This window comes from Eschscholzia californica, unplaced genomic scaffold (assembly GCF_041429995.1).
Source record: "Eschscholzia californica isolate CP2 unplaced genomic scaffold, dmEscCali1.0.p SCAF_1, whole genome shotgun sequence".
In the NCBI taxonomy this organism is placed as follows: Eukaryota; Viridiplantae; Streptophyta; class Magnoliopsida; order Ranunculales; family Papaveraceae; genus Eschscholzia; species Eschscholzia californica.
The window spans coordinates 45,558,124-45,623,783 of NW_028238198.1; the positions used below are offsets into that span (position 1 = coordinate 45,558,124).

At 36.8% G+C, this 65,660-nt stretch overlaps 1 protein-coding gene, 1 long non-coding RNA gene and 1 pseudogene across 7 annotated transcripts; 2 read left to right on the forward strand and 1 right to left on the reverse strand.

Annotated features, from left to right (window-relative positions):
• Positions 1 to 18,609: 18,609 nt before the first annotated feature.
• On the reverse strand, positions 18,610 to 19,792 carry LOC147567135 (uncharacterized; annotated as a pseudogene).
• Positions 19,793 to 38,559: 18,767 nt separating this feature from the next.
• On the forward strand, positions 38,560 to 49,430 carry LOC147567136 (putative sphingolipid transporter spinster homolog 2). 6 transcript variants are annotated; one of them, XM_086653755.1, is made up of 16 exons: positions 38,560 to 38,844; positions 39,975 to 40,106; positions 40,452 to 40,553; positions 41,497 to 41,601; positions 41,692 to 41,767; positions 42,558 to 42,632; positions 42,861 to 42,963; positions 43,050 to 43,115; positions 43,218 to 43,296; positions 44,487 to 44,584; positions 44,902 to 44,978; positions 45,375 to 45,488; positions 46,953 to 47,072; positions 47,787 to 47,915; positions 48,362 to 48,440; positions 49,002 to 49,430. In XM_086653755.1, the coding sequence occupies exons 1-16, from the start codon at positions 38,783 to 38,785 to the stop codon at positions 49,124 to 49,126; spliced, it is 1,542 nt and encodes a 513-aa protein (XP_086509881.1). In that variant the 5' UTR covers positions 38,560 to 38,782; the 3' UTR covers positions 49,127 to 49,430. The 6 variants fall into 6 exon arrangements, with proteins under 6 accessions (XP_086509881.1, XP_086509885.1, XP_086509883.1 ...); XM_086653759.1 differs by having other exon boundaries at positions 38,587 to 38,844; positions 39,975 to 40,123; XM_086653757.1 differs by having other exon boundaries at positions 38,640 to 38,844; positions 39,975 to 40,093.
• Positions 49,431 to 50,722: 1,292 nt separating this feature from the next.
• On the forward strand, positions 50,723 to 51,421 carry LOC147567137 (uncharacterized). The gene is made up of 2 exons (XR_015237566.1): positions 50,723 to 51,324; positions 51,366 to 51,421. It is a non-coding gene; the product is annotated as an uncharacterized LOC147567137 (long non-coding RNA).
• Positions 51,422 to 65,660: the final 14,239 nt, after the last annotated feature.

A 65,660-nucleotide genomic window follows, 5' to 3' on the forward strand; every position in this document is an offset into this window, starting at 1 on the left:
TAAGTCAGTTAAGCATTACGCACACTTCTTAGGTATTTTCATTATAGGAAAGTTGTCTATTTGTACGTATATAAAGAAGAATGACATTTCTTTTTATTAACTTATTTCTGTGTACTCTTACTAGTTAGAAAGTAAACATGAATTATAAGAGTATCATGATCATGATTATAATAGTTATAACAATGGATTCGGTTTGTGGGTTTGGGCCACACAAAGTATACGCTCCACCAGCATATCCTGGAGAATCAATATATCATTGGTGTTTTAGAATTTTCCATAAAGAATGTATGAAACTCTTTAATTCGTATGACGCGGAATGCACTTTTGTATGTAAGAGACATTGTCAAAAATATCGTGGTTAATGTTACAGGATTTTTATAGTATATCTGTAATCGGATTCACATCCTTATTTTTAGAAAATAATAACTGAATTACTTTACAAATTAGTTGTTGCAGTAAATCTTCATCAAAATGATTTATTTAGACTTGTTTGGCCGTTCGCGACGAATGGTTGAGATCCACAATCTTGGGTTGAAATTACTATTTCCTAGTCTAGATGTATCAGGATTCTTCTCCGAGATTATCCCGTACATTTGGATAAATGCAAGTTCCTCTATTCAAGGATACTCGGTATGTAGGATATAATACTTTGCGACCATAGTTGTCTTGTGGGAAAAGTTTCCTCCTCGCGGGTCTCTTATATCCGAAGTTTATTACATACTTAAGATATTTGCCAACTAGGATCTTAGATTAGATGTAGACATAAGTCAGTCAAGCATTAGGCACAATTCTACCCCTAGGAATTGAGATATCAGCCCCAACTATGAACATATTCCACATTCGATGTATCAAGCCCATGAATGCAGTATAATCATATTATTAAAAAAAAAATAGAATTTTGTAATTTAAAAACATTCACATGATATTCCAATTAACAACTTTTTTAAAATATTTATTTCTATTTAATTTCACACCATGGACAAAATAGACCTCACCCCATCTTTAATTGGATAAGAATCTATTATATTAAAACAGCTCGGTCGGTTATCCAGGAGATAAGTCTGGCCGTCGATTTTATTTTTGAGATTTAGTTGGAAACACATCCGACGGATAATATAAAATCTTTTTATGTAAATACGCTAAAAAAAAGAAGAGTATCTATGTAAATCAGTTAAAAATGGTTAGAATAACTACCCACATATTTCTCTCCCTATTTTTTTCTCCCACGGATTACATCTTAGAAACTACCAACTTTACAGTAGAAAATCTCTCCTCTTTAAACACAGTTTTCCCTCTCTCCTCTTTAAACACACGGTTATCTCTCCTCTTTAAACACACATATATCTCTCCTCTATTGATTTTGGAATATGATTTACAAATTAAGGGAAGTTAATCTAATTTATGTTGTAATTTAAATTTATTTTTCTCTTCCTCAAAGGCGTTAGCCAAGAGGGATCTTCCCCCTCCGTAGGACGGGGAGGAAACCTAGTACATACAAGAAACACAAGTGAACGGCAAGTAAAAATTAAAATAAGCACCCCTTTGGAGGTACATAGTAAATGGTCTTTACAATCTCGTAACATACAATATAATAATCTATTTTTTTTGTACCATCGGTATTTTTACTTTTTATGAATCAAGAAAAGTATCTTACTTAATAAAATCATAATTTTTTTTATTTGAGATGCACAATTTTTTATACATAAAGTTAGAAAAAGCACTTGATTTTCTAAATAACCGAAAAGTGTCATAATAATATGTGTAATTGTTATTCATGTTTGAAATATTTATTTTTCTTTCTATGTCATTACACATCTTCTTTGTTCCAAAAATATATCAGGCCGATAAAAGTTTGGGAAATGCTAAGTGTACAAAGAATCTTTGACAAGATTCTTGACCAAATTCTAAATAAACCGTCCGGATCTAAGTCAAACTTTGAAAAACTTTTGTCTTTCAATGAAAATGAGTCATTATGTCGAGAATTTTGTCAAAGATTTTGTACATGTAGCACTCCCGTAAAAGTTTTATATGTGCCACTCATTGATTCACATCTACGACTATATTCATTCTCTTCCTTCCTTTTCCTCCTCCATTTTCTTCCTTCCATGTATGAAATCGATGATTTTTCCATGGTTAATGTCCCTGAAATCTCTAAATTTGTTGAAATGATTAGATTCGTTCAATATAAAAATAAAATATATTATTACAATCGAACAACAATACCAGAAAAAACAACCAACGAACAATGATCTTATTGATCAAAACAAAATGACTTGTGTTCATGTTATTTGCTGGCCTTTAAATCAGATCTTGTTTTAGAATTTCATATTATATTGATATCTGATTTTGATTCACTTTTATGTCAAATAACAAATGATGAACCATTTTGGAATCGAAATCACATATGGTTCTAAAATATGATTTTGTTTGCTCAAATATTTGTGTTTTTCTTCATTAGTCGTGTGACTCTTATTTCATGGTGTTGATCTTGTATGTCCGAAATTGAATTTCAAAGTGTTCATACATATTGAGTCTTAACTATTGAGTTTGTGAATTTAAGAACTAAATTTGCAATGTTTGCAAAGCTAGCTTGCATGCAATAAAATATAAAAAAATAAAAACACTGTTTTCAGGAAAATTTGTTTAACAAAAGGTAATGAAAGTAGATCTTGATAAAATGATAATGAAAAATCCTTTCTACTCAGATGTCTAATGAAATCGACATATATATATATATATATATATATATATATATATAAATGTATATATTTAAATTTTAAATAAAAGAGTACAATAATTAGATAAGTAAAAAAAATCCTTATTTAAAACTTTGAGCTATAAAATAGTCATTGCTCCTTAAACTTAACCTTGTTTTGATTCTAGAAGATTGGAGAGATATTAAAATCACTATTAAATAAAGGGAAGTTTTAAATGTGCCTCCGGATGGCGCTTCCACACCCCTCTGATTTGGTAAATCTGGTTTGATTGGATTTGGATTGAGGTTATCCATGATCAATAGACACTGAGTGAATTTTATCCCAAATTTGTTCGAGGTCACCGAATTGAACTCCAATATTCTCAATGAAATAGGTGAACTCAGAGTCGATTTTGGTAAAAACTTTCGGTCAAGGTCAATTGAATAACTTAAATGCTCTGGAGTTTAAATTGGTCAACGTGAGCTAAAAAAGGAGTCCATGTTTTGAGAGGAGGTGCTTTTATCCAGTGTCTAGAATATAAGTGGCACTAATAACAGGGATGGCCAATAAGACTGTCGGAAGTGCACATATAAAATTTTTCTTAAGTATATTTATGTCATAAAGACACTAAGATTAATGAAGTAATTAATAATAACTTACGTATGTTTTCAGTTTGTTAAGTACTAAACATATTAAGACTAACATTTATTCTTTTAATTAGTTTATTTATTATCTATTACTACTTTTAACGTTCTAAGGTATTTTCATTGTACGAAAGTTGTCTATTCGTAAGTATATAAAGGAGAATGACATTTCTTTTTATTAACTTATTTCTGTGTACTCTTACTAGTTAGAAAGTAAATATGAATTATAAGACCATCATGATCTTGATTATAATTGTTATAACAATGGATTCGGTTTGTGGGTTCGGGCCACGCAAAAGATACGCTCCACCAGCATATCCTGGAGAATCAATATATCATTGGTGTTTTAGAATTTTCCACAGAGAATGTATGAAACTCTTTAATTCATACGATGCGGAATGCACTTTTGTTTGTAAGAGACATTGTCAAAAATATCGTGGTTAGTGTTACCGGATTTACAATGTCTATCTGTAATCGGATTCTCATCCTTATTTTTAGAAAACAATAAATGAATTACTTTATAAATTAGTTGTTGCAATAAATCTCCATCAAAAAGATTTATTTAGACTTATTTGGCCGATTCCGACGAGTGGTTAAGATCCACAGTCTGGGGTTAAAACTACTATAATCTAGTCTTGATGGACCTTCGGGATTATCCCGTATATTTGGATAAATGCAAGTTCCCATATTCAATGATACTCTGTTTGTAGGATATATCGAGTTTACGATCATAGTTATCTTGTGGGATAAGTTTCCTCCCCGCAGATCTCTTGTATCCGAAGTTTATTACATACTTAAGATCTTCGCTGACTAGGATTAGATTAGATGCGGACTTAAGTCAGTTAAGCATTACGCACACTTCTAGCCGCCTGGAATTGAGATATAGGCCCCAACTGTGAACATATTCCATCTAATCTTGGGTTGAAACCGGCGATTGGTTGAGATCCACAGTCTAGGGTTGAAACTACTATTTCCTCGTCTTGATGTATTAGGTTCCTTCTTCGGGATTTTTCTGTATATATGGATAAATGCAAGTTCCCTTATTCAAGGATACTCGGAAAGTAGGACATATCGAGTTACCATCATAGTTATCTTGTGCGAAAAGTTTCCTCCCCGCGGGTCTCTTGTATTCGAAGTTTATTACATACTTAAGATCTTTGCTGACTAGGATCTTAGATTAGATGCGGACTTAAGTCTGGTAATCATTAGGTACACTTCTCCCCCAAAGGAATTGAGATATAAGCTCCAACTATGGACATATTCCATCATTCGACGTATCAAACCCATGAATGCAGTATAATCATATTATTAAAAAAACTTTAACATTTTATAATTTAAAAACATTCACATGATATTCCAATTAACTTCTGGTTTAAAATATTTTTTTCCATTTAATTTCACACCATGGACAAAATAGACATCAAACCAATATTAATTGGATAAGAATACGTACTACAAGAAACACATGTGAAACGACGAGTAAAAATTAAAATAAGCACCCTATTTAATTAGTAAAAGGTCTTTACAATCTCGTAACATACAATATGATATGTAATTTTTTTTTGTACCATCGATATTTTTACTTTTTATGACTCAAGATAAGTATCTTAGTTAATAAACTCATAATTCTTTTTTTATTTGAGTCGCACAATATTTCACAGATAAAGTAAGAAAAAGCACTTGATTTTTTAAGTAACCGAAAAGTGTGATAATAATATGTGTAATTGTTATTCATGTTTAAAATAATAATTTTTCTTTCTATGTCATTACACATCTTCTTATTTTTAAAAATAGCTCAAGCCGATAAAACTTTTATATGAGCCACCATTGATTCACAGCTACGACTCTATTCATTCTCTTACTTCCTTTTCCTCCTCCATTTTCTTCCTTCCATGCACGAAATAGATGATTTTTTTTATGGTTAATGGATTTCCCTGAGATCTCTAAATTTGTTGAAATTGTTAGATTCGTTTAATAAAAAACGAAATAGTTTCACCACAATCGAACAACAATACCTAGAAAAGCAACCAACGAACAATGATCTTATTGATCAAAACAAAAAGACTTGTGTTCATGTTGTTTGTTGGCGTTTAAATCAAATCTTGTTTTAGAATTTGATATTATTTTGAAATCTGATTTTGATTCAATTTTATGTCCAATCATAAATGGTGAACCATTTTGGAGTCTAAATCACATATTGTTCTAAAATATGATTTTGTTTGCTCAAAATATTTGTGGTTTTCTACATTAGTCGTGTGACTCTTATTTCATGGTGTTGATCTTGTATGTCCCAAATTGAATTTCATAGTGTTAATACATATTGAGTCTTACTATTGAGTTTGTGAATTCCAGAAGTAAATTTGTTATGTTCGCAAACCTAGCTTGCAATAAAAAAGTGAAAAAAAATAAAAACACTATTTTTCAGAAATGTTTTTTGAAGAGAAGGTAATGAAGTAGATCTTGTTAAAAGGCTAATGGAAAATCTTTTCTACTCAGATATCTAATGAAATCGACATATGTATATATACATATATATATATATATATACTTACATTTTATGATTTTAAATAAAACAAAACAACAATTAGTTTAATAAAAAAAAATTATTTATTCTTATTAAAATTTTGACTTGAATAGTACTTATAAAATTTGTTTCTACTAATTCTTTTGAGTTTTCGTCTAAAAATAATCATTGCTCCCTAAACTTAACTTTAATTTGATTCAAGAAGATGAGAGGACCGTTCAACAAAAAAAAGAAAATGGGAGGAGATATTTAAAATAACTATTAAATAAAGGGATGTTTTAAATGCGCTTCCACCCCTTTGATTTGGTAAATGTAGTTTGAATGGATTTGGATTGAGGCTTTCCAAAATCAATAGACACTGAGCGAATTTTATCCTGAAATTTGATTCAAGGTCCCTCAGATTGATCTCCAATATTCTTAATTGAAATAGGTGGACTCAAGCTGATTTTGGTAAAAAAAATCGGGTCAAGATCAATTGAATAACTCCAATGCTCTGGAGTTTAAATCGGTCGACGTGAGCTAAAATTCATTAAATATTCGGCGCGAGTCCACCGATTTGAGTTGTGCTCTGTAACCGTGGTATGGTTCAAGCACAAAACTGATTCCAACTCAGCGAATTTGATATCAGTGGATTAGAGCCGATTTTGTAATCAAATCGACTTGGGTCCACTGATTTTCAGTCGACGAAAAACGAAGAGTGCATGTGTTTGGGAGGGGGTGCTTTTAATGAGTGTCTAGAATATAAGTGGCGCCAATAACAGGGATGTGCCAATACAACAGTCGGAAGGGCACATTTAAATTTTGTATTAAGTATATATGTCATAAAGACACTAACATGAATGAAGTAATTAATAATAAATTACCTATGTTTTCAGTTTGTTAAATAATTAACATATTAAGACTAATATTTATTCTTTTAATGTTAGTTTATTTATTATCTATTACTACTTTTAACATTTGAAGGTTGTGTCAATGTATGTAAGTTGTCTATTTGTGAGTCTATATAGAAGAATGACATTTCTTTTTAATAACTTATTTCTTTGTAACTCTTACTCGTTAGAAAGTAAACATGAATTATAAATCCATCATGATCATCATCATAATAGTTATGACAATGGGTTCGGGTTTGTGGGAAGGGGCCACACAAAGTATACACTCCACCAGCGTATCCAGGAGAATCAATATACCATTGGTGTTTTAGAATTTTCCATAAAGAATGTATGAAGCTCTTTAATTCATATGATGCGGAATGCACTTTTGTATGTAAGAGACATTCTCAAAAATATTGTGGTTAATGTTACAGAATTTACACGGTATATTTGTAATCGAATTCACATCCTTATTTTTAGAAAATAATAACTGAATCACTTTATACATTAGTTGTTGCGGTAAATCTTCATCAAAATGATTATTTACACTTGTTTGGCTAATTGCGATGAGTGGTTGAGATCCACAGTCTTGAGTTGAAACTACTATTTCCTAGTCTTGATGTATCAGGAATTTTATTCGGGATTATCCCGTATATTTGGATAAATGCAACTTTTCTTATTGAAGGATGCTCGGTATGTAGGATCTATCGAGTTTGCGATCACAGTTATCTTGTGGGAAAATTTCCTCCCCGTGGGTCTGTTGATTACATACTTAAGATCTTTGCAACTAGATTAGATGCAGAAATAAATCAGTTAAGCATTACGCACAGTTCTACCCCCAGGAATTTGGATATAGGCCCTAACTATGAACATATTCCATCATTCGATGTATTACACCCATGAATGCAGTATCATCGTATTATTAAACAAACATAAGTATTTTATAGTTTAAAAACAATCACATGATATTCCAATTAACTTTTGTTTTAAAATATTTTTTCCATTTAATTTCACAGCATGGAAAAAAATAGACATCAACCCATCTTTAATCGGATAAAAATACATACTACAAGAAACACATGTGAACGATGAGTAAAAAAGAAAATAAACACCCTGTTGAGAGATATATAGTAAATGGTCTTCAAAATCTCGTAACATACAATATAATGTCATTTTTGTTGTACCATCGATATTTTTACATTTCATGAATCATGATAAGGATCTTACGTAATAAACTTATAATTTATTTTCATTTGAGTCGCACAATATTTTACATATAAAGTAAGAGATGGTCTCGGATCAAGTCCAAGATGGTCTCGGTTGACCTGGTCGCGCCCCAGACGCGACTAGGAACCTCATTAGCATGGTCCAGACTCTAAGTTTGAAATGGTCTCGGCTAGCACGCTCGAGACGTGCACGCGTCTGGCCGAACGCGTCCTAGACGCGTCCCGGCCAGATTTAGCAACTTCTAAAAGTTGTTCCTCCATGCAACTTCCATGATTTTATTTTCTTTTTGCTGCTAAAGCTGTTGTCCCCTCTTGTTTAGAAACTTCTAAAAACCCCAAAATTTGTTCTTAAACGATTTCTTAAAATCAATGAAGAACAAACTTTTGAAAACACTTTTCAACACCGAAATCAAGCAAAATCGAATCTTTTGAAACTCTTTTCAATCATCAACTTTTAAAATCAATTTGAAAACTTTACATATATTGACTTAATGATTGTCCTGAGGTTAAGGAAAATCTTATCAACAACGTGGAAACAATTTTAACATAAGAGTGCCAATTTAATATCAAGTGGATTGTTGTTAGAGAAGTTCAATATTTTCTTTTGATTCTAAATGAGATTTTAAAAAAAGAAAAATTATATATTCAAAACTTGTTGAATATAATTAGATTCTTTTATTCTAGAATCCTATATTAATTTGAAAACATGTGAAAACTTTTGAGAAAAGTTTAAAATAATGATCAAGTCACTTGAATATGTACATACGATAAAGTACATAACAAAAATGTAGATGTCATAGTGCGTGGATCGTCATTAAGATCAATAACGCTCGACAAAAGAATCGAAAGGAGTCCCGCGAGTTCCCGTTTACCGCATTTAGTATTTTCTTTTTGAACATATATAATGAAGTTGAACCATCAATGAAGGAAGGAGCTCGGATGCAATGCACTACAGTAAAAAATCGCAGAGACCGTAAACTAGATATTTTTTTGAAGTAGGCAAAATCAAGCATGAACTAAAATTAACAAAGAAAATTGTTACTAATTGCTCCAAATGCATAAAACGTCAAGCAGAATGATTTCCATTCATTTTATTGTATTATGGAAAAGTGATCTCCATTAATGAAAGTTCATTGAAATGAAAGTATAGAATATAACATAACAAAGAATAAAACAGAGGGAGGCAATAATGGTAGTTACAAAAAATAAGAAAAGATTTACGAATCAACCAATGAATAGTGAAAAACATTTAACTTCGTATATAGTAGTCAGGATGCTTAAGTCAACAAATAACACGCTGATGAAACTTTGTGGTAGACACAGAGGCATACAGAGATCGATGATGAGACTTAGAGGACAATTTTCTGATAAAAGAAAAAAGAGGAATATCTCAGTTACATGACATAAACTGGAAAGAAATTAGGTTTTAAGATTAAGAACGAAGCCTAAAAGTTAAAAGATTCAGTAAAGAGAATAAGGGGCTTGAAGAGAAACTAGTTTGCGTATGACTAACCAGGACAGTTAAATGAAATATAGGGTTCTTTTATTCTTTAGCGGAATGAATTGTAGAGTTCTTCTACTCCTTAGCATATCTACGTTCTGCTAAGGAGTGGGGGGCTTTTACAGAGTCAGACATTGGTCAACCTTGAACAATCAAGATGTCAAACTGATTGACTTAGGTGACACATGTCATGTTGGCAATTTGAACCATTGCCTTGGTTGAATTAAAATTAAAAGAGACACATTCCTAGGATCATGTCTCTCCATATAGATGTCTCTCCATATAGTCACAATCATCTCTATATATACATAGTCCAGATTTCATTTTAGATAAATAGAAAAAATCAATTAGTTTTCTAAGTTTAGAGTTTGCATTAGAAGTCTAAGAAGTTAAGAGAGTTCTCTACTGATTTGGTTCGAAGTTTCTTGAAGAACGAAGTGCTGCGCTTCAAGAAGGTAAGACTGTTTCATCCTGGGAGACGATTCGTATATACAACCCGGCTTAGCACCATTGCGGGACAAATAACGTCTTAAGGAGAGAGTATCAAATACTCGACTCAGTCATAAAACTATTACTTGTTGATCTACTTACTTGATTATATAATTTATCGAGCGGAATCGTTATCAAATTGTGTATTCGAGAAGGACAATTAAACTAATTAGTCCAACAATCTTAAGACGTTATTCGTGTATCGAATTTCGCTCGTCAAGTAGTGTATTTGATCTAATCTTTCGACCTTTTAATTGGTATTAAAAACAGAGAACGGAAAATAAATTTATACACCTTCTCTGTATCGGTATTAGGGTCCTGTTAACACCAATTTCAAATTCCAAATAATATTGTCTTCTTTACTGTTACATACTTACATGTGATTTAATAGTGTACACTTATGATCCCTTCGTCATTGTCTAACTTAAACCGAGATGCCTCTGTATATGGGATGTAAGTGACTCTTGTATGAAAAGCAACTTTAAAGCACTTCTATGTGACTCTTCACCATACCCTATTAGTTAGATAGAGTGGCCCACTCATACCAATTAGTTTTAACGAATGAGATATACTAAATTACACAGAGAGACAATAATGAGGGCTTTAGTTTATGGAAAGCAATTGATGTTTCCAATATATGCTTCTGACGTCTTTTAATGTTAGTGTATTCTCTGTAATTATCCAGAACAAAAGTCTGGATAATTGATCCTAGTCAAAGTTACATGGCCATATCAATTACACTTGAGTAATCTAGGGTGTAAATATATTCTGACTTCTTTACTTTAAATATAGTTTTACTCTGGGTGAAACTAAACTAATGAACATATCTTTGTCACATTCCGATAATATATCTACGTCACAGAAACGTTCAAACCTATTTGGTGGTGGCAACGTAATATTAGGATTTTATAGTATTAGTAGTATGCCTGCTAAACTATGTTGTGAAGGTTACGTGAAAATGTTGATTTTTTTTATGATTAACATATGTTACTGTTCTGTGTACATATCTATACACATATACATTTAGAAAAAGAAACTGTTTGGAAACAAAAATTGCATATGATAATTGAAAAAGTTTAAATCTATGTAGGTCTATAATATCCTATTGATGTGTTATACTTCATTACTGTTTGTAATATATTTGCAATTATATTTAGACTAGTCACTTTGGAGTGAATTGATTATTATGTATAACAATCGATATTTTATTTGGATGGTTAGAAATGCAATTACTATATTACTTTTACGAGATTCTAATTTAAATTGTGTATTTAAGTAGACCAAATGGCAAGTAATATCGGAACCAACATTCCCGTCAAGCCAACTCATGGTTTTCATAGAGAGAGACCTGAGAAGTTTATCGGCGTTGATTTTTCTGGTAAAGAAAAATATCAAGCGAATTCTAAGAAGTTCAGAAAGACTTGTTATAACTGCAACAAGAAAGGACATCTTGTCAAAGATTGTCGCTCCAAAATTTGGAAGAAAAATGACAGGGAAAAGACGGAAGACAAAGTGATAGATAGTTTGTCTGGTGGTGTTAAAGAAATTAACGTGTGTGCCCTTATTTCTGAACCAAACTTGGTTAATCATCCAAGAGAATGGTGGGTAGATACTGGTGTTACTCATCATATGTGTTCAGATAAAGGAGTATTTTCATCTTATAAGAAGGTGGAAAATGCCGAACCTTTAGTTATGGGAAATTCGACAACCTTGAAAGTTGAAGCCAATGGGACAGTTATACTGAAAGTCAAATCTGAGAAGGAAGTAACTCTGAAAAATGTTCTTCATGTACCCAGCATCCAAAAGAATTTAGTTTCTGGTTCTTTATTAAGTAAGAATGACTTGAAGCTTGTATTTGAATCGGGTAATTTTGTTCTTACTACAAATGGGATGTACGTGGGAAAGGGTATTTAAGTGAAGGTCTATTCAAGATGAATGTAATGACTGTTATTTCTAAGATCAATAAAATTAATAATTCTGCTTATATTATTGATTCTTGTATTAAGTGGCATGAGAGGTTAGGACATGTTAATTACGATTCTTTAAGAAGATTAATTAACATGGACCTTATACCTAAATTCGACTTAAATCCCAATCATAAATGTGAAGTTTGTGTCGAATCTAAAATTACTAAGTCGTCTTTCCGTTCGGTTGAAAGAGACACAGAACCGTTAGAACTGATACATAGTGATATATGTGACTTAAAAACGGTTCAAACAAGAGGCGAGAAAAAGTACTTCATCACGTTTATAGATGATAGTACTAGATATTGTCATGTTTACTTGTTAAGAAGTAAAGATGAAGCCGTAGAAAAATTTAAAATATATAAGAGTGAAGTTGAGAATCAACTCGATAAAAAGATCAAAACTTTACGAAGTGATAGAGGTGGTGAATATGAATCACCATTTGCTGACATTTGTGTTGAAAGTGGTATTATCCATCAAACAACGGCTCCTTATTCGCCTCAGCAAAATGGAGTCGCTGAAAGGAAAAAACCGAACTTTAAAAGAAATGATGAATGCATTACTTATAAGTTCCGGATTACCTCAAAATTTGTGGGGGGAAGCTTTGCTTTCAGCAAACTATATTTTGAACAAATTGCCTCATAAGAAAAAGGATAAAACTCCTTATGAGTTATGGAAAGGAAAAAAGCCTTCTTATAAATACCTCAAAGTGTGGGGGTGTTTAGCAAAAGTGGCGATTCCTACACCAAAGAAGGTCAAAATTAGACCAAAAACTATCGATTGTATTTTCATAGGATATGCACATAATAGTAGTGCATACAGATTTCTCATACATAAATCTGAAATTCAAGACTTACATGTTAATATGGTAATCGAATCAAGAAATGCTACATTTTTTGAGGACATATTTCCATGTAAATTAGACGATGAAGAAAGTTCTCAAAAGAGGAAATTTGAGAATATTAGTAACAATGAAAATACAAACCAAAGTGATAAAGAGAATGTGGTTCAAGAACCACAAGCAGGAGAAAATAAAGAGGAACTCCGAAGAGGCAAGAGACAAAAAATTGTCAAAACGTACGGTCCTGATTTCCTCACATATTTGTTAGAATAAGAACCGCAAACATACAAAGAAGCAATGTCTTCTCCTGAATCTCAATTTTGGAAAGAGGCCATAAATAACGAAATTGAGTCTATCCTTCAGAACCATACATGGGAGTTAGTAGATCTTCCACCAGGATGTAAACCGTTGGGTTATAAATGGATTTTTAAGAGGAAATTAAAAACGGATGGTTCTATAGACAAGTACAAAGCAATACTTGTCGCAAAAGGATTTAAACAAAAAGAAGGATTAGACTATTTTGATACGTATTCTCCAGTTACGAGAATAACATCAATTCGGGTATTAATTGCTATAGCATCTCTATATAATTTAGAGATACATCAAATGGATGTTAAAACTGCTTTCTTGAATGGTGAATTAGAAGAAGAGATACTCGCTAGGTTCAAAAGGGACAACATAAATGTGAAATACTCGCTAGTAACACTGAAAGAGTCATTCTCTTACCCATTCCTAAGTATCAGTGTTGCCTGTCAGGTGATAGGATAAGCGATGCTTTTAATGATGCCTATATTATTGTGTAAACAAGTGGGGTATGTCAGGGTACTCTTCATAGGACATCACCTATGTGAGTGTAGAACTGATGCCGATTCTATGAGAATGTCTTAAGGCGGAATTTTCTAAAGCACTCATGAATCCAGGAGTTGTCCAGGGCCGAAAAGGACACAACCAAAGAATCAAATATGTACGGAAGAAGTTGTGTGTTGGCTATTGTATCGACTTACTGCGAAAATTGAATAGTTCAAGACATCATGTTCACTAATCAATTAGTAAGTCTGGTAGTCATACACTAAGGAAGGTTCAAAGCCAAAAGCCACCTCTCCTGATGCAACAACTTCCATATGAACTCTCTTAGTCTGTATGCATTGTCAGTTTGCATAGTCTTCATATAGAATAAATTTTAATTCATGTGGGGGATTGTTGGCAATTTGAACCATTGCCTTGGTTGAATTAAAATTAAAAGAGACACATTCCTAGGATCATGTCTCTCCATATAGATGTCTCTCCATATAGTCACAATCATCTCTATATATACATAATCCAGATTTCATTTTAGAAAGATAGAAAAAATCAATTAGTTTTCTAAGTTTAGAGTTTGCATTAGAAGTCTAAGAAGTTAAGAGAGTTCTCTACTTATTTGGTTCGAAGTTTCTTGAAGAACGAAGTGCTGCGCTTCAAGAAGGATAGACTGTTTCATCCTGGGAGACGATTCGTATATACAACCCGGCTTAGCACCATTGCGGGACGAATAACGTCTTAAGGAGAGAGTATCAAATACTCGACTCAGTCATAAAACTATTACTTGTTGATCTACTTACTTGATTATATAATTTATCGAGCGGAATCATTATCGAATTGTGTATTCGAGAAAGACAATTAAACTAATTAGTCCAACATGTCAGACCTAGAATAAGAACGAGCGAGACATTCACCAAAACAATACAGAGAGGGGGGGACTCGAAAGAACTCTGTCACCTAAGCCCTGACATGGAAGGTCGACAAATGTTTCTGAGACACTTTAAGCTCCTTCATGACTTGAACACCAACAAAATCGTAGATCCAAGTCAGCTCTACAACATAAGCCCTGGAACATGAGGGCTACAGAAGTATGCTCGACACCTCAAGCTCTAATATATCTGGAAAAAATATTCGTTATGTGAGAGGTCGAGCAACGCTAAATATCCGCGTGGATAAAAAAAGATTCTATAAACTGCCGTATAATATGGCCTCCTTTAAGTCAGTGATTCACCACCTCCTTGTAAGGCTATATAAACGACACATGAAAAACGCCCTCAAAAGGAATCTGATCCTCACCCTTTGAATTCTCATTGACTTTTAACCTGAAACACTTAAGGGTCGGAGTGTCTTTGCAAGTACCCCCATCTCCTAACCAATGACACGGATTAGCAATAAATCAAAGGTACAAGGACGATTTTCAAGACGATTTCTTTGAAGCTGCTTTCTGATACATCAATTTCAAACACTAAAGTTGCATACTACATCTTTCAAAATGGATTGAGTTGTCCGATATTGTTCTTCTCACATACACCTATGTGTGTCTGACGTTAACAAATCAGTTTCATAAGGTATTTTATCTTTTAGGCCTCTTAGATGTGACAATTTTCACACCAGATCTGCCTTTAACTACCCAAACCTAACTTTTGGGTTGTACTCGATATTTTTTACTTAAACTAATTTGACAATATTGTCGGAATGATTCGTCATTTTTGCAACTATTTACGTATTAAACTATTTTTTTTTTAAGTTTAACCCCCTACTTACTAATCTAAACTAAGAAACAGTTGAAAATGGTGATGAATAACTTTTCTTTTATTTCTTATTCATTCTCTTTTTGAATATACAATAGCTCATATATATATATATATATATATATATATATGAGAATTCCTTAAACTAAAAATATAATTATCTAAGTAATTACAGCAACATAATAATATGTAATATGTTCACAATAATATATAATATATAGATATATGAATATATATGTATATATATATATATATATATATATATATATATATATATGAATATATTCTCTAAGGATCTTTACACTCCCCCTCAAGTTGGTGCATAGATATCACTCATGCCTAACTTGTTTAAAAATGATGAGAATATTTTATAGGAGACTGCTTTGGTGAAGATGTCTGCCAACTGATCCTCTGATTTTATTTTATGTAACTCCACAATTTTTTCATCTAACTTCTCCTTAATAAAAAATCTATCCACCTCGACATGTTTTGTACGATCATGTTGCACAGGATTGTGTGCAATGTCACTTGCTGCTTTGTTGTCACAAAATAGATTTATCGGTTGGCTAGAATGATAACCCAAATCTTGTAAGAGAAGTCGTAACCACAATGCCTCACAAAGTCCTAGTGCCAAACTTCTAAATTCAGCTTCTGCGCTTGAGCGAGCGACAACATTTTGTTTCTTACTTCTCCATGTTACAAGGTTACCACCTACAAAAGTAAAGTAACCAGAGGTAGATCTTCTATCATCGACAGCACCAGCCCAATCAGCATCAGTGTATACTTCTATATCTCGGTTACCAGCATTTTTTGTGAACAAAATTCCCTTACCAGGGGCACCTTTTAAATACCTTAAAATGTGCATTACCGCATTCATATGTTGTTCACCTGGATTATGCATGTATTGACTCACCACACTTAATGCATATGCCAGATCGGGCCTTGTATGAGCTAAGTACATCAGTCTTCCGACCAGTCTTTGATATCTCCCTTTATCGGCTGGTATTTGATTGGGTTGGGCACACAACTTCAATCCTTCTTCTAGTGGTGTATCAATAGGCTGACAACCTGACATTCCAGTTTCCTGCAAAAGATCTAAGGCATACTTTCTTTGAGATAGAAAGATCCCTTTACTTGATCGGGAAACTTCAATTCCAAGAAAGTATTTCAAGGGGCCTAGATCTTTCATTTCAAATTCACTAGACAAATAATTCTTCAAAGCTTTTTGTTCTTCAGGATCATTTCCTGTAACAACCATGTCATCCACATATACAATGAGTGCTGTAATTTTATCATGTTTCCTTTTTAGGAACAAAGTATGATCTGAATTACTTTGGTGGTAGCCAAAAGACTTCATGGACTTTGTGAACCTCCCAAACCATGCTCTTGGGGACTGCTTCAACCCATATAACGACTTCCTTAGTTTGCACACCTTATGACTTTGTTTTTCTAATGGCATGCATCCTGATGGAAGTTCCATATATATTTCTTCCGTCAACTCACCATGCAAAAAAGCATTTTTTACATCGAACTGTTGTAGTGGCCAATCCAGATTAACAGCTAAAGATAATAGTACTCGAACTGTATTGATCTTAGCTACAGGAGCAAATGTCTCTGTGTAGTCAATCCCATAAGTTTGAGTATACCCTTTTGCTACTAGTCTAGCCTTAAAGCGTTCAACACTGCCATCTGCTTTATATTTCACAGTATAGACCCACCGACAACCTACTGGCTTCTTTCCAGGTGGACATTCCACTAGATCCCATGTCTTGTTTTTCTGCAATGCTTCTAACTCTTCATTCATAGCTGCTTTCCATCTTGGATCCGTTAAGGCTTCCTGCACACTGTTAGGAATAGCTACAAGAGATAATTGATTTACAAATGACTTGTTTGATTCAGACAGACGATGATTAGAGACATAATTACTCATAGGATACCTAACTTTACTAGACAATCCAGGTTCATATGTGGGTTTAGGAATACCTCTGGTTTGACGAGATGGTAGTTGTCTCTTTTGTGGTTCAGACTCTAGATTAAGAACACCTTCCGCAGACGACGATTGGTTTGGTATTGTAGTACACGTATTTTCAGGCCCAAATTGTTCACTTGTTGATGGGGATTGACTTATATTTTCTATCTCATCCGCTCTTCTTTCTTCAATTTATGGATGTAAATCACTACCAGGTTCTGAAATTCTACCACTCGAATCCAATTCACCCATTTCTCGATTCGCAAATTCATAGAGTTCGGATTCACCTTCCTTTGAGATTTGAGAAACATAGTCAAGAGTCTGAATTTCTTGATGATATTCTCCCCCACATTCAGACACAGATGAAAAATACATTGTGTCTTCATGAAACACCACATCCATCGTAACGAACATTTGTCGAGTTGGAGGGTGATAACATCGGTATCCTTTTTGGTGTAGAGCATATCCAACAAAGACACAACGTAAAGCACGGGGAGTTAACTTGTTGCATTGATGCTTGTGTAGGTGCACAAACGCCACACAACCAAATATATGAGGGGGTAGATTTGGGACAGTTGGTGCAACGACAATATTCGACAGGGCTTGAAGAGGTGTTTGAAATTCGATTGAGCTTGAAGGGGTCAGATTTATTAAATAGGCAGCAGATGTAATTGCTTCTCCCCAATAAGATAGTGGCATCTGAGCTGTTAATAATGAAGCTCGGACTACTTCTAATAAGTGTCGATTTTTTCGCTCCATTTTGTTGCGGTGTGTATGAACAAGTAGTACGTTGAACAATGCCATGTGTTTCCAAGTACCGCTGAAGATCACTACTTCTATATTCTCCACCATTGTCACTATGTAGGACTTGTATCGTTCTGTTATACTGCGTTTTGATCATCTTGTGAAATTTTTGAAATAATAAGCCAACTTCATCTTTCGACTTCATCAAGTACAACCAAGTCATTCTTGTGCAATCGTCAATAAATGTTACAAACCAACGTGATCCACCCATAGTTGAGACTTTAGATGGTCCCCAAACATCAGAATATATAACCATGAAAGGAGATGGACTTTTATTCAAACTCAATGGAAACGAAGTACGGTGACTTTTTGCTAGTTCACATACTTCACAATGAAAACTAGAAACATCGAATTTCATAAATAAACTCAGAAATAATTTTTTTAAATAACCAAAAGAGGTGTGTCCCAAACGCCGATGCCATAACCAAATTTCTGATTTATTCTTCTCCCCCTCAGACCCTTGCGCTACTAGGGCTTGCCGCAATTTGTCGCAATCATTAGACTGCAAGTCTAAGTAATATAACTGTCCGCGCTTAATACCACAACCAATCGTCTGTCTGGTTTGGATGTCCTTAAACACACAAAAATCAGGCCAAAAAATTACAACACAAGATAAAGCTTTAGTTATTTGAGAGACCGACAAAAGATTATAATCTAATGATGGAACAACTAAGACAGAATCTAAATGTAAAGTGTCGGTGAGATTTAAAGACCCTTCCCCAGTAACTGGGGTTGTGTTACCGTTAGCTGTGGAAACAAGTTTTTGTGAGGATTGTCCAACTAATGACACCTGTCTAGAATCATAAGTCATATGATTTGTTGCACCAGAATCAATTATCCATGTACTATCTTTAACAGATGCAGAAAAAACCTTACCATCACTTTCTGTAGCAGCCACCAAAGCGGAAGCGTTTTCAGCAAAATCATCCTTTATATCAGCAACAGCTGCTGTTGAGACCTGTTTGTAATCCTTCTTCTTCTGATCGCGGGTGTGCTCCCACCATTCTAGATATCCTACAAGTTCAAAACAGCGGTCTTTTGAATGACCAATTTTATTACAGTAATGACACTTTAATTTTGCTTTATCAACAGTAGTGTTCATCTTAGCCTTGGATCTATCTTGCCAGTTTTGTCGTTGACGAGCTACCATGGCTGATGTGTCAGAATCTCCTTTTAAAGTAGCATGACGTACTGCTTCTCGTCGAACTAAAGCATAACAATCTTCTAAATCAGGAATTGGATCTTTACGTAGAATTTCTCCTTGAATTTGTTCGGAATCACCATCTAGCCCAGCAAGAAAGATGTGTACTCGTAGTCGTTCAGTTGATTTTAGATATGCTTCAATGTCATCGAGATCTTTCATAATACCTTATCTCGATGATCTAATTCACGAAAAATCTCAGTTATCTCCCCGTAGTATTCAGAAAGAGACTTCCCACTTTGTCTTGCAGCAAATGCTCTTTTATTCAGACTAAATACTTGGAGTTCATCACTTCCATCATAAAAGGCCCTTGATAATGCACTCCATATTTCTTGGGCGGTGGGTAAGCGTATGTAGCGTTTCATGATTTCAGGAGTCATAGACATTAATAACCATCTCTTCACTTTCTGATTTTCGGCATACCATTTCTCATAGCCATCATCTGATTCTGAGGGTGGCTTTGTCTTTCCTCGTATGAATGATAATTTTTCTCTTTCGGCGAGATGCATCTCCATTAATTGGGACCACATATCATAATTAGATTCAGTAAGAATGATTCCTGCATTAAATATACTTTCTGAATGCACCATGATTGGAACTGATTTTGTTCCAGATGAGTAAATACCTTTTCCACTCATTTTTTTTTATAACACTTCAGATTTGAATTGTATAGTAAATCAGAACAAGAGGGTAAATAAAGAACCTCTACACAAGATGAGAGAGGTTAAAAAAAAGGAGCTTAATAATCTTAGAGAGAGAAAGAAAATACCCTACTTTTAATGGAGGTTGTAGGCGTAATACTTCTAATCCAATACCCAACTCTTTCTTTTGAATCCCAATTTCAGGACTTGTTATTGCTCTGGAAAATTCAGAGTGCTCAAATAAAATTGTAAGACAAGATTTCTTCTTGTTTCCCGCTGTACTAATTGAAGAAAAATAAATCTTTTCCTCCTCTTCTTATGAACGAACTCATAGCTCTGGTACCAAGTTGAAAATGGTGATGAATAACTTTTCTTTTATTTCTTATTCATACTCTTTTTGAATATACAATAGCTCATATATATATATGAGAATTCCTTAAACTAAAAATATAATTATCTAAGTAATTACAGCAACATAATAATATGTAATATCTTCACAATAATATATAATATAAGGATCTTTACAGAAACTACTCGTTACTAATGTAAACTAATTTACTAATGATTATAGCTATAAGTTGACCTTTAAAATTAAATAGATCAATTCTTGTTTATCGCTTGCTTCAGGACTGATGATCTGAGATCGTCGAACTATCCTAAGAGCACTGCCAAATTCTTTCAACTATGACATCAGCCAATGCAATCTCGGTCTCCTCCAACTCATATATATCCGAAGAGTACAATCATGACGTGGAAGGCCAAATATAGTCAAATATCAACTTTACATACACGAATCTATATGCGTCACAATATATGTTTGTTGGGTTATGTGGTCTCCTAGTGTTGGTAGCGGAATCTCAGACATCTAATATGTCTAACACTAGTATCCTCAGGATCTCATGCATAAGCTAATAATGAACTAAGAGTCAAAAATTGCCTTAATCGTTAGTTTCCCTCGAACCTTTCTTAATGCTTTTGAGAAAACCAAAAGTTCCAATTGTAGCTCTTCTACTTGGGGCACTGATGCACCCGAAAAGGTTACACACCCAAGCGGAGGTATCAAGTAGTAATCCGGCAAAGCCGGGTTCGATCCAAGGATAGGAAAGGTAGTTTGGATATCGAAGGGTCTTGTCCCTCGGTCTAGATATTTCAAGCTAACTTAGACTAAAAAGGAAAGGAAACAAAGATAAATGGGGGTTTGATCGAATAAGGTGATAAGAGAATAAAACAAACAAGTAAAATAAACTAAACTAAACAATAAAAGTAAACGGGCGAGAGAGATTCGAGAGAAGTGTCGGAGGAAACAAGAGTCGGGAGACGGTAAGACTCGATTCGAGCAACAAATAAGTGAGAGAGGTGTCGAACCCGGGAATCCATAATAATGATAAATCTACGACTATATGTAGTCCGATTTAATGTTTCAAAGTATAATCGATGTTCGACTCCTAAGGTGACATCTATAAGCACTACGTATATCCGGAGATCATACTTAGTCAAACAAACATCATAATCGGTTAATCCCGAGTCAACGAAAGTGTTGTCTAGTCGCCTAACTATGTGAAGTGCATGACAAGACACATGAAATTATGACCTAGACTACGATCGATGTCGAATACTTCGTTTCGTCTATTAACTATGCGAAGTGCTTGACAAGACACATGAAAATACGATCGAAACGATAATCGAAATAAATGAACATCAATTTATAATCAAATCATCAAATCATATTAAACATAATCACGAATTCATCACATTTCATCTCATATAATCGACACACTAAGGTTAGCTAAACATGGTGATTGAATAAGAAATGGAAAGAAAATGATGAGAGAATCCCCCTTTTTCGATGTGGTTCGAGGCTAAGATCGTCGGAAAATATGAGTCTCTAAGGTGCAGCCGATCTCCCCTTAGCAAATTCTGGGTTCCCCATAGCGACCACCATCATCTTCTCCATTTATCACAAACCTCCATTAAAGCTAAACCCTAGCTTTCTCTCTCTAGTAATTTCTAGCCCAAAACCAAATCAAACCACATGGGTAGCTAGCCAAAGACATGGGGAATAAAAGCCCTAAGGTTTCCGGCCAAGAAAGTGGCCGGAAACCATAGAAGAATCCGGCCAAAGACAAGAAGAAATCCGGCCAAATGGTAAGATCCGACCAAATGAGGTGTTGTCCGGCCTTCCCTAGCTTGTCCCGAGCCCCGTGCGCGCGTCCCATGCACGTCCGAGCTGCAGCCGCATCCCGTGAAGGCGCCTCGAGCTGGAGAGAAGCTGCTGCCGAGAGGAAGCTGCTGCCGAGAGGAAGCTGCTGCCAGAGTTTCTGCTGGACGCGTCCTTGAAGTCCCGTGTAGCTGGTCGCGTCCACAGCAGCTGCTGGTCGCGTCCACAGCAGCTGCTGGTCGCGTCTGCAGCTGTTGATGAAGCTGTCCCGAGCAGCTTCCATGGCCGTCCGAGTGGTGCTAGTTCGCAGCTGCTCCCGTGCTTGTTTCAGCCCGAGCCGGCCAAGCTTTGGTCGGTCTTAGTGTTGGCTGGCCTAGCTTGGCCGGCACCTCCTTCCTTCTCTCTTTCTAGCTCTCAAACCTTGAAACTCTTGAAGAACTTGGTGAAGAACCCAAACCCTAGCCTCCTTTAGCCTCTCTCTCCTCTCTCCCTTGGTGAAGAAGATGATGAATAGTAAACTCCCAACTTGTGTTTACTACTCAAACCCTAGGGTCCCTTGACTTAGTCAAACCCATAAGGCTATTTTGACTTGGACCATAAAGAAGGGTGCCCATAAAATCTCTACATCTTTCTTTCTTCTTCTTTTTCTTTGTGGGCTTTTGGCTTGTCTTTGGGCTTCGCTTGACTTCAAATTAGAAACAAAGGAGAGTGCCTTCAAATAAAGACCTTGGCTTCTTTCTTTCATATCTTTTCCTTCTAAACTCGGAATTGACTTCCGTTTTCACCGTCGGACTCGTCATCGCTTCCACTTGTAATTTGATTTGCTTGAAGTCATTTTCTCTCGTTTTCGGCACATGAAATGATAGTGACAATTCGTTCCCTTTATTCTGATTTTCATGTCTAACTCCAAAATAGGTACCTAACATGAAAAACACATAAAATATTATTGATAACACTCGAAAAGGAATAATTAGTCTAAGTTAGGCTCTCCAAATGTGACATTTTAGTGTCACATCAGGCACCGAGCAATCACCTTGATCTTCCCACCTTATTGTTAGCTAGAACCCAATAGTGGTTAGATTGAAGAACACTTATTCTTTGACTACATAGATAGTAACGAGAATTATCTCTCTTTCTTTCTCTACTAGATGTTGTAGAGATTGAAAGCTTCTTGAGAATTTTTCACATCTTATTCAAGTCTCAAGAGACATTATATAAAATCCTAAGTTAGAGTAAAACTCTAATTAGGTTTCCCAAAAAACCCTTTTGAATAAAATTAAGGAAATAGTCGAAAATAGAAACTAGTTTCTATTTTCCATATTCTCTTACTCTGGCTGGCCAAGACATGCCCTAAAAGGGAAGATCTGGCCGGTTCATATAGTGTGGTCGTTCAAGCTTGGCCGACCCCTATAATGGGCCTTAAAACTTTTTTAAGTGCTCGGCCCAAAACCCTCTTGTTTCGGCCCTTTGTAATATCTTTGCATAAATTTTTTTTAGGCCTTTTGGACATATCTATGGGTCTAACCCATGCATATATGTCTCATCCCTCTAATCATATCTTCCGATCAAGTTGACACTTTTTGTGTAACCCGGTGTAAGATCCGGACGAAGTTACCCGCGAAACGCTACGTGATTCGACGATCGTAGTTCGTTGCTAGTTAAACACTAGGACTCCTAAATCATCCGGACTTGATGATCTTCTTCATCAATTATCATATCCGACAAATTGCTCGTATTGCATCTTGGTCGAAGGACATCTTCTTTAGTCTCCCACTTGTACTTAGAACAAGTGCAATGCTCGATTTTCGTGTCAATTTGTATAACATCTGTTACGTCACATCTTTCAAACTTTCTTGATCCCGAGCACAACTATCAAACTAAATGATTAACTTTTAATCCATTTGAGCGCGACCACGAATTTTCAGTTGCTACTCATCAAGTAGCCTTGAGATACTTTTTTTAATTAGGACGACACAATCTATTCTTGTACTCCCACTCAGCTTCATGTCTATCATGCATGATCCAGTGTCTGCCTTTATAACCTCCTTTTATAGTGCGGCATTTAACGGAATTGAAGCTAGACATTCCTTACATAAGATGAGTGAAGCACTCATGTTTTGAGGAATCTCTCCAACTTTGTCAATGAGAAGTGTTTGACGTCCATCACTATTGATGTACTTCTCATTCTTGGGTTATCCAGTGTATATTCCTAATAATACACTCACATAGTCAAGTTGAATACTTTATTCCTGTAGCCCATGAAACAGTGTTATCTCATCGACCTCACGTGCTAGTCTTTGTGGGTTGTTTATAACCCAACTCAGATAGAAGATTCTCCAACCATATCAATTCTGTCGTGGCGAGGGCCACGGCCCTATACTCAGCTTCAGTTGATGAACGGGCCACAGTGGGTTGGGTCTTGGAGGCCCAAGCAATGAGATTGGGTCCAAGAAAAATACTATAGCCAGACGTCGATCTTCTATCGTCTGGAGACCCAGCGCAGTCAGCATCCGAATAACCAATGCTAGGGAGAGATGTGGCTCGCCGGAAACAGAGACTGTGGGTAATGGTGCCCTTGAGATAACGTAAGATTCGTTTCGCCGCCGTTAGATGAACAATAGAAGGAGAAGCCATGAATTTCAAAACTTGGTTAACGGCATAAGTAATATCTGGTCTCGGAAGAGTCAAATATTGGAGATCTCTAACGATACTTCTGAAGATAAGAGGATTTGGTAAAGAATCTCCATCTGATTTTGATAATTTGTTGCCGGTGAGAACTAGTGTATGTACTGGTTTGGAATCCAGTAACCCAGATTTCTTCAATAAATCAATCGTATATTTTTGTTGAGTGAGGACTAATGAATCAACTGTTCGATTTGCTTCCGTGCCTAGAAAGTAACTTAAGTTACCAAGATCTGTCATCTCAAAGGTTTCTTTCAGTCGAGAGATTAATTTCTTGATTAACAAATCCGAAGAACCAGTCACTAAAATGTCGTCAACATAAAGAAGTAAAATAATAAGATCATTCGAAGAACGAAAATAGAACACAGAGATATCAGAAATCGATTGAGTAAAGCCAAATTGAAGAAGACAGAAACTAAAACGAGAGTGCCATGCCCTTGGGGCTTGTTTGAGGCCGTAAATGGCCTTATGAAGCTTGCAAACATGACTTGGGAAAGATTTGTTCTCAAAACCCTTAGGTTGAGTCATATAAACATACTCAACAAGATCACCATTCAAAAACGCATTCTTAACATCCAATCGACTGATTTTCCAATTACCTGTGACAGCGAGAGAGAGTACTGATCAAATTGTCGCTGGACATACCACCGGACTATAAGTCTCATCATAATCGACCCCTTGTTCTTGAGTAAAACCCCTAGCAACCAATCGTGCTTTGTGATGTTGAATTGAACCATCAGCCTTTTGTTTTACCTTATAGATCTACTTGCAGTCGACAATGTTGATATTGGAAGGAGGAGGTACTAAAGACCATGTTTCATTCTTATGAAGTTCTTTAATCTCGTCCTCCATAGCTTGTACCCAGTGTTTGTGTTTCGAAGCTTGATTAAAGGTGGAGGGTTCATCAAACTGCAGCGGAAGTGAAGAAATCGGAGATGTAGTAAGAATGATTCTTGGTTTTCGTGTGCCATCACGACTCCTTGTAATCATGGGATGAATGGATGATGAAGAATTAGGTTTAGACGATACGAAAGGATTAGTATCATCATGAGGGACAGAAGAAATTTGAGAAGAAGAGGACAGAATAACTGAGGAAAAAGGATGATTTGGTTCGTTAGGGTTTTGTTGTTCAAAAGAGGGATTTTCCAACACGTGGTCCTGTGTTGGTGAAGTGGCGGACACCAACGGCTGTGAAGGGGACAAGTGGTCAGAGGAGTTGGTGGTGGAAACATTTGAAGGAGGGACAGAAGTGCGTGGTTATGTGGGACCACCAGCAGACGAGGGACCACTAGCTGTAGACGGAATAGCAGCTGGCAGCGTACGAATAGAGATAGTGGTCTGACGTGGTACAGAAGAAGAGACAGCTGGACGACTGGATGAGGCTAAAGTAAGGAAAACAAGACCGACGTCCAATTTAGGGTTACGTTAGAATTAGGGTTTTTCGTATTTGATTTCTGAGAAATTTAAAGAGGAAAGTGTTCTTCATCAAAAAGAACATGGCGGGAAATGTAAACTCGAGAAGAAGACTCATCAAGACAGCGATACCCTTTGTGATTAGGGCTATAACCAAGAAAGATGCAAGGTTTTGATTTCACATCCAATTTCGATGATTGATAGGGAGATAATAGAGGGTAGCAACGACAACCGAAAGTACGATGTTCATTGTAATTGGGTTTAGTGTTGAGGAGTTTTTCGAAGGGAGAGAGACCATTAATAGTAAAACTAGGTAATCTATTTATGGTGTAGATAGCAGTTTAAAACAAAAGGTTTGAGGAAGAGATGATTGATGAAGAAGATTGATAGAGGTTTCGACCAAATGCCTAATTTTGCGCTCAGCTACCCCATTTTGTTGTAGGGTATGAGGACAAGAACGACGATGATGAATACCATTAGAAACAAGAAAAGCTGAGAAAGCAGAGCTGACATACTCACCACCTCCATAAGTCTGAAACACTTTAGTTGGATTAGAAAACTGGTTTACCACAAATGATTTGAAGTTTTGAAAATGGGTTTGAACCTCTGATTTTGATTTTAAAAAGTAAACCCAAGTGAATCTTGTATAATCATCAATCAAAAGTAAAACATAACGATGACCAGAGTTAGAAGGGATTAGAGATGGTCCCCAGAGGTCAGAATGTACAAGTTCATTAGGAGCAGAAGAGTTATGAACAACTGAATTAAAAGGGAGACGATGATGTTTGCCTGAAATGCAACTTGAACATTTAATAGATTTCATTACAAACTTTTTAATAGGTAAAGCATGGTTTTTAACTACTGAATTGAAAATGTGCAGATGAGGATGACCTAAACGACAATGCCAGACTTCAGAGTTTGCTGAAGGAGTAGAAGACAGTGATGAAGCAAAGAAGAAGGTTGGAGTTGAAGTGGCTTTGATTGGGTAAACACGAAACAGACCATCATCAATTGTTTCAACGAGGAGAGTCCTCCCTGAGGGAATGTCCTGAACATAGAATCCATGTCGATGGAAGACAACAAAACAATTAAAATCACGAAGAAGGTGAGACACAGAGACGAGATTCTTTTTAAAGGTCGGAACAATGAGAACATTTTTGAGATTAAACACAAGAGGAGGGAAGGGAAATATTTCTTATACCTGAAACAAAAGCGACATTACCTGTTCCCATCATGACATGTTCAGGAATAGGAGCTTCAGAATGAGATGAGGTAGATGCAACATCAGACGAGATGTGCATAGTAGCCCCTGAGTCTAAGTACCAGTTGGGATCAGCAGAAACAGAGTTAATCCCCATGGAAGCAAAGGAGCGAGCCATGTCATTGAGTTGAGGTAAGTTGAAATATTGGCGAGTTGTATGGCCATGTGTTGCCACAGTATTGGCAAATAACAACTTGAGGATGAGGGCCAAGAACAGAGAAGGGTTGTCTTTGATATCCTCCTATGCTTGAGAAACCACCTCTGTTTGATCATCGATAACCACCTCTGTTACTATTATGACGACCTCTGTTACCTCGAGAAGATGAGAAAGAAGAAGGTCGAGGTTTAAAGGAGGGTTGAGAAAGAAGAGCAGCAGGTTGGATATTTTGAGTTTGAAGAAGATCAATGCGAAATTCCTGAGTTAACTGAAGAGAGTGTAACTTAGAAGAAGTGGGTAAAACAATACGAGTGGTAATGGAGGTTACAAAACCTTCAAAATCTGGTCCAAGACCTGAGAGAATGACTAAAACAAGCTCAGAATCAGATACTGGATGGCCTACAACAGCTAAAGAATCAGAGATGGACTTAATACGAAGAAGATAATCAGTGATGGAAAGGTTTCCTTTCTTAGTAGTTTGAAGTTAATGAAGGAGTTGAAGGAGATGTCCCTCGACCAAGGTAACAATGCGAACAATTTTTCGAATAGGACAATTGATGTGGAAGATCATCAAGTCCGATTGATTTAGGGATCGTAGAGTTGTAGCTAGAGACCAACTACGATCGTCGAATTACGAACTAATTCGCGGCTAACTTCGATCGGATCCTACAATGGGTTACACATAAGAGTGTCAAATTGATCTAGGAAATGACTAGTGGGAGTGAGATATAACAATGGGAATGTCCCATAAACATATCTCATAGGCCTAAAAAGGAATTAGGCAAAGATAGTACAAAAACACCAAAAACAGTGTTTTTGGGCCTTAGCCGATTCAGGCACTTCTAGGGTTCGGATTGAGCTGAAATTTTGAGGAGAGATTTATGACATGTCCAGAAGTATGCATGCAAAATTTAGTGGTGTTTGAACACTTCCTCACTAGGGAATTGAGAAAATATCATTAGATGTTATTTTCGACTATTTCCTTAAATCTTATTCTAAAGGGTGTTTTAGGAAACCTTTGAGGAGGTGTATTCTCATTAGGGTTCTATATAAACACTTTTAGGGCAGAGAATAAGGTGTGTAATTTCTCTCTAAGCTTTCTTACTCTACCATATCAAGTAGAGAGGAGAAAGTGAGCAAATTCCCATTAACTATCTATCTAGTCAAGAAGAAAGGAGTTCTTCTTCCAACCACCATTGGTGTGCTAGCTAAACAACAAGGTGGGAGATCAAGTTGACTGCTCGTGTCCCAAGTAGAGGAGCTACGCTTGAAGTTGTTGGTCTTCTCATAAGCAATTGGAAAGGTTCAAGGGAAAACTAGCGAATAAGGTATTTATCTTTCTAGTTTTACTTAGTGTTATTATGGGCTTATGCATATGATCCTTGGGAATACTAGTGTAGACATTAGATGTCTTATTTCCGCTATAAACACTAGTAGAAGGGTGTAAAACCCATCAGTGGGGTCAGAGCCTCTTACAATTAGCCTATCTTATCTAAGTTTTGGACCAATTCCATGCTTTTCTAGATAGATTATTGTGTTTAAAAGTGTTTTGAACACAAAATTTTGATTAATTTTGAATAAGATTCAAGTATTTGTTAAACGATTTCAAAATTTGTTTTTGAAAAGAGTTTCAAAACCTAAAATTTTGATCCAAAATGGTCTGATTAAAAGAGTTGTTTTAAGTTTTTGGAAACTTGTGAAAAACAAAATTTGGAAATTTTAGAATTGTTCTAAAAAGAATTTGAGATATTTTAGAAGTGTTTCAAATTTTGGAAATAGTAATTTTGGATTGCAACAAAAAAAAAATATTGGAAACTATTGAGTTTTTAGAAACTCAATAGTTCCGGCCAGGAAGCTTCCTGGCCGGACCTGCAGCCTAGAAGACGCGTCCCAGACTGCTGGTGGACGTGTTTGGGAGGTCCTAAGTGTCTCGGACTAGGTCTGAGACACCTAGTGCTGGTCCGGTCCAGTACCAGATGCGTCTAGGACATGTCTGGTGCATGGACTAGCGTCCTGGCTCCGGCCAGGACGCGATCACGCCTAAAGGCCTTGGCCCGGACATGCCGGGACTTGTCTAGGACTTGTTCCGGGCTTTTTCAAAGGCTTTTCGGACAACGAAAAGGGACCATCATTCGAGTGGGAGTTTTATCCGAATTTTCTCCCGCTTCCAATCCAAATATTTCTGAAATTAAACCGGGCCATTCAAGGCCCAAACGGAATTTCTCATTAAAATCGGATTTTAAAATCAAACCAAGACGCACCATTAGTCTAATCCTTTGATGTAAACTTAAGGTTCGTACATTACATATGGATGTCGACAAGAGTATCTCCCGGATATACATGCATATATAATTGTTAGCCTTGAAATATATTATATGATTGCATGTGATGTGAATGCGGAAACTAGTATGGCCATAGAATTTATTTCTTATTCTTGTTTTAAGCACAGATGGGTGCATGATTTGTAATAATTTTAATTTCAAGTTTACACGATCTGCGAATCGTTTGAGTCTTGTAATTAGAGTTTAGGGTTTATGAGTCCATTGAAGAAACTTAAAGGAGGAAATCCAAAAGCGAGTGGGAGAAATCAATGGAGGTTCAAGGATGGAGATCTAGACGAACTAAAAGGCGAAACAAGAAGCAAACCGAAGGAGATTAGATCTTCTAGGTTAGGGGTCATACTAGGATCCATATGTGCTTGATTTGCTTTCTCGCGTGCATTTACTTACTTTTTACGCTTTATGTCGTGGATGTTAGTTAGGCTAATTAGTTCACTAAAACAAACGCCAGACTAGCGTAAAAGCCTCTAAAAGTAATTTTGAGTATAGTGCCTATCCAAATTAAGACACTCCTTGCGCAGGAAGGTGGGTCGGCCTTCGCAGAGTACCTCCTCTACCTTGGGACATTGCGGGTAGGCCTATAGAAGAGGCCTACATGTCTAAATGGTTCTACTCAACGAGATCAGCAAGAGAGTCTTGGATACTCGAGGCAAAAGGATGGATTTTACACTAAACATGTAATCCATCAACCGAGAATCATATGGTATGATCAGTGAAAGTGTTCACTCACGTAAATCAATGGGAATTAAGGGCAGGGCCCTAGTCCGCTTAATCCTTGAGAGATGGGATCTCGAAATCGCATTAGTCATCTAGGGACACGTTTTATCTTGAATAATGTGGCAAAAACTTATGACTTTTTGCAAAAATTATCGAATGTAATACTTAGCAAAATCCTTTTTCTGTTTCATGTAGTTTTACTATGGCGAAAATCAATCTTTTCAACCTATGTTCAATCCTCGATAAGGACAAATTGAACATGGATAACTTCCTTGATTGGGAAAAGAGATTGAGAAGTGTTCTCAAGTCTACAAATAAAGAAAGCGTACTGGATACCCCTATTCCAAGGATAACTGCGAACTCAAAGGTTGAGGAACAAAAGTAGGCCAAAAGTATCTGGATGAAATCAGTTTTAGTTACTTGCCTTATGTTGGCCACCATGGAGCCTAATCTTCAAAAAAGATTCAAGAAAACGGATGCGCACACAATCATCCGTCGATTAAGGGACATGTCTCGAAACAAATCACGGTTGAGGAAGTACGGGACTTCCAAGGCAATCCGGAGTGGCATTGGAATGTCTGAATCAAAGAAAGCAATTAAACTGATTCAGAAGAACAAATGGAAGAAGCAAGGAACTCACGGTTCCGACCAAGGTATCTATGTTATCGAAGTTAACTTAGCAAATACATTTGATTCTCAATCCTGGGTATTCGATACCGGATGTGGTGCTCATATCATTTCTGATGTGCAGAGCCTTAAGTGAATCAAGTATTTATCTACAAGGGAGCTTGTCATACGAGTAGCAAATAGAGCAACGGTTGCTGCGAAAGCTGTAGGAACATTCAGTCTACCTTTAGAAACTGGTCTAGTTTTAGATAGGGTTATTTCCCTAATGGCCCCCAACTTTGTGACCAGCTTCCTGCCTGGCCCCCTACTTTACAAGAAATACCCATATGGCCCCCTTCCGTTATAACACCGTTACTCTCTCTCTTCCATTTCTTTTCTCTCTCCTCCAGCATGTTTTCTCTCTCTGTCACCTCGTTAAACCAGCCACATCATCGTCTTCACCGGTAGGTCGCCGGCCGGCCAAATTTTCGGCCGGCGACCTTCAAACTTTTTTTTTTCTCTCTCTTCTCTCTCTCTCTCTAAAAAAAAAAAATTAAAAATTCTCTCACCTCTCTCTCTCTAAACTCCGGCGAAGGGAAACCTTCGCCGGAGCTAGGTCTGTTCATCACGGACAGACCAGATCAGGGTCTGTTCATCACGGACAGACCCAGATCTGGGTCTGTTCATCACGAACAGACCAGATCAGGGTCTGTTCATCACGGACAGACCCAGATCTGAGTCTGTTCATCCCGAACAGACCCTGATCTGGTCTGTTCGTGATGAACAGACCTAGCTCCGGCGAAGGTTTCCCTTCGCCGGAGTTTAGAGAGAGAGAGGTGAGAGAATTTTTAAAAAAAAAATTTTTTTTAGAGAGAGAGAGAAGAGAGAGAAAAAAAAAAGTTTGAAGGTCGCCGGTCGGCGACCCTGCCGGTGAAGACGATGATGTGGCTGGTTTAACGAGGTGGCAGAGAGAGAAAACATGCTGGAGAAGAGAGAAAAGAAATGGAAGAGAGAGAGTAACGATTTTATAACGGAAGGGGGCCATATGGGTATTTCTTGTAAAGTAGGGGGCCAGGCAGGAAGCTGGTCACAAAGTTGGGGGCCATTAAAGAAATAACCCTTTTAGATATTCATAATTGCTATTATGTACCCTCTATTTCGAGAAACATTATCTCTGTCTCAGAGTTAGACAAAGAGGGATATCACCTATTAATAAAAAACCAGCGTTGTCTGTTATATAAAGGTGAAATGTTTTATACCAGTGCTAAGTTATACAATGGTCTCTATATTACGAATATTGAGAACGAAGTCTTTAGCATAGAAACCAAAAGGCTACGGTCAGATGATTCGAATTCAAGTTACCTTTGCCATTGTCGTTTGGGTCACATTAACATGACACGCATGAAAAAACTCCATAAGCATGGACTTTTAGGTTCGTGTAATTTAGAATCATATGACACATGCGAATCATGTTTAATTGGTAAAATGACGAGGTCTTCTTTTAAAGGAAAAGGAGACCGAGCCAAAGAACCTTTGGAACTCATACATACGGATGTATGCGGACCAATGAGTACTCCGGGGAGAGGTAACTATGGCTACTTCATCACTTTCACGGATGACTTCACTCGTTATGGTTACATATACTTGATGAGGCATAAGTCCGAATTGTTTGACATGTTCAAACAATTTCAGAACGAAGTAGAGAATCAACTCGGCAAGAAAATAAAAGCCATTCGATCCAATCGAGGTGGTGAATATTTGAGTCCAGAATTTGACGATCATCTTAGAAGTTGTGGTATAGTATTTCAACTCACTCCGCCAGGAACGCCTCAGATGAATGGTGTTTCCGAAAGGAGAAATCACACCTTGTTAGACATGGTTCGATCTATGATGAGTTTAGCAAATCTTCCGAACACGTTCTAGGGTATGCTCTAGAAACGGCTGCTTTCACACTTAACCGAGCTCCGTCAAAAGCTGTAGAAAAGACGCCATATGAGTTATGGTTTGGAAATGTTCCAAAGTTGTCTTTTCTCAAAGTCTGGAGATGCGAAGTTTATGTAAAACGTTTACAAGGAGATAAACTCGCACCCAAATTAGACAAATGTCTCTTTGTGGGCTATCCAAAAGAGACAAGGGGTTACTACTTCTACCACAAATCTGAGAACAAAGTGTTTGTTGCTCGAGATGGTGTCTTCCTTGAAAAGGAATTCCTTTCCAAGCAGACAAGTGGGAGAAATGTAGATATCGATGAAATTCGATATGAGCAACAAATAAACACGGATATAGAGATATCAAGAGGTTTAGCGGCTCCTATCTATGCACAAAGTATGGAAGAGGAAAATGAGGTCGAGATAGAGAAACTCGTGGAACCTCTTGCACAAGTCGAATTAAATTCGCCGGAGACATCTCAAATAGTTGAGAACACTCCAAAAGTTGCTCAGGCCCCTCGTAGATCTCAAAGGCTCCAGGAATTATCTCAGAAAACAGATGTCCTACTGTTAGAAGATAATGAGCCGAGTACCTACAACCAAGCTATAACAAGCCCCGACTCTGAAAAATGGCTAAAGGCCATGAGATCGGAAATGGATTCCATGTCAGAAAATCAAATATGGGATTTGATCGATTTGCCCGATGGAGCAACACCAATCGGATGCAACTGCGTTTTCAAAGTAAAAATTGACAAGGATGGAAACGTTAGCGTTTTCAAAGCTAGACTCGTGGCAAAAGGATACAAACAGATTCATGGTATAGACTATGATGAAACCTTTTCACCTGTCGCAATGCTTAAATCCATTCGGATCATTCTACCAATTGTAGCTCATTATGATTATGAGATTTGGCAAATGGATGTCAAAGCCGCCTTCCTAAACGGACACTTGGAAGAGGATGTGTACATGACACAACCCGAAGGTTTTGTAGATTCCAAAAATGTTAGAAAAGTTTGCAAGCTTAAGAAATCCATTTATGGACTCAAGCAAGCAAGCCGGAGTTCGAATCTTCGATTCGACGAGAAAATCAAAGAATTTGGATTTCTCAAGAATGCAGAAGACTCTTGTGTTTACGAGAAGGTTAGTGGGAGCAATCTAGTTTTCTTAGTCCTTTATGTTGATGACATATTAATCATAGGAAACAATATTCCGATGTTGGAATCAGTTAAAGACTGGCTTCGGAAATGCTTCTCTATGAAGGACCTAGGGGAGGCAGAATACATATTAGGAATCAAGATCTATAGAGATAGATCAAGGAGGATGTCGGACTCTGTCAAGAAACTTATATAGATAAGATTCTTCAACGGTTCGAGATGACAAACTCCAAAAGAGGATTCCTTCTCATGACACATGGCATAGTGCTTAGCAAATATCAGTGTCCTAAGAGTCCTGATGAGCTAGTACACATGATGAAAGTACCTTATGCTTCGGCAATAGGATCTATCATGTACGCCATGATCTGCACTCGCCCAGATGTCTCATATGCCTTGAGCATGTGCAGCCGTTACCAATCAAATCCAGGCGAAGCGCACTGGAGCGCCGCCAAGAATATTCTAAAGTACCTGAGAAGGACTAAGGATCACTTCTCGGCATATGGCGGGGAAGATACTCTAAAGGTTGTAGGGCATGTGGATGCAAGCTTTCAGACGGATAGAGACGACTTCAAATCGCAGTCCGATTACGTCTACTGTCTGAATGGAGGAGCAGTGAGTTGGAAAAGTTCCAAGCAGAGCACAATTGCAGACTCTACCACTGAAGCAGAATACCTAGCGGCCTCGAAAGCTGCAAAGGAAGGAGTTTGGATAAAGAAGTTCATAATATATAGAACTTGCTGGCGTACCTGGCATAGAAGAGGGAGTGACTCTCTATTGTGACAACAATGGAGCGATAGCCCAAGCCAAGGAACCAAGAACACACCAAAAATCCAAGCATATCCAAAGGAAGTACCACTTGATTAGAGAAATCATAAAGAGAAAAGATGTGGTCATTTGCAAGGTTCACAAGGATGACAATGTTGCAGATCCGTTGACTAAACCGTTACCTCAGCCCAAACATGATTCACACATGAGGGGCATTGGTATAAAGCGCATTGGGGAATGGCAACAAATGTAATTTGGATTCATAAAAGAGTTTATGTACCTAATTACTTACATTCGGTAAATAAAATAAAAGGAGTTTTATTTTGGTCCTTAAAATTTGGTTTGGTATTTAAGAGACAGTCCGTAGATAAAAAAGCACTCCGAGTAGGCTTGTCAGATACGTTATCTGATGAATGAAACCCTACTAAGTGAACTTGGAGTGATTCATTATCAACTCCCTAGTCCAGGTCATTGCATGGACAACAATGACTCACGAAGACTAGTACGGGTGTCGATGGGATAGCGCAGTTCCATGGGCTATAGGAATAGTGTATTCGATTCGACTACGTGAGTGCATAATAGGGAATATAGGCTGGAATAACCCTCAACATGAGAAGTTCATCTATAGAATGATGAATCGTCAAACTTCTCATAAAGACAAGATTGAAGAGATTCCTCAAAACATGAGTGCTCAGCTCATCTTATGTAAGGAATGTCTGACTTTGGTTCCGTTAAACCCCGCGCCGTAAAAGGAGGTTATAAAAACGGATACTGGGAAGGACAGGATAGCCATAAAGTTGAGTGGGAGCGCAAGAATGGATTATGTCCTCCTAACCATGTTAGGATGCAACGTCCTCGGGCCACTTGACGAGCAACAACTGAAAATGCACGGTCGTGCTCAAATAGATTAAAAGTTAATCATTTGTTTTGACAGTTGTACTCGAGATCAAGAAAGTCTGAATGACGTGACGTATCAGATGGGATACTAAGTGACATGGGAATCGAGCATTGCACTTGTTCTAAGTCCAAGTGGGAGTCTAAAGGAGTTGAAGGAGATGTCTTTCGACCAAGGTGACAATGCGAACAATTTGTCGGATAGGACAATTGATGTGGAAGATCATCAAATCCGATTGATTTAGGGATCGTAGAGTTGTAGCTAGAGACCAACTACGATCGTCGAATTACGAAGTAAATCGCAGCTAACTTCGATCGGATCCTACAATGGGTTAGACATAAGAGTGTCAAATTGATCCAGGATATGACTAGTGGGAGTGAGATATAACAATGGGAATGTCCCATAAACATATCTCATAGGCCTAAAAAGGAATTAGGCAAAGATAGTACAAAAAGGCCAAAAACAGGGTTTTGAGGCCTTAGCCGATTCGGGCACTTCTAGGGCTCGTATTTGGCTGAAATTTTGAGGGGAGATTTCTGACATATCCAGTAGGATGCATGCAAAATTTTTGGTGTTTGGACACCTCCTCATTAGGGAATTGAGAAAATATCATTAGATGCTATTTTCGATTATTTCCTTAAATCTTATTCTAAAGGGTGTTTTAGGAAACCTTTGAGGAGGTGTATTCTCGTTAGGGTTCTATATAAACACTTTTAGGGCAGAGAATAAGGTGTGGAATTTCTCTCTAAGCTTTCTTACTCTACCATATCAAGTAGAGAGGAGAAAGTGAGGTAATTCCCATTAACTATCTATCTAGTCAAGAAGAAAGGAGTTCTTCTTCCAACCACCATTGGTGTGCTAGCTAAACAACAAGGTGGGAGATCAAGTTGATTGCTCGTGTCCCAAGTAGAGGAGCTACACTTGAAGCTCTTGGTCTTCTCCTAAGCAATTGGAAAGGTTCGAGGGAAAACTAGCGAATAAGGTATTTATCTTTCTAGTTTTACTTAGTATTATTATGGGCTTATGCATGTGAAATCCTAGGAATACTAGTGTGGACATTAGATGTCTTATTTCCGCTATAAACACTAGTAGAAGGGTGTAAAACCCAACAATTGAAGCTTGAGATTCATCAATCTAGCAGAGTTAATGGAGGAAAAATTTCTTTCTAGTGAGTCCCATACAGCTTTGGAGGAAGTGACACCAAGAACATGACTTAGAACTGGTTCAGTGAGGGTGGCTAACCAAGATAGCAACATTTGATCGATTCTGTACCAAAACACATAGTCAGGGTTTGGTAGAGGAGAATAAGGGGACTCTGAGGATGAAGGAAGAAACTCAGGAGGAGGAGGGTAGGTACTGCTGATGTCGAAAATTAACTCCCGGTTAAATCAGCATGAAAAGGGAGTTGATGCATGACAACCTCCATTATGATTGAATATTCCGTCTAGATGATCAGTATTCCTTAGATTTCCGCTCCTTCCATTAGAGACCTGGGGGAAAACCTGCAAAAAGAAATAAAATCGCTCCGACGCTCAAGCCAGTCAGATTGCTCTTTACAGTAAAAGAATGAGTATTGAATGATCCTTTTTGGGTGTGGAGTCTGTTAGACTTGTTCAGCTTACCTTGAAGAAGATGATATGAGGCCCTTTTATAGGCCGAATTAGGGTTTCCCTTCGTAGTTATCCTGTATCTAGGATAAATAGAAATATCCTAAGTTTAAGGATATTTCGTAGATAACTTGCCGAGGTGATAGATCTTCAAGGAGATATCTCCTCCCTTAAGACTCTTGAAGCCCAAGCTTTCTTAAACGCTTCCAGATCTGTAACCGACTGAGATCCTTCTGGAAGATTCGGGATTGACTCGGCAGATCGCCTAGTGCTGATGCCAACCAGTTTTGGGCGTGAGACATTGGTCGGATCTGTTTGCACCCCCCTTATTCCTCTGAAGACCCCAGGGCTGATTTGTACATGCCGAGGGCGTTACAGGGTTGGTTTCCTCTAGGCGACCTCCTAGTTAGGGGAATATGCGGATTGTCAAGGATTCAGCGATCCTGTTGCCTTAAGACGGGTTGACCCGTTGGACTTCAGGTCTGATCTTGACTCTTCAGACGTTAGTCAACGTCTGGACATTTTTATGTATCATCAGGTACCATCGACAAATTTGAACAGATCTTGAGAGTGAAGTATTGGAAGAAGTTGGCTTCTCCACAAGAGATAGTTGGAGTTATCAAGTCTAATAGATACTAGATGAGCAATGTTGGAAATGTTAGGAAAGGAAGGAGAAGAAGAAGAAGAAGAGTGATTGGTGGTGGTGGGAAGTGGAGGTGGAGTAAGAACAATGGGAGAGGGAGTGTTAGTGGTTGTGTCGGCCATTGAAAAGGAGGAAGGAGCAGTGAAAGCACATAAAACCAAGGAGAGAAATCTTTTTTAGAAACTTTCTCTTGATACCATGTAATTTGAGAACTCAAGATACCTGCATTGTATTTATACTAAATGAAAAGAATTACAAATGTACAAAAATAACCTTGAGAAAGAAACAAAATACATGAAAAAAGGATAATTACACTAACATGGGCAACCCGGGTCCATCTAGCAAATCACATTGCTCATGGGGAAAACTATTCAACAACCATTCCCAACTTCCCGTATACTGAAAAATAATTGAAGATATTTTTAATTGTTGTTGGTGAAAAGACGACCTTCCATTTTACCAATCTTAGCAGACAGAAGAGAGGAAAAGAAAAAGCTTCGATTTTTTATACTAAACTTTCTCTGTCTAAACGAGTAGAAATGGGAACACCATCTCTTACCCATGAATCCACTTCCAATCCTTCATGGTTTACTCCAAAGAGGTACAACAATGGATTCTAAATTTCTTTAATAATTTTGGTCTAAATAATTACTTGTTCATTCTTCTTGTTTCTTGAATTTTTGCTCTGATTTGTAACCTATGGTTTGGGCTTGGCCTAGAAGGCTAGAAGAGAAATTATTGTTTTTGCAGTATTGGTTAATTTTGAATTTATTAGGGTTTTTTGAATTTTGGATTAGAGGTGATGAATAAACTAAACAATGGTAGAGAAGTAATATTTGTACTTAAGAACTTTATTATGTTATGATTTATGTCAAAATTATTTGTATCAACTCCATTTTAGATGTATTGCCAAACTTCCAATTGTTGCAAACATTGAATTTGGGTGTGATTGCTCCTATTAATGGTATGGGAATACCTTTTTTTCGGTTGTTTCCACACAAATGGGGAAAACTAAAGCATTGAAGTCAACCAAGGGATCGCGAAAACTGGAGATATTAGGCAAAATGGGCTGTATAATTTAGTTTGTTCTTCTGAGGATGCTCTCATGTGTCTAATACACTAGGTTAGGGCAAAATCAATGGGATCCTCCTAGTCATTGATCCACCGATATAGTTCTAGACCCATTTCTGTAAGTAGTTTGTTCGCAATTTCTTTTTAATGACCTTGTCAAAGTTGAGGTAGATGCCATTGGGTAGGGGTCATTTTTGTGGTTTCTTTGTTCAAATAATACAGTGACTTAGTTAATGATATTGTAAATAAGTATTAACTAGTAGACTTTAGAAGTACTTTTGGGCCCCATAAAGGTGAGGTTGACGATTAGTACGGGGGCTTGCTTTAGTCCTCTGCTACCCATACATTGTGCAGTCTAAACTCCTATCTGCACGATCATGTGACTACATATTTCGTCAAATAGGTCTTGGAGTCTTAGAGATAATTGTATTGAAATCAAGACTAAATTATTACTCTAAAGCGTGTAATCTTAAGATGTCTCATGCTTGCTTTTGAAGAGGAGTACAGTTTTCTTTTACTATGTTGAGATATTACTCTGTTAGGGAAGAACTACGAGTGATTTCGTCTAATTTCTAGTATACGTTGCAATGTCACCTCTTCTGCATTTCCAATCATACTTTTACTGCATGTATCGGAGAAAATAATTGTTTCTGTTTGCAGGTTACTCGTCATATTTTGCGTGATTAATATGTTAAATTATGTTGATCGAGGAGCGATCGCGAGCAATGGTGTGAATGGTAGTCTGCGGACATGCACAGAAGGGGGTATATGCACTGGAGGTAGCGGAATTCAGTAAGACATATTTGGAGGTTTCTGTTTGATCTTAGAAGTTATATACAGTTATGTACTTTGGGAGTCCTCAGTGAAGACCTATTCTTAAGTTATGTATCTCGACGTCATAATGGCATATATTTTGCTGATATTCTTTGATGATGATGAAACCCCACATGATGATCATATCTATTCTTAAGGTTTTCTAGATATTCGCATCTAATATTCTTAGTGATCTTACCAATTCATCGAACCATAACATAAGATGGTCCATTTGGGTTAGGTAGCAGAGTTCCCGTGAACTGTAACTCTTTTTACGAGTCTTTTGTTGGGTCAGTTTCTAATCATGCCCTTATTGTTTAACAGGGGAGATTTTAATTTGAACTATTTTCAAGATGGCATCCTGTCATCTGCTTTTATGGTTGGACTGCTGGTGTCTTCTCCAATATTTGCATCTTTAGCGAAAAGGTAGATAATGTGTGCAAGTAGGGGATGGTACAGGTTTTGTTTATATTGCTGAAAGTTATTTGTATGTTATTTCTGACAACATGACTATGTTTTTACTGGTCCAATGCTTGAGAAAGTTTTATATATCGGTTTCTGACTAGAACACGACCAGCTAAATTAAGAATACTTCTTCATGCTTATTGGATAGGGGAAGTATCTTTTAGTGTTACTAGTTCACATAAATGTATAAAATTGTTTGGACTTTGGAGAAATTGTGCATGGATCGACAATTGCTCACCACATGTTATCACACAGTTGCTCCTCACTCATTGCTCCTTCGGTTGATTGCCAAAATAAGTAATGTGATAAACGAGTATCAGAGCCTCAAGATCCACAACGAGTTCTCTCTGTTTTTTCTTGAGAACACTTGAGATATTATTTCAGTATCACAAGCACCAACATAACCTTCAGATCATGGTACTCCCTTTGAATCGGTTCCAACCATTCAAGAGTGGTTTCCTGTGGGGTTTAGGGCTGTCAAAATTCTCCTTTTTTTGGCTACTGAAGTTATGTCTCTTAGCCCTTGATACACACTACACAGTCCTTTTCTTCTTCTGGACTATGCAACATAACTTATTGATCCTCAGGGCTAACCCAACTTTCAGTAAACCTCAAGTAGTTTCTTTCATCACTGCGATCCACTCCGTTGAGGAAAGCATTCTTCAGCTGACTGGTTTGAGAGAAGCCAATAAAGTCAGCAAGTTAAAAAAAGGTTCTTTATAGATTGAAATTAGTCCCTTAAATTGATGTTCGGACTTGAGAAGATTAGGTAATGTTGTGGGAGGGGTTGGATAATATTTGGCCGATTCTATACTACTTAGTAAGTTGAGGCTTCTGTGTGAGCATATATATATGTAAATATATATTATCTGCATAGTGCATACTTATTTTATCTGTTTTGCAGCCACAATCCTTTTAGGCTTATTGGAGTTGGATTATCAGTATGGACTTTTGCAACTGCTGGTTGTGGTTTCGCTTTCGATTTTTGGTCGATAGCAATATGTCGTATGTAAGTTGGCCGTTGTAAATTGTAATTGCCTGTAAAGCATCCAATAATTGAAATTGGAAATTTGTAATGATGCTCCTATATTCTTTGCAGGCTGGTCGGTGTCGGCGAGGCTTCATTTATAAGTTTAGCTGCTCCATTTATTGATGACAATGCCCCCGTTCCCCAGGTTCTCTTTCTTGGCTATCTTATATACTCTTAGTTTTAGGTCAACGCATATCAAGTTTATTTTGTGGGAATGCTGCAAGATGTAGGTTTAACTTCGAGGCTTGATTATTAAACATCACAAGTTCCATGTTTGGTTTGTAACTTTTTCTTTTTGTAGTATCCTAGGAAAAGCATATTTCGAAAAGGTAAGGACAACATATTGAAGGCGTACTTGTGTAATTCACCCACCACATAGGAAGAAAGTGTCCCTGTTATTTGTGACCAAATTGAGGTCTTATTTTTGTTTAGCATGTTTCATGTTTGGAACCCGAGATTAAAAATACCTAGAATCCTGTTTTAGTTAATCTTTAGGAACAACGTTTGATTTGTGATCCTAGCATCCTAATCTCAACCATCTTGAGAACACCAAAAGAGTCACATTTTATTCTTTTGTTGTGTGCTTAATAAAGTCTCTGTTGGAAAATTGGACTTTGATGAAGTAAAAAACGGATGCCACTTTCGGTTTGTAAATTTGGCGGCACGTATGTAGTTTCCCAAGTGAAATAAAGACGTGGTTATAGGGAAGCAATTAGTGAGAGTTTGATTAGTCAGTGGGGTTTGAATTTAAGTGGACGGCACATGTGGGTATTACTCAAGGAGCCCACATTTGGGCGTGTAGGGGCATGTGCCCCCACATGCCCCTATGTGGGCTCTTCCCCTGTGTTTATGCATGATCGCCTATATTTTATATTCACAACTTCAATTATTTCCTTCATACGGTAACATTGTTTTCTTATTTCTAATATTATCAGAAAACAGCTTGGCTTGCAATCTTTTATATGTGTATACCCACCGGAATTGCATTTGGCTATGTCTATGGTGGATTGGTAAGCTACAATAAACTTGAATTTGGAACTTGTCACGCTTATCTATTTATCGTTGTTTTTATTTGAAGTATTCATGGTTATTTTAGGAGATAATTATGTCTTGTTAACTTGTTGATAGAATTTGTCTGTCTTTTGTTGGATAATCTTTCATTTTAAATTAAAACACCTTACTTACAATTGATCTTGGAGATCGTTTATGTTTTTTTTTTCTTATACATATTTTTTCAGGTAGGAGGATATTCTAGCTGGAGGTTTGCATTCTTTGGGGAAGCAATACTGATGCTTCCATTTGCTGTTCTTGGCTTTGTTATGCAACCTTTGCAGTTGAAAGGTACATGGTTTGTTATTTTTTATATCTTACCATCAGTTATGATCTATAAGCACTTTGAGATCTTCCACAACTACTTCCGGATGCAGGTTTTCCTGTTCTGGGATCCAAAAAATATCTTACCCCTGAAGAGATTGCCAACACTGAAGTTGAAGGTAATGATTTGATTTGAACTAATGGCATACTACATGATCTAGCACAATTCGAGTGCTAGTGATCTGATACAACTTGCCTCATGTCTGTGATTCTAATTGCAGGCATTCCAATTTCAAACGGGAAAAGTGGTTTCATGGCAGGAAATGAGGAGTTATATTTCAACTCTAACAAATCTTCCTTGTAAGTATTCCCATTTAGCTTTTCAATTGGAATATGAGAATAGCCTATACCATTAAATCAAATGTTGACTGAATGAAGCTAAGTAGTACGACTCGGACTCGGACTCGGCTCGGCCAAGGGCCGAGTCCGAGTCAAGGTCCGAGTCAGCCGAGTCACTCTAAGTCATTATGAAATTGTTAGTAGTATATGTATATAAAACAGTAACATGATAATACTTAATCCAATCAAGTTCAAACTTAAAAATAGACTCTAGGTTCCTAACTCTATTAATAGACTTTTATTTCTAGTTTCTAACTTTCCATACAATCTTTTGGTATTCCAAAAGCTGTTAAACAAGTTTCCATAAATAATTAATAGACTTTTATCTTCTTAAATATTCTTTCTAATTAGATAATAACTAAGAATATCATATAAAAAAAACATCCAATAGTCGTACAAATCAGACTCTAAGTTCCTAACTCTATTAATAGACTTTTATTTCTAGTTTCTAACTTTCTATACAATCTTTTGGTATTCCAAAAGATGTTAAACAAGTTTCCATAAATAATTAATAGACTTTTATCTTCTTAAATATTCTTTCTAATTAGATCATAACTAGGAATATCATATAAAAAAAACATCCATAGTCGTACAAATCAGACTTCAATAATAAAAGAAAGATAATCTCTGCCGAGTCTGACCGAGTCTGCCGAGTCTAACCGAGTCTGACCGAGTCAGCCCGAGTCACTCGGGCTAACCCTAGACTCGGGAACTCGGTGGAACTCGGCTCGGGGTACTGCCGAGTCCCGAGTCACTCGGCTGACTCGGCCGAGTCGGACTGCATAGGAATGAAGACACTGACATCTCACATATCCATTATTACGATTAATGAACCATATAATGTGATCTTAGCCAGCAAAATTTATTTTATACATATATATATGTATATGCAATTATCATTTTCTTATACATGGGAATGGTGAGATATACACGTTAACAGTTAACACTACCAAGCTATAATTGGAACTACCATGTCTGGTTGAACAATCTCTAGGTTTTTGCAAGTCTATAATTATGGAGAAAGCTGAACATTTTATAGATGATAATAGGTTGGAGTGTTGGACAATCTGTCTGTTTTTGTTCATACAACGATATTAGGTTACCATTCTGAAGTAACTCACACTATCATGGATCCATTCATCTATTTGCAGGTCAAAGGGGGCATTAAGCATCACGGATCAGTTCTCGAAGTTCTGGAAAGACATGAAAGTGCTCTTTTCCGATAAGATTTTTGTCGTTAATGTTTTAGGTATTTTGCCACCATATGTAGCCCAATCATCTTGCTTTGCAAGTTTCTTTAGTCTGATCACTGATGAACAATGATACATTTTTATTTAAGTTACAAGTGTCGGTGTTTGTGATAATGCATAGCTTATATAGTTTAATTCCGCAATTTAATCTGATACAGCCTATAGTACAAGATTACAAGTGATCGTTTGTAGGTTGAAGAAACCTATATTCTCATGCATACTTTGGTATACAAGCATTATATAGAGCTATACATTTGCTATAATTGTATACGCAATTTTCCTTCTTAATTGAGAAAATGTTGTCTAAATTTTGTAGGTTACGTCGCATATAATTTTGTTATAGGAGCTTACTCTTATTGGGGACCAAAGGCCGGTTATGCTATTTTTCACATGGTACACTTTCTCTGATCCACTATAGAGTAACAATTTAGGTCTGCTACTCTGCTCTTTGTTCACTTTCATGGTTAACAGATCACCCTTCAAGTGTTTAACAATATTGCAATTCATTATCCTTTATTTTGGTACTCCATATGTTTTCTCATTTCACCATTGTGTAGTCATTTTCGTGATCATCACTTCATCAAACTATGTTTGTATTTCTTCTTTAATAGATTAATTTCTCATTTCAGTGAATACCATTTTGTCTACTATTTCTAGTCTCAAATCTTTCATACTGCATTGCTTTATGTACTTCCATCTAGTAGTTGGTGCCTAAGTGCGTTAGTTGTTATGATAAGATTATCCTTATATACAGTACATTTGTACTTACAAGATTCTGACTTTGAGCAGAGCAATGCAGATTTGATGTTTGGAGGGGTTACAATAGTTTGTGGAATTTTTGGAACATTAGCTGGAGGCCTCATTCTTGATCGTATGAACCCCACAATCTCCAATGCTTTTAAGGTACTGCAATTCCATTTCTTCTCCCATTTCACCTCCTGCACTTTTACGTTTATGTATTGCAATTCAGTTCATTTAAGAAATATGCACAAAGCCAAAGTCCATCCCTGGAGCTGTTTGGGGTTGTCTTGAGGCGGTTGATGAGGACGATAATTTTACTAAAAAGACCCGTATTTTTTCCAGTGTAAGCACTTAAATAGCCTGGTTGAACTGTAAGCCTCACAGTTTTCTTTCTGTAGTGAATATAAACGTGACTAAGATAAATTGAGTCGAAATTGTGCCTTCAACAAAAAGCATAACAAGGAAAATGAATCCATGTAAAATGGAAAAGAATGTTCTGTTTAGCTGGGGATGAATAAATAGAAATCTAGAACTAGTAGAATATGACCAAGGATCTTGCTTCGACTTAGTTACGGTCCTCATACCTAAAATCTTAAGTGTTAATTAATTGGTTGGTGTCACTCCCACCCTTGTACGCTCGTTCTCTTCCAAAAATCAGATTTCAATGCATATGTATGACTTGTAGGTATACATTATAGAGTGTTGCCATTACTTTCCTCATATCTGAACCTGCAAGAACACCCATGCATACTTACTAATGATATACAGGGCCGTGCGGTGCCTAGTGCGGGCAGGGCGCCCGCACTGGGCCCCCCACTCACGTGGGCCCACTTTGGTGCTCAGGTTTGAATGTCAAAGGTAAAAAGGCACTAGGGACCTGGGGTAAAGCAATGACGTAAACTCACGTGGGCCCTTGTTTTTACTACAAAAGTAACTATCTGTCCCTTTTTCAATTCACGTGAACTTGTTAAAAAAATTTCTCTTTCTACTTTCTTTTGTTACACTTTTTCTTTCAAATTTTCTTTTTCTAATTTATTTGGTGGTCATATTTTATTCTCTATCTATCTTTTTTATTTTAACACATTACAACACTACTTTCTCATCTCCAATTTTCTTACTACAAATCATATCTTTACCTGGAGATTAAATTTTATCAAAATAATTAGTCCCGTTAGAATTTGTATTAATTAAATTTTCTTTATAAATTGTGAGTAACAATTTTTTTAATAGCTTTATTCAGTATTCAAAATGATTCTTAGACAAGATTGATTACGAATCGTTAATTGATGATTACGCTTCAAAAAATGCTAGGAGAAAAAATTTCAAGTAATTTTTTTTTTCGAATGCCTTTTAAATACATTTTGAGTTGATAAATAAACAATCAATTATGTCTTTATGGTCAAATTATTTTGAACATGTTTATTATTTTGTTTATAATTTTTTTATATAATACAAAGGGCCCAAACCGAATTTTGGCACTGGGCCCTCAATTTCTCAGGCACGGCCCTGATGATATACATTTTATTTGTTTGGATTCAATACTTGCATGATAATACTTGCAGCTAAACTAGAATTTCTTAATGTTTTATTTATAACAGTGGATGTATTCAAATATTTACTTTGCAGCTACTTTCTGGAGCGACATTTTTGGGGGCGATATTTTGCTTTAGTGCATTCCTCTCAAAGAGCTTGTATGGTTTCCTTGTTCTGTTTGCAATTGGTGAATTGCTTGTCTTTGCGACACAGGTACCCGAGCTACATCCTATTCTAGATGCAAATGAAATTCCTTTTACAAAGTTTACCTGATATCGCATGCACAGATAATAATTTGTGATCTGTGAAGTGTGAACTAATTCAGTCTGTCTTTCAAGATAGTGTCGTGACCTCTTGTATCAATTTTTTCTGATACCCTACCATGTCCACTAAAGAGTGTCATGACATGTATTCTGTAATGATAATCATTTTTGCTCCGATATTGTTGGGCTTTAAGTAACATTCCTAGTGCGGAGCTGTTATATAGGAGGTTCATCATTGTGAAGAACTTCTTTCAAAACCCTAATTTGCATCATCACAAATTTATCCTCTTGATATCTCACTCCAAAAAAGTAGAAAAGATGTTGTAGGATTGATGTGACTACTTTCATGTAGGTGGGAGTGGACTTCAGATGAGGTCATAATGTGACCCATCGGGTAGTGACTTATGTGTAAAATTTCTTCCATTTGAGTGACATATTCTTCAAAGAATTCACTTAGTCGCAACTTTCTTTCATAGACCTTCCAAACCTGGGTTATAAGGGTAACATCTTTCTTACACATTGCCTACACCTTTTGGGTGAGTTTGTGATATGAATCAAGATTCTTTAAGGGCATTACCCACTTTAGAAGTTCTTAATCGTTAATTGCATTCGCAATATATAGTTTGTAAATCATTTATTAACATTCTTAGCTTTGTCTTTGCAGGGACCTGTTAACTACATATGCTTACATTGTGTCAAACCCAGTCTAAGGCCACTGTCAATGGCTATGTCTACTGTTTCAATTCACATTTTCGGTGATGTTCCTTCATCCCCGCTTGTTGGGATTCTACAGGTTAGCCCTTCACAATATTTTACTGGAAGATTATCAACTATTTCTTGAGTTATCTAAACCTAATAATACTAATATTATGCATGAGATTCTCGTAATCTTAGTCAGCTATATATATTTCGTAAGTCATATCTTTTGTAATTAGATAAAAATTCGCTGCTTGTTGCAATAGCTCTGTTTATAGAAAAGTACCTCAACCACCACCGCCTGTGAATTTCAGTATTTCATGACAGGACGTGCTGTTTAAATCGATGAATAACTATAAAATCACTGACGTTGTTTCGTTGATATTTCATCAAATTTGTCTGGGTTCTTTACTGCACTTCAGTTGTTTGTTTGATACACTCTCGTTGTTTGTCATTTAAATTATGATGCTCTTATTTCGTGATTCAACTTCAATTGTCTACCAAACATTTTGATGTCGTTCAATTGCTCACTACCTTCTACAGGATTCAATCAACAACTGGAGAGTAACTTCTCTAATACTGACGTCTGTCCTGTTCATATCAGCTGGAGTTTGGTTTATAGGTAAGCTTCTACCACTATTTACCAGCTCTGTTGAACCAACCAAGAACGTCCAGTTTCAGGCTTCAGCTTACAACTAAATAAAATCTTAGAAATGAAACCACCAATGACAAAGTCAAGGAGCCCAAAGAAGAAAGACGATGAAGAAACAAGGATTCTTAAATATTTGGTCTCCATACACTGGAGTAGAGACATAGAGATATGGATCTTGCTTTAACTAGTTCTGTTACAGCCCATGAGCATTACCGTTACAACATGGCACGAAGTACTGTCACAATGAAAGAAGGGTCAAAGACAAAAAGTACCCGCCCAACCTGACCTGATAATATCACTTTGTGGGTGCAAGTGCCCGCTCGATTCCCACCATTAGGAAGAAGGGTCTTAACAGGACTAAAGAACATATATGAAGTAGACTGAAACTGAACCAAAAATCATGTCTAAAAAGTTAAATTTGTATTAGTCCTAAAATGTTCACATTTGTTCGGCCACAAATAAATCAACATTTACACTTTACACTTCAGAAATATTTACTGGTCTGAATATTTTTTTTTTGTTGTTGGGTAGGTATATTTCTACAAAGTGTGGACAGATACGAAGAAGTCGATCCTCTTGTAGGCACGACAGAGGAACCAGACGTGAGGCCATTGCTTCAAGGAAACACAACGGAAATATCAGATGCATCTGCTTAAATGTTACCGAGAAATATTTCAGATTTATTATGTTTAGAGTTCGGAAAATGCTTTCTTCAAATATTTGTGACTGTAATTAAGAATGTACATAGATGATCCTTTGGAAATGATAACAGATTTGACACAGACAGACAGTAAGCATCAGAAGGATTGGAGAAGAAGTTACTAGTTTACTTTTTAAACTAAATGATGTTTACTTATGTGTACCATTTTGATCATATTCTTATATCCTTTATGTTTGTATTGTTCATATTCCCTGATAAAAGAAACATCAGATGAAATAAGATTTAACCCTTTCTTTCAATTTCTTTTAACAAGTCTGATAACATATTATATATGGTTATCTAGATCAATATTTACTTGTGATATATAAATGTGAAATTTGGGCAAAAGCCAAATTTTCTTTTGTAGGATAAAAGTTACGAACCATCTTTTTCAACTTCCAACTCTGGAAGGTTTCTGTTCCAGGAAAAATGTCTCTGTCCGGCCACTATCCAAGTCGGGTTTGTGGCTGGAAAGGATTGTATAGAAAAAGTGTTTTACTTTCACTTTCTAAATCTTGACCGGTCACGTATTCTAGTCGGGATAGTGGCTAGGCAGAACATCACAACCATTGGACTAATTCATTTCAAGTCCTAAGAGAAACCAACTTGAACTAACACAAAATGTTTGGGCTGGGTTTTATAAAGGGTGCCGCGAAAGGCGCCTAGTCTTTTTTGCTCTTAGCCCAACTCTTCTCTAGGCACTCCCTGTGGGCCTCGAACTGAGCAGTCCGAGGCCCACGAATTGCGGCAGTCCGAGGACACACGGGCTGGGCTAAATCCGTGTTAGATCAAGCTCAGCCGGATGAGCCTCGGTCCGAATGTTCCACTTTGTGGGTTATCAAACAAATATTTACATAAGTTACAAATGTCAAAATTAGTCAAATGCCAAAAAATTCATTCTTTGAACAAAAGTTCAACAAAAGGTATCTGTTCAGACCCCGAAAAAATAAAATGCCTCTCTGTTTGGCCACTATTTAGTTCGGGTATGTAATCAGTCATTCATTTAATAAGAAAAAGTAGTTTACTTTGTCTAATTAAATTCCAACCGGCCACATTGTCTCGGAAGAGCATAACGGTCATCAAAATAATTCATTTCAGATCTTGAGAGAGTCCAAACCTGACCTAACACAAAATGTTTGGACTAGGTTTTATAAAGGGTGCTTATAAAGGCACCATGTCTTTCGCTCTTAAACCAACCCTCTCTTGGCGCACCCCGTGACTTTTGGACTAAACAGTCTGAAGCCTAAGGATTGGGACAGTCCAAAGACACTCTGTTTAGCACGGATTCGCGCCGCGAAGAGGATTGAGGCTCAAGAGTAAAAAAGAAGAGTGCCTATAACCCTTTTATAAATAAATGAACGAGGGAGTCAACGTAGACCAACCACAACGGCATGAAACACAGATAACTTTATTCATCCAATGGAATTCAACCACGTTTATAGAAAAAAAAAATCGTAGAGAGTACATGTGGGACATTCTTGGGATGTGAAGCCTACCCTTACACCGTCCTCATTAAGTATAATTAATACACTGACTTGTCCCTCAAGAAGGAAAACAAAACAATAGAAGAAGCCCACGGGATCACTCGCCCACAAGTCTTTCTCTCTCTCTCTATATATACCCATTCTCTCTCCCTATCCTTATCCATCTCAACTAAAAACAATCTTCTCTCACTTCTCTCTCTCTCTAAAAACCCTTTTTCTTTCTTTCAAGTTTCCATCACTTCAATTCACCATCACCAGTTTCCCACCCCATCCAAATTCCAACACCCCATGGCTCCAACTGCAGCAATGCTCATCCTTTCCGACATCAACACCACTACCATCCCTAAACCAACCCCACCACCTCCTCAAACTGGTTTTCACCTTAACCTCACCGCTGGGAACAAATTCTTGGATCTTTTCCGACGATCCATTACAGAAACAACACCCAAACAACAAAATCAGTCCGAAAATGAATCTTCAGATCAATCTTTCTCTTCTTCAACTTTGGGGAAGAGGTTTGAAGAAGCTGTTGAGCTTAGTTGCTGGTCTTCTTAATTAATCTTTAAAGATTTCATATTAAATAGTAGTTAATTGAATCCTATTTAAGTGGAGATTCCTTTTCTTTAGATGTAATCTTTTTTGTATATATTTGATGAACAAAGTTTGGTTAGTTTTTTTTTGTTTTTTTTTATGAAATCAAAGTTTGGTTAGTTGACTTGATGTATTGGAATTTATAAGTTTAATGTATCTAACTAAATTTAGAGTCATTCATTTGTTTTCTAATATGGATCTAAAGTTGTGTGTAATAGGATTTAGATATAAGATGGATAATAGGGTACTTTATATAAGATGAATCGAGATAAGATGGATCGAGATGAAAAGATTTGAAGTTCTATAAAAGATACACGGGTATGAACATCCCTATATCTTCGTTTATCTTGAAATATATATTCAAATATTTTGAATTATTCTTGATCGTCACATGTATACACATATTACACACGTACTTCTTTTCTCAGACTCATCTTGATCGTCAAATCTCTTTCTTATATCAGAGATCTTATATCACTTATCCTTTTAGTCTATGAGATAGATAGCCAAGAAGAGTCTTCAAAAATCAAATGTTCACAAACATCAAAGAAAATTTGTTTTTTTTTATATCACTATCCAAGTCGGGTTTGTGGCTGGAAAGGATTGTATAGAAAAAGTGTGTTACTTTCACTTTCTAAATCTTGACCGGTCACGTATTCTAGTCGGGATAGTGGCTAGGCAGAACATCACAACCATTGGACTAATTCATTTCAAGTCCTAAGAGAAACCAACTTGAACTAACACAAAATGTTTGGGCTGGGTTTTATAAAGGGTGCCACGAAAGGAGCCTCGTCTTTTTTGCTCTTAGCCCAACTCTTCTCTAGGCACTCCTTGTGGGCTTCGAACTGAGCAGTCCGAGGCCCATGAATTGCGGTAGTCTGAGGACACACGGGCTGGGCTAAATCCGTGTTAGATCAAGCTCAGCCGGATGAGCCTCCGTCCAAATGTCCCAATCTGTGGGTTATCAAACCAATACTTACATAAGTTATAAACGTCAAAATTAGTCAAATGCCAAAAAATTCTTTCTTCCAACAAAAGTTCAACGAAAGATATCTGTTCAGACCCCGAAAAAATGTCTCTCTGTTTGGCCACTATCTAGTTCGGGTATGTGATCAGTCATTTATTTAATAAGAAAAAAATAGTTTACTTTGTCTCATTAAATTCCAACCGGCCACATTGTCCCCGAAGAGCATCACGGTCATCAAAATAATTCATTTCAGATCTTGAGAGAGTCCAAACCTGACCTAACACAAAATGTTTGGACTAGGTTTTATAAAGGGTGCTTATAAAGGCACCATGTCTTTCGCTCTTAAACCAACCCTCTCTTGGCGCACCCCGTGACTTTTGGACTAAACAGTCTGAAGCCTAAGGATTGGGACAGTCCAAAGACACTCTGTTTAGCACGGATTCGCGCCGCGAAGAGGATTGAGGCCCAAGAGTAAAAAAGAAGAGTGCCTATAACCCTTTTATAAATAAATGAACGAGGGAGTCAACGTAGACCAACCACAACGGCATGAAACACAGATAACTTTATTCATCCAATGGAATTCAACCACGTTTATAGAAAAAAAAAAGGATAATAGAGTACATGTGGGACATTCTTGGGACGTGAAGCCTACCCTTAAGCCGTCCTCATTAAGTATTATTAATGACTTACTTGTCCCTCAAGAAGGAAAACAAAACAATAGAAGAAGCCCACGGGATCACTCGCCCACAAGTCTTTCTCCCTCTCTATATATACCCATTCTCTCTCCCTATCCTTATCCATCTCAACTAAAACAATAAACAATCTTCTCTCACTTCTCTCTCTCTCTCTCTAAAAACCCTTTTTCTTTCTTTCAAGTTTCCATCACTTCAATCACCATCACCAGTCTCCCACCCCATCCAAATTCCAACACCCCATGGCTCCAACTGCAGCAATGCTCATCCTTTCCGACATCAACACCACTACCATTCCTAAACCAACCCCACCACCTCCTCAAACTGGTTTTCACCTTAATCTCACCGCCGGGAACAAATTCTTGGATCTTTTCCGACGATCCATTACAGAAACAACACCCAGACAACAAAATCAGTCCGAAAATGAATCTCCAGATCAATCTTTCTCTTCTTCATCTTTGGGGAAGAGGTTTGAAGAAGCTGTTGAGCTCAGTTGCTGGTCTTCTTAATTAATCTTTGAAGATTTCATATTAAATAGTAGTTAATTGAATCCTATTTAAAGTGGAGATTCCTTTTCTTTAGATGTAATCTTTTTTGTATATATTTGATAAACAAAGTTTGGTTAGTTGACTTGATGTATTGGAATTTATAAGTTTAATTTATCTAACTAGTCATTCATTTGTTTTCTAATATGGATCTAAAGTTGTGTGTAATATTCTTAGATATAATATGGATTCTCATAAAAAAAAAATATATAAGATGGACTCATCATCAAAAAAAAATATATAGGATACTTATAAGATGGTTATTTGACGATCGAGACGAGTTCATATCTCTAGAGTATCTTGAAATATATATTCAAATATTTTGAATTATTCTTGATCGTCACAGGCTCAGGTACTTCTTTTTTCGGGCTCATCTTGATCGCCAGATCTCTTTCTTATATGAGAGATCTTATATGGCTTATCCCTTTAGTCTATGAGATAGATAGCCAAGAAGAGTCTTCAAAAATCAAATGTTCACAATCAACAAAGAAATTTTGTTTTTTTCTTTTTCTCGAGAAGAATAGAAAACAAATGTGTAAAATTCAAGTTTTGGATAAAATGTTTTCTTTTTCTCAAGAAGAATAGAAAACAAATGTGTAAAATTCAAGTTTTGGATAAATGTAAAACCACATGGATGGTTACCCTATTCTTTTAGTGGGGAATGATAAATATAAAATGATTAAATTTTCAGGACAAATGATAAATTATGCTAAGTCCACCGTCTTTTTTTCGAAAAACTCGCATCCCAAATTCAAAAGAATAATCATTCGCAACCTTAGAGTCCATCTTCTCTCTCAAGCTGGTCGCTCGATAGTTATATCGACTATCGCAGCAGTCGTTCCCCGATACCAAATGCAGTGCTTTGTCATTCTTAAAAGCATTTGCAACAGCATTGAGTCCCTCCAAAGGACTTTCTGGTGGGGAAAATCCAAAACTTTCCACACCATCAACTGGTCCGCCATCTGTAAGCCACGCAAATTAGGCGGACTAGGGTTTCGTCTCCCCCTTCTTGATAACCAAGCTTTCCTTAGCAAACTCAATTGGCGCTTCCTAAATAACCCCCAGGCGATCTGGGTTCAAGTCCTAAAAAGTAAATATTTTCCTAATTCGACAAACCCACCTCTCCTAAAGCGCATCACTCATGGCCTTGGAAATTTATTAGTAAACAGTTCAGCCAAGTGGAGGGCCTCATCTTCTAGGATATCAACAAAAATAGTCACATCAATATCTGTCACGATTATTTGATACCTAATCATCCCCCACCTCTCACTAATCGGAGCGACACGAATCTTGAATGGGTTGCCCAACTCATCTCTAATAACACCTGGAATATGAATATAATTAACAACTGTTTTGATAGTGATATTTGCAGCGCAATAGCTAGTATTAACTTCTAGACAGATCAGGAAGACTCAACTAAGTGGGCGCTCACAAAATCTGGTAATTTTTCGCTTAAATCGATGTATAATTTTCTAAGAATAGGTAGCCCTGGACCCATGCAAGACCAAAACGACTGGTTCTTCATTTGGAACATGAACACAATACCTCGTATAAAACTATTGAAATGTTGTACGAATAGTCTCCCAGTAAATGACAAAATCGGTAAATATATTGGCAACTCTTACTCTTGTATTAATTGTAGTAAAATGAAACACTAGACCATATGATGCTACATTGCAACTACGCTAGAGCAATATGGTTTAATTTTCAGGTCAGATCGGAACAATTAAGCACGGTAAGTCTTTGGATCCAGCAATGGAAAAATTTAGACAAGGATACAACTAATTTATATGCCAAAATTCTTTGGTGGTTCATATGGAAAGTCAGGTGTGAAACTGCTTCACAACCAATAAACAAACTTCACAACAGATGATTGCACGTATAAACAACATATCAACCACTCCGCTCAAAATTGCATCCATCATTAAAAACAAAGTTAAGGAAAAACCACAGCAACAAAAATGCAGACCTCCATCGACACCATACCTTAAAGTCAATGTAGACGCTTCCTTTACGAAACTCTCAGAACCAGCAGGAATAGGATGTATCATCCATGATGAAGAAGAAAAATTCATAATAGCAGCAGCTGACACAGTTAGGTTCCAAAATGCGGAAGAATGCGAAAGTATGGCGATTCAATTTAGCTTGTCATGGGCCATTCAGTTGCGCATCCAACATGTTCATTAGAGAGTGACAATCAAAACTTGATCCAGTAATTAATAGAAAAAGCGATGGATTACATTGGCAATCCAAACAAGTCATAGCACAAGTCATAGCTCTCAAGGAGCAGTTCACTGATATAGTCTTCTCTTATGCTCCCAGGGAATGCAACGCCAAAGCTGACGCACTTGCTAAATGGGTAGAACCAATGGTCAAAAAAGAATTTGGAATGTCGTACCTTCCTTTATTTCCGCTTTACATTAGATACTTTTGTATGGATAGTTTTTCTTGGTTTAATGCTAGTCTATTTCATCAAAAAAAAAAAATAGTAACGAGCAAGCTAGCATAATCATACGGGAACTTGGGTTTAAACTCTTTTTAGTTAAGAAGACAAGTTATATTTATTTATTTTTTTAAACAGAACTTTTATATTTATATTTGGTTAAGAATCCAATATTTTTTTACAAAAGGGTTGCAAGGTGTTGACCGTTGTAAGGCGCTCAAAAGCTATTGTAAAGCTGTCGCAAGGCTTTGCAAAGCTATCACAATGCACTGCAAAGCTATCGCAAGGCGTCGCATAGCTGTCGCAAGGTGTTGGAAATTAAAAAGTACTCAGGGAGCTAAATACTAAAAAAATTGCCCAATCCTTTTTAACAAAATTCCAAATTTCTATGTAGTTTTCACCAAATTTCCCTAAAATTTACACACCGATTTTAGAAGTTGATGACAAAAAAAAAGTCCACGCTAATAAAATCTGCTCACAGGTTTCAGAAGTTCATGACAGAAAAATAGAGCATACCCACTCAAAGGTCAGAGGATTAGAACCGTGTTTAAGGTGATATTGACGAACGATAAGAATTTCCAACGAAAAGAAGCATAAACAATTGTCTGCAAGAAATTGTTCCATTTTACGGTTCTTTTATGACATTGATTTTGCACCAAAACAAAACTAACAAACGACTAACATGAACCGAGTATTATGAGGATCATCCTGAATATCTTGCTCGAGTATATCTAAGTCCTAAAGTATCTAAGCTTTTACTAACAACACCACTCGTATAATGATCATCCAAACTATGATTTGTTGAACCAAACATAATGAGAATACTAAAGGTTTAAAAAATTGAAAATACAATCTAATCTAATCGAAACTATGAAGAATCTATTATTGCAGTGGACGTTGGCTATTAAAACGGCTTTCTCCGCCTGTGTAAGCAGAAGAAAAATACGATCTGAACTATATTTTTTGAAGTTTTCTAGGCTCGGATACCATAATAGATCATGAAATTGGAGTGATATCTAAGAATCTATCTTAACTCTATTTGTATTAGTGAGGAAGTTACAAGAATAGAAACGTATCAAAAAGATAACCATTAAAAGGGAAAGATAAATATAAAAAGAATCCTCATCTAGGATATATTGGTTTCCTCTTTGAAGCCGGATTCTTCTTTTTCTCGGTTTCCTTCTTTTCTTGGTCGGTTACCTCATTATAAAGGTTAATTCTAATCTGACCCCCATTTTGTGACTTGTGGAAAATTTGGCCTCCAAATCCATAATTCTTTGGGTGCTTCTAAAAGCACCGGACCAAACAATTGTTAACGGGCGGCTCTATAAGCACCAGCCCCAACAACTAGTTTATCTATAAGAACCGACAAATCTTTTACCACCTAAAGCTCACGTTATATTCTTTAGCCACGTAACATTCCTTATCCATTACTCATAAAAATCTATTCTATTATATTAAAACAGCTTAGTCGGTTATTCAGGGGATAAGTCTAACCATCCATTGTATTTAGAGATTTGGTTGGAAACACATCTGACGGATTATATAAAATATTTTTTATGTAAATAGACTAAAAAAGGAAGGGTATTTATGTAAATCAGTCAAAATTGGTTAGAATAACTACTACCCACATATTTCTCTCCTTATTTTTTTCTCCCACGGATTACATCTTAGAAACTACCAACTTTACAGTAGAAAATCGTCGGAGAGATTGAAATAACTAACCCACTTCTCTCATTTCCTCTCCAAATTCTTTCTCTACACAATGTTTTCTCTCTCTCTCTCTCTCTCTCTCTCTCTCAACAACAAAGAAAGTTTTTATATGTTATTCCTTCACATAAAGTGTGATTTACCAGCGAAGCCAAAAGGGATCTGTCGCGTCCATAGGACACGGCGGAAACCTAGTAAACACTAAAACCTAATCAAGACAACCTCTCTTAACCTATATAAGCTACACAACTCTTTTTCCCCTCCTCTCATTTTCTATGTCTTTCTAATCTACCCCGTCTCTTTCTACACAGAAAGAGAAAGAGATGAACAAGGTAAACATGTACTCTGTGTAAGATGGCTCTTTCTCTATATTTTATTTTCTCTCTCTTAGTTACGACTCTCTCTCTCTAGCTCTGTACTCTCTGAAATAATTAAATAAACAGAGATATAGAAAGAAAAGCTCACAAGAAAAAACAGTAATACGGATGACCCCAGATCTTAAGAACTAAAATCAAACATGAAAAAATAAAAGATCTCCCTCTCAAAAGAAAACACTGAAATAGGCCTTCTTCTCTGCCACTTTTTAGAAGAAAGAGAGATGAAAGAAAACCCTAGAAATTGAAAGGGGAGAAGATAGAAGAAAATGAAGGTGAACTTCACCATGTTAGTTGACTGGGTGCTTATAGAGATCTTGGGTCAATGGTCATTGATCCGAGTCAATGAGATGGTCGTACGCTTACAGCTGTTTGCCCTGGTGCCTATAGAATCACCCTAATTCTTTTAGTCAGATTTACCAACCAAATATTTATTTCCTTTTTCTTACACTTGATTTTATAATGTTTCCTTCATTGTCTTTTCTCTTTCTTATCGCCTTAAAGAGTCGTTGGGGTATGTCGCCACAACAACTGGACTGCGAGTGGCGACAACATTTTAAAAAATTCCAGTTTCTCTCTTTTTTTCTTCTCTCACCACCACCAACATCATCTTTCTTTCTTTGTAAACGCTTTCACTCTCCCTCTTACTTTTAAGATTATGTGCATCTCTCTCTCTCTCAAGCTTTCATATAAAAACTTCGGAGAAAAGAAGAGAGAAAGAGTTCAAGGGAGAAAAGAGAATTTAAGAGCGTTTAGAGAGGAAAGTAGATGTATTGATGGTGGGGGTGACCGAAACAAAAACATATACTGAAAAGAAAATTTAAAGGTCGCCGATAATGACTGTCCGACCATTGGTGGCGATGGTTTCAGGCGATCATTTTCAATGCTAAGAAAGAGAAAAGACAAAACAGGGAATATGTTAAAATGAACGGTAAAAAAGAAAAAAACTATTAACAGCTAGTCTTAACTAACGAAATTATAATTTTAGGATCCAATTGGAACATTGAACAAACATAAAGACTACACTAAAATTGACTCTTCTATAATTTATCCTAAGTTTGAGACCAATTATTCGTGATAAACAAACAAATAGGAACAACTAATTGCGGAATTAAATTTAGGATTATTTCTCGAAAGGCCCCCTACTTTATGACTAACTTCCAGCATAGCCCCTACTTTATCAAAAATATCCAGAAGGCTCCTTTTCAGTTACCGTTAAATGTCCATTAACTAGTCATCACCTCTCTCTCCTCCATCTCATCACCTCTCTCCTCCATCTCATCACCTCTCTTTGCCACCTCATCTTCTCGCCACCTCATCGTCTTCACCTGCGAACATCGTCGGCCGACCAATTTTCCGGCCAGCGACCTTCAAACATAAAAAGAAAACAAAAATCTCTATCTTCTTCTTCCTCTCTCTTCTCTCTCATGTTCTCTTTCTCTCTTCTCTTCTCTCTCATGTTCTCTCTCTCTCTCTCTCTCTTCCTTTCTCTCATCTCTCTTTCTCTAAACACTCCGGCGAAGTGGTTTCCCTTCGCCGAAGGTCTGGTAAACCAGATCTAGGTCTGGGACTTACATGATACTAAAGTATAGATAAAATTGCATCAAACAACTGCTTAAAAAGAACAAATTCAAGAAAGACGGCATGGGACTTACATTAGACTTGTCTAGGTTTGGCGTGAAACCTCGGACATAAGCTATGCATTTGTGTAGATTTGTGGTATCCTGATCATGTGATTCATCAATTATTTGGGTTCTCTGAATTCCATTGTCCATAAATAAACATAAAAAAAAATTCGCTAGTAATCCACATTGACTTGGTAATACCAAATTCCTATTTCTAGATTTCCCAAATCTCAAAACTTTTCCGAATCTAGCATTATTCTAGCAGGTAATCAATCATAATAAGGTATAAATATAGGCATTACCAAATTTTCATAGAAGTCTTTAACTTCTGTTCTAATTGAATCCACATCTCCCTTAATCACATAATGTTTATACCTAAATCAAGTAAAGCAAATCACATTACCTATTAACATAAGTTGATCATTACAAAAATTCAACACAATCAATTTCGTAACAAACTTATTCCACAAATCAAAGGAATCCACAAAATTCTGTTTGACTTAAGTGAGAGATCCAAAATTTGATTCAGTTATGATTCTATGAAGAATTAAGTTTATGATGTGATGGAGACCATCAAGATGGGCCTCACGGTCGAACTAGTTAGAGGGCCTCATGGCCGAGTCCATTACGGTTATAGTTTAGGAGTTTCCATGTTTTAGTATTTCCTACTAAGTCTAGGTTTAGAAGTTTCTATATTTGAGTATCTTTGATATTTAGGAATCCTAATTTGAGTCTATCTAGAAGTTTCTAAGTTCCTATAAAAAGAAGTCAGGTATGTCCTTGTTATTCAGATCAGAGAATATTATGAATCAAGTTTATCATTTTGTTCTTTACTTTATCAGTTTATTTACGTATTTTATCAGTTTATTTACGTATTTTATCATTGTTATAATGGTGGATTCCATTACTTTTACGCTTCCGCAACAATCTACATCAGCTGGTATTCAGAGCTTTAAGAATCTGGGAACAGATAATTTTTTTTAAATACTTCTCATCTTGAATGTTGGAATAATCTTCCGCGTTTAGGTTGGGATCCTTTAAGAGATGCACAACAACTCTATGTTGATCGAAAAGATCAAAACAAAATTAATGTCGATTCCAAAATTCCTATGTTTGATTATCAATATCATATAGATTTTTGGATTCAACAGATGGAAGATTGGTTTATAAACCAAGAAGTCCATGACGAAGATAAGGTTTTTGTCATCGAACAACACTTGTCTAAAAGAGTCTATGAAAAATTCAACGAGATGCAATGGAGACTCATTGATCAAGAAAAAAAATTCGTCGACGATTGGACTACATTGAAAAGCATCTTTAGGTATGTTTTTCTTCCTTTAGATAAATATTTTTCATATGTGGAGACAAAGATTGAATCCAGTAGACAGTTCTCGAATGTTACTTCGGTCACCGTGTTCGATGGTATTGAAGAAGTTCTTGACAAAAAAAAAAAAAATTTCTCAATGACGGAGGAACAAGAAGAACAAAGTGAATTCTCCTCTTTTAGCTTGAAAAGGTCAGTTCATTCTAGTTTAGATTTGATTAAGCCATATTCGAGTTTGGTTTATAAGCAACACGAAGATGAACGTGGGAAGATCGTTCAAGTGAAGAAATTCAAGGTTGATTTTTCCATAAAATATTATGTGGTGTTTGTGGTATTCTTCATCAAATTAAAAGATGACGGGAGATGTTGCAATTTGTTGGAAGTTTCTTTCCTACATTTATTTTTGCAAGATTCTTTGCACTATGAGATTGAAGCTAATGATTTCGTCCAAGTGGGTGTCCTTCGACCCCAATGCACCGTTCGCTCGAAGTGGGAATTAAGGATTGCATTGTTGAGTCTCACTTGAGGGCAAGTTCGTTCTCGGTCGGGGAGTATGATGGAGACCATCAAGATGGGCCTCACGGTCGAACTAGTTAGAGGGCCTCATGGCCGAGTCCATTACGGTTATAGTTTAGGAGTTTCCATGTTTTAGTATTTCCTACTAAGTCTAGGTTTAGAAGTTTCTATATTTGAGTATCTTTGATATTTAGGAATCCTAATTTGAGTCTATCTAGAAGTTTCTAAGTTCCTATAAAAGGAAGTCAGGTCTGTCCTTGTTATTCAGATCAAAGAATATTATGAATCAAGTTTATTGTTAATCAAGTTTATCTTTTGTTCTTTACTTTATCAGTTTATTTACGTATTTTATCAGTTTATTTACGTATTTTATCATTGTTATAATGGTGGATTCCATTACTTTTACGCTTCCGCAACAATCTACATCATGATGTCAAAGAATCAGAAATTTAAATCACAAACCTTAAAACTGTTCACATAATGAAGAACTAACTAATTCAACTTTGAAGAAAGAACAATTTTGTTAAGATCAATATAGTTCTCGTGTATGATTCATTCGACAAGAGAAGATGAATAGATTGAAAACATCTTTCTAACATCAAGAGAGTCTTGATCAGGAAAGAACAAAGGCATTTCATCGTAAACTCTATTAGCTCCTTCATCTGCGCACAGACATAACTGTGTTGTTCTAAAACAAAACGAGAAACTTCATAAGGAAAAACGATCTTCAGTGTATCGGATTAGGTTTTTATATAGAGAGAGGAGAGAACAGGAGAGAGAGAATTTTTTTTTATGTTTGAAGGTCGTCGGCCGGAAAAATGACAGACCGACAACCTTCGTCGTGAAGACGATGAGGTGGCGAGAAGACGAGGTGGCAGAGAGGTGATTAGATGGAGGGGAGAGAGGTGATTAGATGGAGGGGAGAGAGGTGATTAGATGGAGGGGAGAGAGGTGATGACTAGTTAACGGTAACTGAAAAAGAGGGTTTTCTGAGTATTTTTGATAAAGTAAGGACTACGCGAAAAGTTGATCATAAAGTAGGGTCCTTTTCGAAAATAACCCTAAATTTTAACTTAGATTTATCAAAATCCAAAATAGTTTATGACTTCACGTTATTAATGACTTGACTTGTCTCTCAAGAAGGAAAACAAAACAGTAGAAGAAGCCCACAGGATAGGAGGAATGGGACCACTCATCAACAAGTCTTTCTCTATCTCTATATATACCCATTCTCATTTCTCTCCCTCTCCCTATCCTTATCCACCTCAATCTTCTCTCACTTCTCTCTCTAAAAACCCTTTTTCTTTCTTTCAAGTTTCCATCACTTCAATTCACCATCACCAGTCTCCCACACCATCCAAATTCCAACACCCCATGGCTCCAACTGCAGCAATGCTCATCCTTTCCGGCATCAACACCACTACCATCCCTAAACAGACCCCACCACCTCCTCAAACTGGTTTTCACCTTACCCTCACCGCCGAGAACAAGTTCTTGGATCTTTTCCGACGACCCATTACAGAAACAACACCAAAACAACAAAATCAGTCCGAAACTGAACCTCCACATCAATCTTTCTCTTCTTCATCTTTGGGGAAGAGGTTTGACGAAGCTGTTGAGCTCAGTTGCTGGTCTTCTTAAGTAATCTTTGAAGATTTCATATTAAATAGTAGTAGTTAACTGAATCCTAGTTAAAGTTCAAATTCCTTTTCTTTAGATGTAATCTTTTGTCGTATATATTTGATGAACAAAGTTTGTTTGTTTGGTTGGCTGACTTGATGTATTGGAATTTATAATTTCAATATATGTTCCTAAATTTTTTTTTGATGAGATTATGTTACTAAATTTAGGGTCATTATTTTGTTTTCTAATATAGATCTAAAGTTGTGTACAAGAGGATACGTGGTATAAGATGGATCGAGATGAAGATATGAATCTCTGAAAAGAGATACCTGTGTAACAGGTGTATGCCGGGATTCAAAATATATAGTACTTGCTGCCTAAAATTTAAAAGTACTTTTTGATACAAATTTTTTGTATGTATACGTCTCTTTGTAATATCCTACATATTCCAACATTCAAATTTAATATCCTACATATTCCAACATTCAAATTTAATATCTCCGTTTTCTTCCAAGTAACTAAGTCCCTCTTTCATCAAAAAAAATAACTAAGTCCCTCTCATGTGATTTTTTCTTTTTCTGTTTTGAGTGATTCTAGTATTTTTGATGTTTGGCATTGGCGTTTAGGCCACCCTTCTTTAGGACGTTTTAAATTATTTATAGTTATTTTTCATGTATTCGCACAAAGTTAGTGAATAAAGCTCCGTGTTATATATGTCCTTTATCTAAACAATCTCGTCTTTCTTTTACTCGTAGTATTTCTCGTTCATCTCGTCCTTTTGAATTAGTCCATGCGGACATATGGGGACCTTTTTCCATCCCTTCTCATTCGGGTTGTAGATATTTTCTCACAATAGTAGATGATTATTCAAGATGCACTTGGATATTTCTTATGCACTCTAAATCTAACAGTAAGCAAGTTATTCGCAATTTTTTTGCTTATGTGGCCACCCAATTTTGACATAAAATTAATTCTCTTTTTTGGGGAGAAGGAGATTTATTATTCCCACAATTACAAACTTTTCGTTCCGACAACGGTTCCGAGTTTATGTCCAATGATCTTCAACGTTGGTTTCAAGACAACGGTATTATCCACCAACAAAGTTGTGCTATACACCACAACAAAACGACGTTGTTGAAAGAAAACATCACATATCCTTGATGTCGCCCGTGCACTTCGTTTCCAAGCGAATCTACCTCTCATCTTTTGGGGAGAATGTGTTCTTACGGCAGTCTACCTTATTAACAAACTCCCGACTCCTCTCCTCAATGGGAAATCACCTCATGAGATGTTGTTTGGCTCTCCGCCCACTATTGATCATCTTCGAGTATTTGGATGTCGTTGTTTTGCTCATAACACCAATATATCTACTAAATTTGACACACGAACAATAGAGGGGATTTTCATTGGTTATCCCCATCGTCAAAAGGGATACCGTATTTTCGACCCCTCTACTAATAAGATATTTACATCTAGGAATGTGACATTCCATGAAAATCAATTTCCAATGCACTCTACGTCAAGTAGTGGTGGCCAACGGGTTGTGTCGGTACGGAAACGGACCGGCACAACCCGTTTATAAGGCAACACGACACGGCACGGAACGTCGCGTGTCGTGTCGTGCCGACCCGTCACGGCTCAAGCGGGCCGTGGCGGGTCTGGGATTTTAAGTTCCCAGACCCGTCAACCACGACACGTTAGGAACGGAAACACGACACGCCACGGCCCGTGGCGTTCCTAACCCGCCACGGCACGCTAACCCGTTAGAAACGGGTACTTAATTTACAAAACATTACTGTTATTTTGTTGAAAGTAGTTGTTAATTGATAAAATTAATAGTTAATAAAATTATTAAGTAATAAAATAAACATAGATTCTACAGTTTAAACAAAGATCACAACGTTTGACTTAAAAATTATTTAGTGCTTTCTTTTGTTACGTTTGGCAACAACTGGCCCATTAGCCACGACCCGACACAGAAACGACTGGGACCGCCACGGAAACGGCACGACAACGGCTGGATCGTTGCCATGGGGTGTTTCTGTGCCAAGACCTTGTAGTCTAGGCACGACACGACACGGCACGGCTCAAAGCCGTGCCTGGCGTGGTTGTGGCGTGTCTAACACGCCACGGCTGTCAAACGGGCCGTGCCGCCACGGCACGGCCCGTTGGCCACCACTAACGTCAAGTAAGACGTCTTCCACTCGTCCATTCATCACAATACAGGACGATGGAACATTCTCCTACCCATGGCTTGAACAACCAATTATTTCTACTGGTGGGTGCCTTCAGCGAACCACCCTTCCTGTCCAGGTTGACCCCCTTTCGATCCAACACCAACCCGCGCCTTCTACAGGCGACCTCGTGTCCACTGGCCCTGATTCTCTGTCCAGTTCTATGGGCATCACAGACACTCCCGCTTCACCTGAAACATCTGTCGATGACACAGACACACCGTTTGTTCCTGTTCTGACTGAGGGACGTCCCAGTCGCACTCACAGACGCCCTACTCGATTGGCCGATTACGACTGCCATGCATCCACGGTGCCATTCCTGACCTCTTCATCTTCCGTCCCTTATCCCTTATCCGACTGTT

Excerpts from the sequence above, each read along its gene's own strand:
- LOC147567136 (XM_086653755.1), top strand. The coding sequence starts at position 38,783 with ATGGGAACACCATCTCTTACCCATGAATCCACTTCCAATCCTTCATGG. Across the intron at positions 38,845-39,974 it reads TCATGGTTTACTCCAAAGAG|GTTACTCGTCATATTTTGCG; the intron begins GTACAACAATGG and ends TTCTGTTTGCAG. Across the intron at positions 44,585-44,901 it reads TTTTGTCGTTAATGTTTTAG|GTTACGTCGCATATAATTTT; the intron begins GTATTTTGCCAC and ends TAAATTTTGTAG.